The sequence below is a fragment of the Phoxinus phoxinus genome, assembly GCF_949152265.1.
Source record: "Phoxinus phoxinus genome assembly, chromosome: 25".
NCBI classification, from domain to species: domain Eukaryota; kingdom Metazoa; phylum Chordata; class Actinopteri; order Cypriniformes; family Leuciscidae; genus Phoxinus; species Phoxinus phoxinus.
The window spans coordinates 12,035,650-12,107,738 of NC_136900.1; positions in this window are offsets into that span (position 1 = coordinate 12,035,650).

Sequence of the window (72,089 nt, forward strand, 5' to 3'; positions counted from 1 at the left end):
TTACGGGACTTAAATTCAAGGCCAAAAACACACACAATGTAATTGTTTTAAATATTTACTGTAAAAAAAACATCAGCTTGGTTGCCAGTATTTTACCGTAAATTTTAGTTAAATTATGTAAACTATAAAAATTGCTACCATATTTTTTACGACAAGGTTCGGTAAAGGCAACAGTACGTTTTTTTTTTTTTTGTGTACTTCCAAAATCCGTACATTTAACAGTATTGTAAAATTACATGAAATGTCCCATGAGAGCGATTACATCTTTTCACTGTATAATAGTAAGGGTACATACTGTTAAGCAATTAACATGTCTTTTCCGTTGCTTTTTTACAGTTTTTTACCGTTAAAATTACGGCAATTTTTTTTTTACATTTTATCTTTCCTTCTCTTTTTATTTACCCCAAGGTATTTTAGGAGAAGCTAGACAAAGTTGAAACTTAACCCCAAGTGAGAGTTCCATTAAGTTTCCGAACAATGAAACAACACACAATTTGTCCTAAAAGTCGTTCAATTGCAATCTTTGCTATCTCAGCTAATCAAAGCAAATTATCTCTTTTGTCTATGAGACACATTCTCAGAAACAGAAGACTTTTGCGAAAGTCACCATTCGCTGTCTGTTTAATGTTGTTGTCTAGGGGAAGCAATTGAGATCTCGACCATTTTGCAGCCTTCAAAATCAGGTTGTTTTGGGCTTGTATTTTTTACAGACGCATCCAGTCAGCGTAAACCGCATGCGTGATTAAGCAGTCATCCCTCACAGCTGTCTCCACATCAGTGAAGCGGTTGCCAAGGCAAAGCAGAGGATCAGACAGCAGGTGCGTTCTGAACAGCAGCCACCGGCTCTTGTTAGGCTTTCTTAAGTGGCGGGAGGTCGGCATGGCGTCTCTTGTTGTTTCTTCTGAGGCTGTCCCTCTTATTGCGGCTCCACCGGCGAATAATTAACAGCTCACCTTTCCAGCCCCACAGACTCGTACTGGTTTCCAGCAGAGGCGGGAAGGTAATTAGACAGGGAACGGGGTCGGAAATACCACCACATATGGGCTGGAAGTTACAAACAGCGAACACAACTGTTGCTGTAATAATGGATTGAGAGATGAGTCAACATGTATACACATAAACATCTGAAAACTAGTAGATAAAAGTAAATTAAAACATTTAAAAAGTCAAGTAGTCGCTCATGAGTTTTTTTTTTTAACTTGTTTCCAGTAAACATCTAAAAATCCTTAAAACAAGATAAATAATCAATGGATTATTTATTGCATTGGCTGGCAGATTTTGGTTACTTGTTTATATACTAGTAAAGTGTTTCTTAAGTATATTTATCTTATTTCCAAGATTTTTAGTTATTTGAACTGAAAATGTTGATATGTTTGATGCGATTCTCATTAAGAATATGATTTTTACGATGTTCATAATGTTCTTTTGTGGGTTTTGACAAAAAAGCTTACTTCAGTTCTCAATATTGCCTAACTTGTTCAAAAGTTTGGAGTCAGTGAGATTTTTTTATTTATTATTCAGCAAGGATGCATTGAATTGATCAAAAGTGACAATTAAAGGTACAATATGTAATATTTGTGCATTAAAATATCCCAAAATCACAAGGCCAGTGTTATATATTTTGTTAAGTTGAGTACTTACAATATCCCAAATGTTTCCAACTATTTTTAAATCGTGAGAAAATTGCGATTTTAACCAAGGAAACGGGGCGTGTGAGCAGGAGTGAGCTGAGCGTCATATCCGCGTTACCCTCGGTTTCTCGCTCGTACTGCGTGGAGTCCTGGACAAATGCGGAAGTTGTTGTAGTTGTAGCGTCTATCAAGCAACGAACGTTAGCTTGTTTCGTGCAGGCGTTATGAAACACAATTATTCTTTACCGATTGCAGCTGGTTCTGTCGACACAGGCAAGTCCCATAAACGTACGGGTAAATTGTATATATTCCGAATGTAGCATTCGGTAATAGTTATGTTTATGTAAGGAAAGTATTATTGCTTTAGGCTTGTGTTTAGTTTATTGACATTGTTTATCACGTCTGGTGTTTATGGCCATGTAAATAAATATAGCATGTGTTATACATAAAGATTAATTTTCTTTTGGCAAATGATGTGGGTATGTTCGAATGTACTTTTACAACAATTGTTTAGAACACATAAAACTGCGCAGCGTTATCACAACACAACAATGAATTCAACAAATACAGTAACATGATAACCAATTTAGTATTAAACCTTACTTTTTTTGAGGTTAATTCATTTTAATGAAATAAAAAAGCATGTCATTAAACGCAACATTTATAAAAATAGAACTTTACCTCATCCATGAACATGATTTTTCGACTCCTGTCTGACTGATTTACATCCACGGTGGAGTTAAAAACGACAGTTCCCATCATTCCACGCTCCTTCACATCGTCATCAAGCTACGCTGTTTTTGTTTGGAATGTAGCGCCCTCTAGCGGCAGAAAATATTGCATATTGTACCTTTAAGTCATTTATAATGTTACAAAAGATTTCTATTTCAAACAAATACTGTTCCTTTGAACGTTCTATTCATCGAAGAATCATGAAAAACAAGGTTTCCACGAAAATATTAAGCAGCAAGTGTTATTAACATTGATAATACAAAATGTTTCTTGAGCAACAAATCATCACATTAGAATGATTTCTGAAGGATCATGTGACACCGAAGACTGGAGTAATGATGCTGAAAAGCTTTACATCACAGGAATACAGTACATTTTTTAAAATATGAAAGTAGAAATAGTAAAATTTTGACAGTGTTTTGATCAAATAAATGCAGCCTTGGTGATCATAAGAGACAAAACATTCAGAAGTCTGAAGCAGACCATCAATAAACCCAGATTTGTGCTTTTTGAGTGGGAAGCAGCATACAAAATGTCAGTTAAATCTTTTCAGTTTTTGGGCAAACTATGCCTTTAAAGGAATATAATTGTTAACTTTAAATTTCTTATGATTAGTGTGCATGTTTTGTACAGTACAAAAACAGACTCTATTGAAGTTGTGTTTACCATATCTGGTAACCATATCTGTCAATAGCAATTTCTAAGACCACAAATTGAAAATGAAAGAAATAAAGGAAAAAGAAATGCTGTCATCATAATTGCTGCCATTGTAGAGAAAGGAAGCAAGGTCAGTAGTCAGACGGCACCTTCATTATTGTCAGCCGTGTGCCGGTACAGTACAGTGTTTCTTCAAAAAACGTCTACAGTACAGATCACACATCTGCTCTTCACACAAACCTGCAGGTGACTTCAGCACTGGCCTGTCCTTGAGATCCCAAGATTCCCTTTCATTCCGTGAAAGAGAGCCACGTGAATACCATTTAAGGTTCATATAAAATCCTCCAGGTTTTTAAATGTAAATGCTTTTCTTGATGGAGCTCTCACATACTGTATGTATGAATTGAAAACTGAGATGAGGTTTCATTTACGTGTAGCAATCACATCCTGAACTATGTTACCATGGCAATGAAAATATTTATGATGGCAGGAATGCGTTCTGCAGACCAATCCAAGCTGTATTTAAATCAAGGAAGCCTGGTGAAAGCTATCCGTTAACATTTTCATTCATCTCCATGACTATTGCGCGACTTGCGCATAATCCCCCAGAAATCCCGTAGCTAATTGAAATTCTGCTGACAGGTTTTTTTTAGCCAATCACCTGAGTCGTAACTCAGAGGACACGCCCCCTCTTTTAGCTTGTTTCATACACTTGCTACCCTGTTATTAGAACAAACTCTGTATGAATATTATCACTCTTTTCAAATAAAGGTTATTTATTGGCATCAATCATCCATGGAACCTTTTATAAGTGCAAAAACTTGCACTTTGAAATCCGTTTTAAAAACTTTGCGTTTTCAGGCACCCAAAACGCTGTTGTCGTGTAAACGAACAACCAAAATGCATACAAAGTTTTACGTTTTTAGTTGAAATGGTGTCGTGTAAACAGCCCCTTAGTCATAAATCTCTATAGGGCGCAGGCTGATAGGTCGTTTACATGCAATCTTCAAGCAATCACATCATTACCGCATCGCACAAGCTGATTGGCCTCTGCTGATTCTGCAGCCAATGAGATTGCTTGCTCAACATTTAAATAGTCTGGTTCAGTGTTTTCTGTAGGCTAGTCTTACTCTTAGTGCACTAGAGTTCCTCTGAAACCCTCCACCGCCAGCTTTTTTTGGGAACCTTTGAAAGATCAGTTCTTAATTTTTTTTCTTCTTAGTGTAAAGAACATTCAGACAAAAATCTAAAGAACCCCTTTCCACTATAAAGAAGCTTTTGTGGAATGCAAAGGTTATATATATATTAAAAGTTATCTGTGAAACCATCAATGCCTATAAATAATCTTTATTTTTAACAGTGTAAGAATTATTTTTTTTTAAGAAATGTTCACTGAAAGTTCTTTGGGGAGCCAATCATTCTTATATGGCATTGCTGCAAAACAACTTTTTTGGAATAATTTTTTCCCTACTTTTGTCTTTGGAGTGAAACAAATACAATGACTGACTGATTGGCGCAGCAGACGGCTCTTTTCTACCCAGTTGCAGAAACACTGAACAGGCCTGTTTTTGGAACGATTAAGGGGCAAATACCAACAAGCAAATGCTACATTAGAGTGGCGTATCCGTCTCACATTAATGCATCAAGAGAGGGATTTAACCTTGAGAAGTGCAGAAGATCGATGGTGGTTCAAAGGCCCTGACAATCACTCTTACAGCTGCTAAAAATGACTACAGCGAGTCAGTTGTTTGAGACTAAATCAAGTTGCCCAGCAACATCATTTTATTAAGTACATAAGACTAGACAGACAAAATAAGTATTTTATTAAAAAAACACATTAACCTCATTTTTATTTTTGCTTCGTAATACAGTAGCTGTGATGCATGAATTGACGGAAACTGATGCGTGCTTGTACGACTCTTGGACAGTGTTAGCATATAAAAATAGACTAGCGTGGAATGTTATTTTTAAGAGTGCGTTTTCCACAGTCCACAGAGCCAAAAGTCATCAGAGAAAGTCTTTTAGAAATTCTACACCATGTTTGTTGCCAATGTCCTTGTGAGTTTCTGTCATCACCGTTGCTGATTGAGAGAATGAGAGGGATCGTAACATGGGCCACTCCTCTATTCCATTTGAGGTCTGATTTAAGGCCTGTTGTTTTTATACCCATAAACACCCTGAGTACGGGAGTGCACAATGCTTTATTGGCAAGTGCTGCTCTTCACCGGCAAAGCTTTACAAGGGAATGGGTGTCAAATAAACCTAGTAATATACCGACCTTCCCCATAACTGTTGAGAGGCCATCCTGTGTGCTTTTAATTTATCTCATTCGATGTACTGCGGCAGAACAAATGCTGCTTAAGTGACCGAGAGTGACGGACAAGCGCGAGAGAAATTCTTGTCTTTGAAATTGACACGTTTCTTAGAAAGTAGACTGGGTTTGATAATAATCAGAGCCGTTATGTTGGTTTCTATTAGGTTTTTATTGTCTAGAGAAATCTACCCATTAGCATGGAGAGAAATGCTTTTAGCAAATTAAAATATTTAGGCTATAATTTTTAGCCTAAATTTTTTTAGCAATTGTTAATATGCTATACCTGCCAAGTAAACAAATAATTAATGACAATGCATTATTTTAACGTACTGTTAGCCCTAAAGTGGTCATGACATGAGAAATTAAATTTGCCTTGATCTTTTGACATACTATAAGAGGTCTTAGTTTGTACCATTAAAACATCCTGCAAGTTTCATAGCTTTTCCTCATTATAAACAGATCATTTATTTGAATCAAGCTCCACAAACAGCTTGTTTTGATATTGCGTGACCGGTGACGTCACACGGGCAAATATATTTGCATATGACCGCCTCCAGAGCAAGACATAGTCGATAGGCAGACATCATCGCACCATAGGCTCCGCCCACTGCCATTCAGTCGCTTAAAGGCTGACATACTGTGAGCATCGCGTCTCATCAAAAGCAAACAGAACCCATTATATTCACGGACGCTGTCTACACTGGACACAGTGATCAGATGTGTGCTCAGTTTCTGACACCTGAGTCTGTCGACAAATGGAAGAGAGAAAGAACGTTCGCTTTGTCACGTCCAGTTTAAACAGCTCTTTTGCGTCTCTGTACAGACTTAAGAAGGATCACGGCGTCGGAAAACAAGTGGATGGTTTATTTTAATGGTGTTCCGAATCATGTCGGAGAATTATGTTTATTCTGAGCATTTTGTTTTGTAAACGAGGCATTAGTCCGCAAAGAAACTTTTATTGAAAGATGAAGCAGCTGTATTGGATCCGACTGCAGCTGCATTTCAAACTGTAAGTAAATGATTTCATGCTTTGTCTGTAAATTACAGTTTTATATGGATAATGTTTTTAAAACACTTACTTGCGCGAAATAGCAAGTGGGTGTTGATGCTGTTTCCTATGCAATGATGTTAGCCAATCATTACAGTGGCCATTTACTGACAAGACTTAGAAGAGCTGCCCCTTAAAAACTGGACATTTCTGACAGAGGGTCAGAATGAGGGTTGAGAATAAGTGTTTTCCATGATATATATATATATACACACATGTATATATAAAAACAACAATATAGCAGAAGTGCCACAGGAAAATCATCCTGTCTAGGAGGGCTTTTCAATATTTTGATTTAACAATGGGGTACCCAAACTGAAGGTCTCCTTCAGCAACAACCATTTCCACCTCCATTCTTATTTTGCATTTCATATCGCAAAGTGTCAACACCTTTGGGAAAGGACTCTGAGCAACAAAAGACATTTTGTCAAAAACGAGAAACGGCAATATATGGTGTGACATTTACAGTAATTCTGCTGGTTGTCATGAAAAGCATGTCATTGGGAAAATATTTGCTCCCTCTGAGGTCAAAGCTGCTTACAGAAATTAAATGCTCTTTGCACTTTTCGCCTCCCCCTCACGTTTCTCACCTTAGAGTGGAGTATTCACTACGTTTACCCATTACAAAGACCTTCTCCATGAAAGAATGTTTCAAAGACGTTTATTAAAAGACATTTCTTTCATTTGAAAGTCACGTGTCTAGTATCTGTAAAACCGCATTTTTTCATCTTAAAAATGTAACTAAATTACGTCATATGCTCTCAATGAAAAATGCAGAACAATTAGTTAATGCGTTCATGACATCAAGGCTTGATTATTGTAATGCTATTATGGGTGGTTGCCCTGCACGCTTAATAAACAAACTACAGCTGGTCCAAAATGCAGCAGCTCGAGTTCTTACCAGAACCAGGAAGTGTGACCATATTAGCCCGCTTCTGTCAACTCTGCATTGGCTCCCTATTAAATATTGTATACATTTTAAAATATTGCTGATTACTTACAAAGCACTAAATGGTTTAGCTATACACATGTGTATACACATACACATACACATAACACATTATAGACTTCTATAACTCAATGTTAGGCTGCATAGTTTAGATCAGCCGGAACCGGGAACACTTCCCATTAATCCTGATGTACTTGGTACATCATAAGAAGCATGGCGTCTCGATAATATCAGTCTCTCTGTTTATCCCGAGGTTTACCGCAGTCCGCCGGATCCAGGCCGTATCCGGATCTGACGAAGGACCTGCGCCTGGACACGACGATAACGCAGTCCTGTGTCAACTAGTCTTTCCCCAGTGAAGGCCTCCCTCCCTTTACCTATGTACAGATAAAACGTTGTCAGGATAATTCCGGTTCACGTGGCTATGCGGAAGTGATAAAGTCTGTATTATAAATTTTCAAGGCTGTCGTGTTAGCGGCCCCGAAGTTAATAACTAATGATCGTTGCGACGAAAGTGAATCAATCAAAACTAACTTTAGCTGGACAATAACTTTATTCTAGAGCTGCTGTAAAACCTAAACAATCTGTTACTTTAATTTCCTATTATCACTGTAAAGCTGCTTTGAAACAATCTATATTGTTAAAAGCGCTATTTAAATGAAGGTGACTTGACATTAATGATAGGTTTTGGATTTCATCAAGACAAGAAAAAAAAGATGCATCATGATGGCAATTAGGTCATTTTAATATACTGTTGAGGAAGATATAACAAGCTACATGTTTAAATTATTAAATGTTTGTTCTGTTTTAACACATTTTTGTCAATTGCAAATTTCATTGACAAATCATATTCTTTTGATATGTCATAGGATGCTAGCTGCTAGTTTAGTCTATGAACTGACGATCAAGTAATCACATAATCTATATATTTACAACCAGTCGAGACTAAAACGGGCACATGTCTTCTCACAAAATGCACATCCTGTAGTCTGACATAATAATTATTCAGATCAAGCGCATTGTATTTTAAATGCTAATTTCTCTTCTTGATTCGCCTGCTGCTGGGTTCAGTGCTGCACAGTGTGACACTGATCTAATCTTTATACGTTATACGGCAGGTTTCTTCACATAGCAGCGGGAAACAGATTGCATCAAACATCTGATTGGATGCTAACTTGGCGACTTGGTTCTCTTTGATTTCAGTGATGACAATGTAAATATGTATCTAACAATACAAGCTGTGAGTACAAATGTAGGAGTCAATGCACTGAGCGTACGGATGTGACTGGTGGCGTTTATTAAAGCTGTGCCACTAAAAGTGTAAAGCTGTATCATTTGATGCCAGGTCATTACTTGTTTTCCTGCAAGTACTGAAGGTAGATAAGATTTTTCCTTTAACGTTACATCAAGGGCAAAAAATAAAACAGATGAATATGGCCATTTGCAGAATGCAATTTGAAACGAAAGCAAAAACAATTTCAGTCATTTTATGCACGACTGTGCAAGCACTTGCTCTCTCAACTTATATAACAGTGTGTTTTCTCAAATGAATAGTCAGCCTTTAAAATTGGTCTTCCATTAGGTAAAAGGACTGGAGAATAGCAGGTACAACCACTGCAATCAGATGCTCTCCTCCATTTTGCATGATGTTGCTTTTCAAATGCAGTTTGCCTCCGCCATATAAGTCGGGTAGTTCACATCTAATGACGTATGATGTGGTGCCACGCTGACCAGTTTGCCATGACACATGGAGCTAATTTCAAGACACCCGCTGGCATACGGGACACCCTGACCCTACACATGGGCCCCTTGTGGTTTTATGAACCCATTCTGTTGTTGTTAAAGTTGTCTAGCACAGTTTCCAAGCCACATGATATAAGCACTGTAAGAAATAAATCTATAGAATAACAGAAAAGGTACTGGTCATTTTCTGCTGGGAAATTATCCATGTGGAAACTCGCATTTATGTCAAGCTTAATCGTTTACTAATTGTTTGTGAATTACAATCTCCAAAGCTAACCAGCAATAGATCTGCTGTAGTTATGGAGTATTGTAATTGTGAGATATAAAGTAAAAATTATAATTTGATCCCCACAATTATGAGGGGGAAAAATTGCAATTGTAACAAAAAAGTTGCGATTGGGATATATAAAGTCACAATTACAATAAATTAGATAGTCGCAGATATACAGTAGTTCCATTTGAAAACCTGTATGGACGCCTGTTTCCATTAAATTTTTTATTGTGAGATAGTTTCAAATAAGAAATAGTCACATTGTAAATACACGACAACAATGTATTAAAATTGGAAAAGCTTTTCCAATGTGTTTTTCGCGTACAGACAAAATAAAAATAAAAGCCAGTTTACATGGTTCACGAAACTGAATAAAACGCTGTAATATTCATGCCAGGCCAGTAGATGGCGATGTCACTTTGTAAAGAAACACTACGCACATATAGTCTGAACACATAATACACATGGTGTCACCGTTTTCACAAATTTGTGGTTTTGTAGGTTACACAGACACGATAACGGTATTGTAAAAAAAAAAAAAAAAACTTTTCTTTTCAAAAGTTAGCATTTTCAGGGCCCCAAAAGGTCATTTTCATGTAAATGAATGCCATAACCGTATAAAAAGTTTTCCGCTTTTAGTTGAAAACAGTGTCTTGTAAACGGCCCCTTATGTAAAGTAACAATTGCGACACAATACACTGTTTGAATTCCAGCTCATAAGCATGCCATCACTATTAGTGTGTGGAGCCTGAGATTGAAAGCCACTGGTTCCTGACACAAATCCACCAGAATCAAACACATCCGCAAAGGGTCTTTGTGCTTCTAGACATGAGATGGCATTGCATCAGTTTAACTTCACACACAGAAGCGGTTAATTTCCTGCCTCATATGTCCCCCGTCACATAAAGCACATCTAGTATGCTGTGGAGGTGTTTTGGTGCCGTCATATCTGTAATTTATCATGGCCACATTCCTATCTCTCTTTTTTTTCCCCTTTCCCATCATCTCACTCCCACACATCGAAACACTCCCACACATCCAATGTTCCTCAGCAAATGTCTCCTACAGACATTTATTCATGCCAAACCGTCAGTCATTTTCATAATAAACAAGACATCACAATATGGACCGTGGAGTTTAATATAATAACGGTCTGTCTGTCAAAAGCACTGATGGAGTGTTTGTTTAACCAGCAGGGGTCAGTGTGGTCTCATACACACGTGCACACACTCACATACACACACATGTACAGTACTCGGAGGCAGTCGAAGCCAAACGTGGCCCTCTTAACAGATGCCCTGTGTGAAATAATTCATACAGAAGCCTCATCCAGCACAATGGCCTCCACGTCTCTGCTGAATCTCTGAGTTCAGTGTTGAAGACGCTCTGAGCTCGTTCTCTCCCTCCACGCTGCATGAGAACGTCGTGTTTAATTCATTTGTGTAACTTCAATTTGAGGGAAATATCACTGCATGAGACATAATTTAAAATTCTGTTACGCATGTTAGCCCTGCACAACTTCTGTTTTGTGAGGGTGGGATGTTTTTAGGGCGAAAAAATTGGAACACCTTTCAAATTCGAAAGGGAAAATAAATGTGGTGGAATATGTTGTTGCATAGTTGGATGGAAGTCAAATGACTCGCATGGTCTGTTTAAAATCTTGCTTAAACCAGCCTAAGCTGGTTTGGTGGTCTTAACTGGATTAAGCTGGTCTTCCAGCCTGGTCAAGCTGGTCTTCAATTGGTCTCCCATTTTAAAGTGCCCTGAACCCCCTCTAAAACCAGCCAACACAGATCAGTCTGACCTAGACGGGAGAGCAAAGACCAGTAAACTAGCATAGGCTGGTTTAAAAAAAAAAATTCCTGCAGGTACTGAAATAATCCGCCGGATTTCTCCAATCATTTAGTCCGTTTACGACCCGCCCATTTCCAGCAATCGACTCAAGTTCACATTTAGATCTGCTTCCATCCAATCAGCAACTGTTGAAGTGAACCACTTTTCCCTTGTTTTAAATAATTCGTTACACTTGGATGTACATCACAATATGGAATACAATATAAGTCATTTTACTGCGACTTTTACCGTAGCTCATTGATAATTTAGATTGATTGTTATTGATGCAACTTGACAGAGATCGATTAAATCACACCTGGAGGTTTTAGATTCTTGAAAGAGGTTCAAAGGTGTCAAAATTCTCAGCTGACTGAGGTGGAAACACAGTCTTTAATGATGTGTTGTCATCCTGCCATGAAATCCAGCGATCTCTCTCTCTCTCTTCTCTCCCTCTCTCTCTCTTCTCTCCCTCCCTCTCTCTTCTCTCCCTCCCTCTCTCTTCTCTCCCTCCCTCTCTCTTCTCTCCCTCCCTCTCTCTCTCTCTCTGTCTCTTTCTCTCTCTCTCTTCTCTCGCTCCCTCCCTCTTGGCGAGTGTTGGTGGTTAGTGAAGCCTGTACTTCTGCAGACTGAGTGCCAGAATGACAGAGAAAAGTGCCAGCAATCTGGTCTTTCTCAGCCACAACACTGAGAGAGCCATACTGAGCAACACCGCCATCAAACACCTCCACAGTTTCATCTTAACTACCGAATTATCACATCTGTTTAAATCAGAATTGTTCTGAATCCTTCATTTGCCAATGCCCTTGACAGAAAATGTTAACATTTTGATAGAGACGAAAAAAAAAGAAAATACATTTATATTATTTATTTTGTAATGTTAAAAACTAATTGTTAGCAAAAAAAAATGTTAGTCAGACTATCATTTCCCCTTAATATTAGACTAAAATTAAAATACCAACTGTTCTTGGTGTCTTGACAGAAATACTATGAGCTTGGAAGTGGGAAACGTGGCACAAGGTTTAGTTGGTTAGTATGGTCCAGTTAACCCCTGTTGGTAGAAACCGTATCTACAACTTATAGGAGAGAAAAAAAATCCTTCTCAATTGAGACTGCCATTCAAAAGAACCCATGACTGAGTTTCCATGGTATTGTTTTAACCAGACAAACCGCATCCCAATTTCTATACTTCAACTTTGCACTAAAGTATCTACTTTTGAGTAAGTAGTAGGGCATACCAACAAGGAATAATATTGTCTTGAATTTGTTGTGTACTTCTTGAGTTCACATGTAAGCATTAGCATCTAGCTAAATTTGTCACTCAACTTTGACATTCTGTTGCAGCTTTAGTTTTACCTCCTCACCATGTTCTACCTAATAAAAAATGTTGACAGATATCCATCACAAATATTAGCTAATATTATTAACACCTTGCACCACTGATGAGAAAGTGTGAAAATGCTAATCGCTATTGCTAACAACACTGTACTATGGATGAGGTGTTTGGCTAATATTGCAACATTTCACACTACAAATGAGGAGGTGTGAGGATTTTAACAACACCTTGCACTAATGATGAAGAGTTTGGGCTTATATTGCTCCTCGAAAATCCACTGGAAGACTAGCTGGGCACCAACAACGTACAGTACTATGATTTGATATGCACCAATCTTGTATACTATTCCGGGTGGATTGAATGCAAATTGGGATGCAGTCATGTTTTACCAAAGCTAGCTTCTTTGGAAGTGTCAGGTGTTTTGGCCAATTTCGAGGGTTCCAGTCATTTAAATAGGAATCTTTACATTTAGGAGTTTCATGTGTGAGCGAATAACTTTTCGATTGTGTTCATGTTGGTCACGCAAATTAGCCAATGGACAATTATCAATTTCACTGAAATGTCACTCATGTTATCGCACCTTGACTTTAAACACATTAACGCTCATTATGGTGTGTATATTCAAAAAATGTTCCTGGTCTTATTGTGCCCAACTCATCAGTTTGCTTAGGGACTGTTCGTTATTTATTTAAGGGGCCACCGGAGGAGTTTTGAGATCTATAATCAAAAAAGGCTTGACCCTCCCTTCGCCAGCAAAAAAAATTTCTATGACCCTCCAAAATGATTGTGAAAAAAGGGATGACCCTCCCCGATCATTTATTGATTACTTCTGTACTGGTTTGCGCTTGGCAAAGATGTTCAGATATCTTTATGCCTCTACACCAAACGTTCATTAAAAGACTCCTGCACACCCGCCTTTTTCAAACTGGCGCAGCGCTGACTCGCGGTAGAAAATGCATGATTTGATTTGTTAAACATGAGGATTATCCGTATGGCATGGCCGCTTACTCTAACGTTAACCTAGATAATTGTTCGCTATTCTTAGGCGCATAACCAAGTGTGTGTGCGCAGTGTGGAGCGCGCACTGCATGACATGGAGGCGCCGATGCGATTTGCATTTTCCTATCAACAGTGGAAACAACTTAAAATACTCTTTTTCTGGCCATACAGAAAATAATAATGCATCAGTCGCAATAATTGTATTTGTGTAAACTCACAATAACAAGAAAACGTTTTGCTTTTGTAAAATAAAATAAAACAATCAGGGCGCGCTTTCATGGTCTCCGTGAACTGTAGCGCGTCAAAAAAAAGAAAGAAGCAGAAACATATCGTAGGATATAGCATACTAGCCTCGAATATATGAGAAAAATATCTATATAAAGCTTGATATGTCCACTTTTAAACGAAAAAAAAATCTAATCGAAAGCAAATATCATCTGATTATGTAATCCGTATGAAAGATGCATTTCTCTTAGGCGCACTTTACAGCGGATATGTATGGAGACATGTTTGCAGCGGACACTGATTTAAAAAAATTGTTTATTAATAAACAATTAAAATGCATCGTTCGTTATTTTTAAAGACATTATTATCATTAGCGCAGAATGGGCTATATCCCTCCATGCAGTATTTAAGCAGAAATTAACGTGCGACGTAGTCAAATATTTAGTAGGCTATATGGCAACTATACATTTACTATATTTGACATTATTTAATTATTAATAAGTATCCAGCTCTTTACATTAAATTTGTTGAATTAACAATTAGTTAATGAACTAATAAAATAATAGAACAAAGATTAAATTAAGATGCTAACTATAATTCTATTTAACATGACTTGTTCCACCACGCAAATGACTGTTTTTAAGGTGACAATCTGTTACACATTTGAAGATTTACTGTATCTTGAAGATTGTTGTATTGTGTTATCTTCTGTTATAACATTTCGTTAATTAAAAAAATAAGCACATAATGTTGTTCAAATGTTCTGTTAGATGGTCTGTGTTGACTACTTTTTTAATTTTGTATAATAATATATCTAATAAAGATATATTAACAAAAAAATTGTATATAGGCTATTATATATAAAACACTGCAACACGCATCACTGCAGATGAGCCAACGTGCAAACTATTTGAAGAATTGAAGATAGGATTTAAATCCGTTTTGCAAAAACGCATTTATGCGACCACACCAGGTGTAAATGGAATCGTTTTGATAAATCAGATAGCTATCCGATCTGAGAAAACGCATGCAAGTGGCCTGGTGTAAACAGCCCCTATGTAGCACGCGTTATTTGTGTTTGTTTTCAGACATAACAGTTGTTTTATACTTGTGCGATATCACAAGTATCATTTTTGATCGTGGATGTTTTAATGTCTCCACATTAAAGCAGCGGTAGAGTTACACTCATAGGACACTGCTTCCCAGCTAACACAGTTACGTTGTGAAGACGTAACCGGACCGGACCATATTCGTCGTAGCGACGTACCACATAACGTTCCAGCCATGGGCGTCAGTTTGGTTTGAAATGTGCTGGGGACAGAGACGCATTCGGAAGTGCATTTTCAGAAGTGCTGGGTACAATGACGCATTCATTTTTTTTAATCTTTCGCTTAGGTCATGTTTTGAAAGACGATGTCCTGAAGCTCACTAATGTAAGCTCTGCAAGCTACTAGCAGTGGCGGCGTTTCACAAAAACCTAGTTTGGCATTCCGTCTGGAAGAGGCGGCAGACGGCGAGGGGCCCCCCGAGGGCTGATCATTTAAACAATCAGAAATATTAATATAAAGACGCAGCAACATCAGTGGGGCCCCTCGCTACTGCTTTTACCCTTTTCAAACTGGTGCAGCGCTTATAGCTACTCGCGGTAGGTAGAAAATGCATGATTTGATTTGTTAAACATGAAAATGACTTATCCATCTGGCATGGCAGCTCGCTCTAACTTTAACCTAGATAAATGTTCGCTAGCCTATATGGATATTAGGTGCATATCCAAAGTGTGTGTGCGGAGAGCGCGCACTACATGGCAGGCGTCGGCACGAACACTTGCATTTTCCTAGAGGAAACAACTTTAAATACTCAATCTTTTTTGAGGTCCAAAAGGAATAACGCATCAGTCGCAAGTAGCCCACTTTTATTTGGGTAAACTCACAATTACAAGAAAACGTTGTGCTTTTGTAAAATAAAATAAAACAAACAGGGCGCGCTATAGCCTAATTATCTCCATGGCGTGAACTAGAGCGCGTCTCAATAATGAACTGAAATGCAGCCTCAAAAACGTGATGAATATTTCTATATAAAGCTCGAAATATCCACTTTTAAACGAAAAAATTTGAATCGAAAGCAAATACCGGCTGATTAGGCTGTAGGCCTAATCCATATGAAAGGTGCATTTCTCTCTAAAGGCGCATCCACTTTACAGTGGAGATGTATATAGATATGTTTGGAGCCGACACTGATTTAGAAATATATATTTTATTAATAAACAATAAAAATGCCTCATTATTTTTCAGACATATATCATTAGCCTGCTTTTGCCGGTGCTTTGCGGCAAGATTTATGCATGCGCTTGAGCGCGGATTAGGCTATATTCTTCCATACACTCATTATTTAAGCAGAAATTAATATAAACGTGAGAAAAAAATAAAACGAGCTCCACAGAACATAAAATATTAATTTTATTAATCATTTTATTTAGTTCGCATTTATGAGGAAAAAACAATGTTACGGACGTGACCGCTCTGAAATCGGCACTAAAAGATGCTTTAAAACTTTCACAGACCTCAATCAGAAAGCACAAAGCCTTTCTTTAAAGTGAATTTCGTTTTGTATTAATTGTATCTTAATTTTAATCAATGTTTCATCAACCAATTGCCTGGATTTAATAAATAATAAGTAAAGCAGATAATAGCCTAGATATCACGACGACACGGAGGCGCCTGAGCATGAACTGGAGCTCGTCTCATAAATGAACCGAAACTCAGCACAGCCTCATAGACCTGAGAAATATATATATTATCTACAGAACGCTTTAAATCATACTTTTTAAACATAACAATTCAAAACGAAAGAAAACTATGTTATCCGTATGAAATGTGCATTTCTCTCTGCCGCGTTCATCGTCAACTTCATCTTTGCAGCGACACAGAAAACACTTGTTTATTAATAAAATTGTCTCCTTGCTATATTTGACATATTCTGATTACTTTTGCCAGTTCTTTGTGGAAGCTTTTAGGTGCTTTATTGGCAGCGCCACCCTTATGGTGCGTTCACACCGGACGCGAATACCGCGTCAGGCGCGAGTGATTTCAATGTTAAGTCAATGCAAAGACGCGTTACATGAACGGGTCACCACTGCATCAGCACCGAATTTCTTTTTATTTTATTTTTAAATCCCCCCAAAAATCGTGATACGAACCGAATCGTGGGTTTGGTGTATCGTTACAGCCCTACTAGCAACCCTAAAAAGTGGTGGGTACAAAATGACTCATGACGAAATCTGGTGGGTACGCGTCCCCCCCGTCCCCCCCGAAATCGACGCCTATGGTTCCAGCGACGTAACTTTGTGATTCCCATGATCGTCGTGGCGACGTTATAGTGGTACGTCGCTGGAACGTGATGAGGACGTCTCAATGACCAAACTGGATTCGCAATCACAAAAGTTGATTATTTGCTCGAGCTTTAAAGCTTTGCCGGGTAAGCATTTCATTGGCGTTCTGTTCTAACATGATTCACTATTTCTGAGCGCGCGCGCACTTTCAAACAAACAGCGCCAAGCTGGACTTGATCTTTCGCGTCTGATTTTTGTTGGGTCAGACCCATCTGCAGCTATGGGGGGACCGAGACTGAGAGAGCTACATGGAAAAATATGCACAAAACTAGCCACTTTGAAAGTTTGTTGTTTTCATGAATACAAAAGTTGGGTGACCCTCCCCCTAGACTAAAAAAAGTTGGATGACCCTCCCCTCAACAAAGAATAAAAAGGCATGACCCTCCCCTATTTTCCTCCGGTGGCCCATTCCATAAATACCGAACGGTCCCTTATTATTAAGGGTTCGTTTACATGATAACAATGTATTAAAAATGGAAAAGTTTTTCCATTATGTTTTTCACGTACAGACGACAATGTTGTGAAAACATGGATCCGCAAAAAACGACCAAAACGCTGTGTTATGCATGCCAGGCCAGTAGTTGGCGATGTCACTTTGTAAAGAAACACTACTCGCTTATAGACTGAACACGTGATATGCATGCACTTGCGGTCATTTTTTATTTTTTTTACAATTTGCGTCTTTGTTGTTTACACGGAGGCGATAACGGAATAGCTTTCAAAAACTTGCACTTTGAAACCCGTTTTCAAAAGCTTACATTTTCAGGCCCCCAAACGCCATTGTCGTGTAAATGAACAGCCAAAATGCATCAAAAGTTCAGTGTTGTGTAAACGGCCCCTGAGTTAGGCATAGAGTTGTTTTCAGCTGTGGAAATTAGACTAATGACCAGGTGCATAGTCATTGAAATCCAATACCATTCTCTCCAGCACAGCGTCTCCCACGATGCATTATAAAATAAACAACAAAAATAAGCTGTAATATACAACCCTGACTTATCCTTATTAAATATTTGCTCACTTACTAATTGATAGAGGTTCTCTCAGTATTGTGTAGATGGGGTTGGTCTGATCTGTAAGCGAGGTTGTGACCATGCCATTCCCCTGTCTGCTTGGATTGGTTAACCAGATGCTTGTTCTGGTGTCGTCTAGACGGCCAGTAAGGGAAAAAGGGTGAAGAGGAAGTGCACATCAAACCAGAGGAAATCAATGCCGTTCCATCTTGCCAGGAGTCTTGAGAATGAGCAAGATTAGTTTAATTGGCTAACGATCCAAAAGCCCCGGCTAGAGTCTAATCCTCCGCGAGTGGCCTGAGCCTCGGCTGGATCTGGCCTCCAGATCCGGAAGCAGAGTTAAAGAAAGAGACTTCCAAATCAAAGTCTCTCAGACAGGCTAATGCTGTTAGCATCAGTAGCATCTGCTGAAAGTTAACTATACATTTAAGATATCATTTGTAAAGTCTTACATGAGAAAAAGAAAATGTGAGGGAAAATGTACAGCCATCCCTAAAGGGGTTTGTTTTGCATTAATGACCGGCTGGCTGTTCATTATCCCGCTCATTACACAGCTACTTGCCAAAGAAATAAATACAGGGACATGAAATATTGATTTTGAGTTGAAGTTATTTTATTACCTTTGCAAATTAGCTTAAAGCTATTGCTAAGAAAAATAGTCCAGGAAACAATCAACCTCGAACCAGACAAACACTATATTAATCTGTATTGTTGTCCTGCACTTCATGGACTTGCTAACGTCGCAGTCATTGTCTCTTTTCAGTAGTTTAGCGATATACGTTACTTTCAACTAAACGGCTTTCTGTTGCGGAAATATGCTCCCAAACATGACATTTTTGAGTGTCTTGTCGGTTTGTTGTTCATTCAACCAGTGTTTTCATTGTGCAATTTTAAAATATAATTAAATTAATGCTGGCCACTGAGGTTTAGACAGTGTAGTTATTCTAGCGACGACATGCGGGTAGGCCGAAGATATGACTGAATTGAAATAAGTGTCGATATGTTGTCATATACAGAAATATCCAGTTTACACAAATATTTGACTGCTCAATGGTGCGATTGATCAATCAGAATTAGGTATTCCAGAGAGCCGCGGAACAATCCCATTCAAATTCTAACCACCAGTGATGATGATATTGTGATATTTGCATACTGAATTGTGATTGACAGGCCCACATTGCTATTTGATTATTATTATTTTCATTACCGGGTGCAGACACATTTACATGTGTACGGCGAACTTCAGCGGATGAAATGCAGTCACCTTAATAGGAATACGTGTTTTCTGGAATTTTGCGCAAACTGAATAATTTCCAATGGGGATTTTGTTAAATGGACTCAAGTTTGTTAAACGTTGACCAATATTAACCCTTAAATGCATAAATGTTTCGCCAATCATTATTACATATTAGGGTCTTTACTCTTTAGCGATCTGAATCTATATCTAACACGAATGGATCTCTAGCATCTGCATTCAGCTTCTGGCTCATATTTGCCCTCTCAAACATCACAACTATCATTTTCAACATCTACAAAATCAATATTTTGATCGCTGACAGCTTCTTCACCAGATCTACCTTGTGGAATAAAGGCGAATTTGAATTATTCAGTCATCAAAAATTCAATTATTGTTGTGCATAAAACATTTACTTACACTGTTACACACCTCTGGTTGTTATCAACCCTATAAATTGTTACCATTATGTTATTCTTTTTTTTTCTTGTTATATTGTTTACAATGAATTGATTGAGGAATACTAAGAAGGTTGATGTCTAACTTTAAAAAATGAATGAGGAGGAGGGAAGTGAATGACGTGCTTCATGCATCGCTACACTATTGATAATGGACGATGGACCTTCTTTGTCCACACAATTTAGCTAATGTGACCATGAAAATATATATTTTTTAATTAAATATTGCTGTATTTATTATTTATCTGTGCACATCATATTTTTTATTTATTTATTCATGTGCTAATCTTTACTCAAAATAACGTCCCCTCCGTCTTGCAGCGTCATCTCTTCTCTGATGATGTTTACTGGCAAGAGGGCGGGGCAACCTGTCACTCACATGAGATCCACCAATAGCAAACCACACCAATCCAATCAATTCCCAATGGACAAAATCAAGTACCGCCCTGCATTTTTTCTTTTTTGAGAATCCGTTTCACTGGGATATACGTCACAATAGGGAAGAAAACTTCCGTTTCCTGGGGGACTTCAATGTTGACTTCAAATGTTGATGCTTGGTATGGTATGTCTGCTTCCAAACTAAACATCTGTAGATGATCTCAAATGGGATCTAAGTAAGGAATGGATCTTTTTTGTGGATGTGTGCTACGGACCTATCCTCACTGTCGCTTAAAATGCACCAAATCTTAACGTCTCTGAAGTGCGGAAAGCTAGCTTTTTCCCCAATACATTTGCCCTGACCTCAAAAATAAGTTAAGACTATTAGGACGGTTTGCTATTTAAATATACTTTACATTGAGTTCCCTCCTGAGGCTTGAAAAAAAAAACATCAAGGCGAGTGATGTCTGAAAATACAGAAGAGGAAAAAAATAAAAAAAACAAGTAACTTGTGCTGAGACTCCAGACTGGCAGATAAGGCTGTTTGGCCAAGCATGCCTTAGCTGGGGAGGATTTTGGGCGTCTTGTCAGGAAGTCTTAGGGAAGCATTTCCTCTTTTCATATTTCAGCTGAATGCAGTGTGGACTGTGTGTGCCGGGTAGGGAACATATAAAGAGGCTTGCTCGGAGCTACAGCCTTTATGCGACCAAAGCTTTCAAAGGAAGAAGGTTGCTTACTGCACTAGGGTTTAATGGTACCATGCTCTCCCTCTCTCTCACTCTACTTTTCTTTCTTCTTTCTTTCTACTTAATCATGCCTTTACTTTTTATCTCTTAGTAAACCAAACCCCCCCCACACACACACACACACATACACACACACACACACACACACTAATGTTTGGCTTTGATGTACCTATCTTCCTGTTTGACTGAGAGAGCAGGAGTTGGAGGGAATGTAGATGCTGGTGGCTGGGAGGTTTCTGCGCATTATCAAGTCTTCTCAGGAAGCATCCTGGACGAGAAAGACTTCAACCGGCTGCCGTCACAACATCCCAGATGAGTTCCCTCTCTACCTGATTAAATATACAAGGTTCCCGCTCTTTCAATGCAGTTCAGTGACCTTTCCAGTTGATCATAATCATCAGATAATGATTTTTTTTTTTTACAATTTCAAGCTGAGCACATCCTTTTTTTTTTTTCTAATAAGATTTGACTAATTTCCATGACTTTTCCAGACAATCATAATATCTATCATTACAATTTCTATCCGGGCACATGTTAAAAATCCTAAATCAAGATGATCTATATAGAATATCTATTAATTTCCATGACTTATCCAGTCAGTCATAATTATCAGATTCATTTTAAATGTGACGCAGAGCTAGTTTTGTGCATTTAACGTTATTGGTAGTTAGAGAACAGTATTGGAAAAGGCCTGGAAAAAAATATGGCATATACAGTATATATATATGCCAGTATGGCATACAGTATTTCGATGTAGACTGAGGCTGGTATGGATTTTAGATTTGGTTTGCGGTTCGCCCTCTTACCCTCACGGGGAGAGCTGGCCCATTACACGGTCTCTTTCGAAACCTCTCCCAAAACCCTGAGGAGGGAGTCACTTTAATAGGGAGTTAGTCTGGTTCCAGTGTCATTATATGGTCCAATCCACCCAAACAGTCCACCCAATTATGCCTAAATGCCACTTTATACACAAAAATATTTTGGCCATGCATGTTTGCATTGTTAACTCATTTGCATAATTACATGAATCGGGTGCTAAAACAAAGACAACACAGTGCGTGCCAATACACAACCTTATCTGCGGGCGCAATTCATTCTTAGTGTGTTTTTTATATATATATTTTTTTAAATCTGCATTGCTCTTTTTATATCTGTCTTGGCAAAGACAACCAAATCTCAGATGATTGACTTCACGCCGACTTTTTTTCTTCTCTTTTTGAGCCAAAGAAACTAAAACGCATGCACGCAAGGCTCAAGATGCCATTCATCCGAGTGGGAAAGGAAAACAAATACTCATGCCAGCTGCTGTTATCAGTGAAACAGCATTAGAAATGGCTGAAGTCAGAATGCAACAATGTACACACGTCACAGCGCATACTTCACTGCGTCCTTGGCTTTTGCCGGGGGTCGTGATCTCATTCCTATGGTTTCATAAGCAAATCCTCTCCCACAAATGGTAGCGACGTGCCTGATTTATTTGTCGAGTTTTGTAGGACGCAGGAAAAGCTCAGGTGAAGGATGAGAGCAGGGATCTTTAACCAACGCGGCGGACAGCACAATAACTCAGTATGATTGATTTATGCGTGTGCTGTTTAGAGTTCTGTTTAAAATCTGCACTATTACACTTACCTTTGGCTCTCCCAAAGGAGCAAACCATGCGTTTTCATGTTTACAGAGCAGAGGAGAGAAGTTAGATCATCTCAAGCTGTATCACACTGGCTTTAATGGGATATGTTGGCTATTCCAGAACAAGTGAGCAGGAAAAGTGGAACTATTATAGGATTTTATAAACGAGGTGCTTTTAATAGTGGCATATCCAATACTCACCCTGTTTTCAGTATAATATATTACGTTTATTTTTCTAACCGCATTTTCTAAAAGTTTCTTTGCGCATAAACTTTATTATGTTGTTACAATTATGCTAAAACTATTAGTGACAAATACAAAAACAAGATTTTACATCTTACATAATGTTGCCTCTCAAGTAAATTGATCTTGTTTTTCAGGGTATGGATGGGAATGTTCAGTGTGGGAGGACTATTCTATCCCAGAATGCTCTGCTGCCATCACATCCCTCTAGTAAGGCTGTCAAGTGACAGTGCGAACGATAAGGGGTTCATTTAATGACTCTGTCCATCATCAAGTGGCACTTTGTTGGATTTTTATGAGCTTATTTTTGGGAATTGATAGCCTGGATATGAAATTCTCCACGTTTCTATATATACCTGGAGTTTATGAAAAATCTATAGGACTGAAATGGATGGCTATGTTTGGAATAGCAAACAAAAATACAACTCTTATTGTTTCTCCAGTATACAGTATAGGCCACCATATCATCTAGCTATAATTTTTAATAATTTAAAGTCTATTTTGAGTAATTTGTTGAGTTATTTGACCGCATATATATATATATATATATATATATATGTATAGAATATAGTAAAAATCTTAAATTTGTGCTAAAATGTAAGGGAAATATATATTATTATAGTAAATTTAACATTACATTTGGGTTGACGATCCAAATGCAGCTTTATTGGGCAGAGAATAAAAAAACCCCAAGACACATGAAACCAGGATAACGCTCAGAAATGCAGTGTACAACATACAAGACTTCGCAAAGAACGAGTGAAAACACAGGGCTTAAATTGCCAGGCATAAACAAGATAATGAGACACAGGTGGAAGTAATCAAACATAATGAGTCTAGGCAATGGGTTATGGGAACTGAAGTTCATCATGGTGGAGATCATGGGCACTCCAGCACTCCATTTATATAATATTAGCCTACATATAATTAAATATTATTAAAATACAAAATATCAGTATTTATAGCTAAGATGGTAACACATGCAACATGTTGAGATCACATGACAACAGTGTACAACTGTATGTATTGAGTGCTTGTCGCGTTTTGCTTAATATTTTAAAAAACATTATAGCGTATACTGCAGAGTAGGCCTATTCAGTAATAAGCTATTCCGATCATTTTTTGTTTTGCCTGGCGTGCTAGAAGTATTTTAGATTAAGGTCAGGTGTGCAGCTAAATATTGCATCATGACATTTATTACTCTGTGCATTATCATGTTTTGCTGTTATTTCAAGTTTCGCCATGTTGACACAAAATCCAGCTTGCTCGCAGAGTGGCTAACGCTGAAAATTATGTAAATCGAGCACACGCACGATTAGTCAGAGGAAGATTAATACAAACTGAATCTGGCAACCTTGAGACAAAGAAGGGTGCTCTACATGGCTGTTCGCTTTTGTGCGTGTGAGATTTTTTTTCCCCCACGTACATTCTTCACACAATTCATCAAGGCGAAAGGAGACCTTGCATATGTGTGTGTGTGTGTGTGTGTGTGTGTTACTGGGGGAGTGATGTTCCTTATTGCCCTCTGAGAGCTAATCACCACGGTGTTGGAGAGATAAATCCAAGCTTTAGATAAAAGCAAGACTCATTGTGCATAACAAACCGTGAGCAGACCTCCTCCCGCCTGATCTTCACTTACTCACCGCTGACAGCACACACCCACCGCAGACCTTTGCTTGTGGAAACAGTCCTGGTCTGAAACCAGTTCTGCTGCATTGATTATAGGTTGGGTTAAAGGTGGCGATGCTGGTCCTAGGTCAGTAATGACATGGCTACTTTATGGCAAAACAATAATTTTAGTCAAGTCAAATTTATCCATATTGTGCTTTTCACATTTCATTAACAAAGTTCATTTTCAAATTATCTATCCAATCAATGTCATTCCAATCATCACATCATCCCAACCAGCTGTCAACAATCAGTTATCAACATGTCTTCCCAATCAGAAATATAAGTGGAGGCCTATATACACACACACACATTCGACTATGTTCCTCGACAGTTTTTAGCATCCCTCCACCACCCCATCTCCTCACACTCGCCTGGTTACTTTCCTAAACAGAAATACGCGGGGAGTGCTCTGGGTTCGAGCTTGGAGCCCTCCCGTCAGACAGCACGCCAAATACGCAAACTACTTTACTCTGATCTGATTATTTGTAAGTGTGAACTCGTGAAACACAGTTTCAAAGCAGCTTTACAGAAAACGATACAAGTAATTGAACAGTTGCGATTTGCTATATACTGTATATATCACTTTGCACAAGTATACTGTATGTATGTGGATAGAGTTGGACATTCTTATATATATAACTTTATATAAAGATATGTGCAATAATATAGTTTACATTTTACGACAACATAAACAATTAAGCTGTAGAGATTTGCTTTATAGTATATATCGCTTAAGTGGACTATATAGCAAATCTCAACTTCAATAGTATATTGTTGACGGCCAGGAAGTTAGTCAGTATTTATATCTTATAAATGAAAAATATTCTTAAACATTTTTGAAGGTTAAAGTACGGAGCCCGGGGGACATTGTGGTGGGGAAAAATTAGATGGGAGAAATTGCTTTTTCTCACAAATGTTTTGCGTTCCCCCACGCTTGAGCTTCTGCAAGAACCAATGAGGCTCATTCTCGAGTTACGCAGCACATTTGAACTTCTGCTTAAACCAATGAGGTTCATTCTTGTTACGTATCACATTTGAGCTTCCGCAAGAAAGAATGAGATTCATTCTCGAGTTACGCAGCAAGCTTGAGCTCCATCAAGAACCAGTAAGGGTTGGTCTCACGCGTCAAGCAAGTACGGTTGAGCTTCTGTTTATGTTCGCTGATGAATCTTTATATGTGAATAAAAGCCTACATTCAATCTGTTCATTACATAAAATTATTGTCTCTTCAGAAAATGTGGACTAAACCGCTCAATTCATGGGGTACTTTCACGTTCCCTTTATGAACTTTTTGAAGCATCAAAGTGGTAGTTGTGTAGCTGTCAATGGAGGGACAGAAATCTCTCAGATTTAATTAAAAATATCTTAATTTATGTTCCAAAGATGATTGGAAGTCTTACAGATTTGGAATGACATGAGGGAGAGTAAATTATGATTTTTATTTTTCATTTTTGGGTAAACCAACCCTTTAATTGGAATTTTTTTCCATTTTATGCCACAAATGTTTTCAATTGAGCTAAAATTGTACTGAACCCAGAATGTTCTTTTAAGTAGATGGATGTTCTTTAAAGTAGAAAATAGGTGCATGATGCTCCTGGCAGGGACAGTCCGTCATCCAGGCGTTGGGCTTCCTGTGAATGGGAGGATGCCCTGAGCTGAGTGCATGTGAGAGAGAGAGAAAGAGTGAGGGACTGGCACTGGGCGGCAGCTGCAAAGAGTGGCCACGGCAGCCGGCTCGCCACTGGGGATTTTTCAACAGAGGCAGACGGCCAGGAATTTAGAAGTGGATTGAGTGTGAGACTGAGAGAGAGACACAAACTGATGAGAGGATGAAGGAGTGTTTTTTTGCAATCAGCGTCTATTTCCTCTCTCATTAGTTTCAGGGGCTGTTGACTTCTGGATGTGCCTTTCATGGGTCAGTAGATCAGGGTTTTTTTTCTGAGAGCAGAGACTGGATAGAGAAGGTGGAGTAGTGAAAAGTCGATCAATGCTATTCTGCCCTCCAAAACGAGGCACGCAGGATCTGTGACATTATTTATGTGCAGGGTTATGTGTGCACACGCATGTGTCTGAATATTCTCTTGCATGAATGCTAAAACAGCTTGCTGCTCATATTTACATGAATTTAAAAGGGTCATATTTCCCTGTGATTAATGTTCTTGCTGAACAAAACCTATTTCTATTGGGCAGACCCTTCAAGCACCAGAGCAGAGGCACTAAAAACAGTACAGTGTTATATATATATACTTTATTATTCTTTTTGTTATTTTGATCATATTTTTATATTTAAACATACATATTTTATGATTTCATTTATATTAACATTAAATAAAAAACATGTAATAGGTAAATACAAAAATATTAACTAAATATTGTAAATTAAATACAACAATACTGTTATTTTTCTGTCTTGTGTTTAAAAAAACGAAAAAAATTCAAAATTTTGTAAAATAACAAAAAAAAGAGTAATAATGAATTGAATCCGTAGGTTTCTATGTGCTTCCGTGAAATCTTTCTTTTGTACGCTGCGTATTTCAAAAGATTCCTCAAAGCGTCAGTTCCGTACTGGAAAAAAGAAATCAATGCATATTGCGATAGACACCAGTTGAAAGGCTGATGATTCATTTCGTTCTGATTCAAGAAATCTCTTGCTTTCACTTGCATTTTTTTGAGTCTGCCTTCTGACCGGATATTTCTATTTGCGTGGGAGAAAGTGCACTACATTGGTCATATCATAAGGAATCCAGTTTCCTTGATCTTTTTGAGATAAAAGACTTCATTGTACTATATGAAAACAGATTATAACTTTCTCAGAACTCCCCCCCCAAGTGATAAAAAGACCATCTATTGCAACTAACCCGGTAAGTGGCAATAGTTTTAAAATTCGAAGGTTTCTGACCCAAAATATTAATACATGACCGCTCGGATTTACTCTTTCTGCTCAGGTGCCTCAAGGGTTTCCACCATAGAAATAGGTTTTTCTCAGTAAAAACATAAATCACAGGAAGCATTGAGTATGACCCCTATACAGGTGAAACTTGAAAAATTCGAGTATTTGCAAAAGTTCATTTATTTCAGTAATTTCAACACACTGTAACCCTTTATTTTGTACGCTGTAGGCGGGAATTATTTAAATGAGAACTATTGTGATGTGTTTGTTCCCTGAAGAAAACTCGAGGCTTTTCAAGCTCTGCGTCTGAACTCACTACATTTTAACTTGAACAGTACAATGTAGGTATGACATTTGGACGTGCTAAATCCGCCATGTTGTCACTGTCACGTGACCTACCAGCATCAGTTGAGTCGCTTCACAGCCATTCATAAATCCTCTCCCGTGGCCTCGATTGTAAAGTGAATCGAATCAATCAAATACGTCTTTCAGAATCTCAGCGGAAGTAGTATCATCTGGGGACTTTTTGCCTACTGTTTTCATACTAGTCTTTTGACATACTGTTTTTCGCATACTATAGTGGGGAAGTATTCGGTTTCAGACGCAGCGAGGGAGTTCATAAACATTGCTTACTGATATAGAGAATAACTTTGTAGGGTGACTTTGTGTTTTGTAGCATTGCAAACCATTTTATCATCATCAGAACATACATCACACTAAAGAAAGATGAAAATGTAAAACAGCATAACAGGTCCTCGACATTAAGTGGAAAAATGTGACCCGTTTAACTTGTTTATAGACATCGATGCGGCTGTACTCCTCCCACTGTCGTTTGCGGTGCATTGTCTAATTACCACTCTCACACCAAATCACCACAATCCAGAACAATTAATAGTGTAGTCCAAATACAGAGGCGTGCATTTCACATATTCAGGCTTTTGGGTGACTGTTTGTGTGTCTGAGCAATCTCTATTGGTTAATTTCCTCCTTTGTACTCATCTGAAAGTTCTTCCCGCCTCGTTGTAAAATTACAGGTCTATTCATCAATTACAGGCCAGCCTGCTGATTGTCACAGAATGCCAGCATATTGCATTTACGAGCTCATTAGACCAACAATATTGTACTTAGCTGCGCCTCGTAACGGGGAGAATTCGGTAAACACATTGTTTGTGCATGTAATCAGTGTCAGTGGGGAGAGTGAGACAATCAGCCACATTTTCTGGATAAATGAGCAAGGGAGGAAATGCGGTCAGTGAAAGAACAATCCGGTGGCGACAGAAGGACGGGCAAGAGCGGGGAGACAGGAGTGGTGAGGAGGACGTGGAAATATGCAGGTAGGGGTCACTCCTGCTTACCAGAACTACTGCCATGGTTACATTTACCTCAATAATGACTGACTGACAAGTGTGCTTCAGTGTGAGATGAAAAGGAGCTGCTTTAATGACCAAAATAAGTAACATACCTACCTGGCAAAAACGTTTTCTCTAGTTGTGTGTGTGTGTGTGTGTGTGTGTGTGTGTGTGTGTGTGTGGGTCTTAAATATATATGTGTGTAGTATATATATTATTATCAATGTTATAAACAGTTGTGCTGCATGCTTAATATTTTTTTTCGGAACTTAATGATGAATAAATAGTTAAATAAAAGTTAATAAATATACTATTTATGTACACACGTTTCATGTGTTGTTTTACATAAAAATGTAATTACATTGAGCAAATCAGGTCCTGAAGACCAATCAAATTGATAGACCTCATGTAGCCCCACCCCTTTTTTAGCTCTGCACTCGTTGTGTTCTGTCTTCCGGTTTATTTCCACAGCATGAAGGCAATATCTTATGGATGTATGAATTAACCACTCATTTTAAAATCTTCCCGGTCTACTGACGTTGGTTATGGCATCCGCTTCAAACATTACAATGTTCAAGATAACTTTAATTTACTCTACAATAGGTAAATCCACTTCAGCTAATTACTTCTCAGTGATGCCATAAGCCCCTTTCACACAGAGTTTCCGGAAAATACACGGATAATGTGTCCCAGGATTTGTCCTGGGATTGTTTGATTTTGGTTCATTCACAGTGCCAGGGATTTTCTGGAATCTGTGCGTGCGCTCACACACAACCCGTTAAGACCCAACGCTATCTCACGACAAATTTGTACGTGTGATTAAAGGTGGCTAAGTCGTACGAATTCCTACGACCTCACTCATACGATTTGTCTAAACTCACGTGATGGGTAGGTTTAGGCGTGGGGTCAGGGGTAGGTCATTAGTACGAATTCATACGAATTTGGCAATTCGTAAAATATGTACGATTTAGCAAAAATCGTACCAATTCGTACGAGTGAGGTCGTATGAATTGGTACGAATTAGCCACCTCGGAAAATTCGTACAAATTGCCTTGAGATCGGGTTGAAAGATCCCGTAAAGACATGTGACATGTAATGTCTCAGCAGCATCTTAAGGTTTCTTATTAAACCACGCTAGTGCATTTTTTTTCTGATTCGATCATAAACTAGTGCATTACGTACCCTTTCACTAGCTGGCGAACGGTCCCAGCTTCAGTGTTATCGCTAAGACACACACCTTATGCCATTGATTACGGCTTTTTTTCACACCGAGTGGGTTCCGGGACTGATCCCGGCAATGTTACTAGGTCCCCAACCCGGGATCGATCCCGGGACGTGTTTGCGTTCACACAGAAGGCAATTCCCCGGCAATTTATGAAAGAAAATTATAGAAATACACAGAGCTACCCCGGAGACAAAGTTCTAAAGATGTCTGCACGTTTATTTCTCTGGCGCATAAGGTCTATAATATGCCTAACTTACATCAACAGAATTAAATTAAACCGACTTAAACAAAATTGTTGAGCCTTCTTTAACTTATAATTTTCTTTTTTTAATTTCTTAACTTATTTCAACGAGTTAAAGCATTGTAAAAACACATGTTGTCATTTATTATTGATCATAATTTTTCATAGTGATTGCAGGTATCAAACAAGATTCTGTGCAAGCAAAAGTGGCACAGTTTTATCGAATGCAGTTTTGCTTCTCAGTTTAAACGTTAATTAAAACAATTAAATCTTGTTTAAGGATGTTTCGATTTTTATTGAAAAGCAGGACAAAAAGTAGGCTATTGATTAATTTCTTGGCAGTGTTCTACATCTTACAGCGCTCGGGCCGCAACCAATTTCCACGAAAGAACCCACAAAACCTTCAGATGAATGTTTGATCTCGCTTGCATCAATGTTATCATCTGTTGCATCATCCCTCATTTTGCACTTTTCGCTCTAGTCCACCTACGCTCGGCTCCCTGCGCTGTCGTCCGACACAGATCTAGAAGTCCTGGATCCAAATCCTTATGAATTTGTGCTTCGGGTCAGCGGCGTTCACCTCATAATGAGCTTATCTCTGCCATCTCCACTGTAATGCCATTGTCTGCCAATTGAAAGTGACATAGAAGAGAGTTAAGCTGATGTTATGAGGTGAATCAGGCCTCAAATAACTACGTCCATCGATCAGCCATCACACGGACAGCTGTTCCCATGGAAACAATGGTCAAGCAGAGCACTGTTCTTGCTGTTGTTTAAATCAGCACATGACTGGAATTTATAATTGAAAATCAGAGGGAGACTGGACATCGTTTTTAAGTTGTACTTGTACTTTAATTATGCATACGCTATATTAAGATTTCATTAGAGTTGGGTAAAGTACTGTTTTTCTGATTAATTAATTAATTTTTAAAATTAACATAAGGTAGTGATATAGGAACTCATATTGACGAGGAAAAACACTTCAGTGTTATGCAGAGGACCAAATTGAGCAAAAATAAGCAATTTGGTGTAGTTGCTGATATTTCAACGCTATCTCACGACCAATTTGTACGAGTGATTAAAATGTGGCTAATTCGTACATTTGTCTAACTCTAAACCCACGTGATGGCTAGGTTTAGGCGCGGAGTCATTTTAGCAAAAATCTTCAAAATTCGAACGAGTGAGGTGGTATGAATTGGTACGAATTAGCCACCTCGTAAAATTCGTACGAATTGCCGTGAGATCGGGTTGGATATTTATATGGCCAAAAATTAAGATGAAAATGTGATAGCTTGTAATGTAAACCAATGAGATCTTTATAACAGTATAGCAGACTACTTGCATAAAATACATACAAATATCAGTCGTCAATATCCCAATAAAATGGAAGGTGATATTTAAATGCTAGTTTTACGATCAAATCTCTCTAGTCAAAACACATAATGCAATACAATGATGATAGATAGATAGATAGATAGATAGATAGATAGATAGATAGATAGATAGATAGATAGATAGATAGATAGATAGATAGATAATACACTTTAAGAAAAAAGTTCAATGGGGTATATAGTTCTAATCATGATTACCCATTCTCATAACTCTCAGATGCACAGATCAGAACCAGACTCCACTTTTGGGGCTTTTTCTTTGTGAACACCAAATTATGCTATACTTCAAGGACAAAGTAACTTGGCAAACCCTTAAAGTAACAGCAGGTCTATCGTTCTGCATTGACAGTTAATGGAGAGCTTGTTTCAGACTCCACATGGTGTAATGTTCTTTCCTATGGTGATTTAAAAGAAACTTTTTTTAAAGAAAAAATAACACGGAAACTGAAAGAGAAAAAAAGAGATGTCGTAGCCCGGATACGACCCTCTCTTGTAAACCAGGAAAAAGAAGTCTCTAATTTTATTTATAATTGCCTGACTGCTTCAGCTCTTTCATCCTTTCCCCCCTCATCTTTCTCATCCCTCTATCCTGCTGACTGCAGGGAACTGAAAAGAAGAGGGTCCCAGTCCTATCTGAGCTTGAACCCAGTGTGCCGGCAGAATAGATTGTAGCTTTTATTTCCAGCGTGACTTTTCCTTCAATGAGATTTGGGGAAGGTGACTTTTATCCCTATTGAGGAGGGTAGCACTTGCATACGGCGTAGTGCTCGGATGAGTTGAGAAAGATACGGCGGGCTCCGGGAAAGAGGGCCAATTCAAAATCCACGGCATAGGGACCCATTTACTTTGTGCCTGTTATCTTTGTGTATGACTTGGACTGCATACTAGGTGGAAAGCGAGCTCTGGATTTGTGAAATACAAAGATATATTATCTGAACTAAGTAATGGAGCCACACGCTCTGATATTTCAAGGCTTACCCTTGGCGCTTCCATACTTTCTTTTGAGAAGCGAATGACCTGAGGTATTAACCTGGGCAGAAATAAAAATAGGACCACTTCCTGTACTGATATAAAGAAAGAGAGTGAGAGAGAATCTCGGAAAATCCTGCTATCTTGGCAGAAGTTGAGTTCAGTTAATAAGTCCATAACCGTGCTAACCTCAATTTAGTCTTGAAGGCTTCCCCGTTCCCCTTTCTCGAGGACTACAGACTGTCCGTGGAGCAGTGTCAGGGAAGCTACTTTAGCTGTAGCTAAACCCTTTTCATAATAGTTTCAGTTACATTTATTAATTTAGCAGATACATTTAGCTAGTTAAACTAGATAAAATAGTTTGCCAGAGTATAAAATGCTAACAAAAGTAGTTAGCAACACTGAAGCCATTTAAGGGGGCAGTATCTTTAAATTTGTATAGACATTTTATTTTGTACGCAAGATATTATTTACTGTATGTTTTGGAAAGTCGCACCTGACTATGAGTCATACTGTGTCAAAACTGCAAGGGTTTTGCATTAAACATTAAAGGGATGATTAATCCAAAAATGGAAACTCTGTCATCATTTACTCACCCTCAAGTTGTTCCAAACCTGTATGAGTTTCATTCTTCGGCTGAACAAAAAGAGGTGATGGCCCCATTGACATCCATAGTACGTGGATGACAAGCATGGCAAGCTGCAGCATTTTGTAATGTTACACTGCTACCCATTAAGAAAAAGTGGCTTGTTACTAGTCATTTTGAAAACAGCTTTTCTACTGTCATGCAAATGAAAGATGTAGTTAAGTAAGTAGCATCAGTATTTGTAGTTAATTAAAAGTAACTAACAGTTCATCATGTTTCTCCACTGAAGTGTTTAGGCAGCCAGGCAGGGTTGTATATCTTAGAACCACTTGAGCACTAAATGGAAAAAATTAAAGACATAGTAACGAAGTCTGAAATATACGAGTTTTTAAAGCCTCTGGACTTTAGTTATGACTCTGAGTCTGGACTGTACGTTATGATCCTGGGAATGAAATGCAGCCACTGTGTTTTTGTTCAATTTTATGGAGGGTTTATTTATGCCCATAAAAGAAAAATGTGCGTGAAGTTATAAAATCCATATCAGCCCTGTAGCTTAATATTCCAATGGCTATTTTCCCATACAGTCTGCTGTTCGTGTCGAGTGGAGAGTTTTGTCATTGGTCATCTGTTAGCAATGCCAGGATTTGTGGGCTAACGTCAAACTCCAGGCCTTTTCCGTCTGGAGAGCGGAAACTACTTCCACACTTGAACGCATCATGCTGACCAGCGTTTCCTTCCTCGGAGATTGTTCAATTCCTGAGCTGTCGCTGATGAAGATGGCGAGTCGTCTGGCCTATCCAAGCAGCTTTGTACCTCTTCATCATGTTGAAGGCTGAGATACTGCTTCTGAGAAACTGGGGCTCGAGTTGCCAAATCTTGATTTTGGAGGTTTTTAGGGATATTGCTTTTGTCAAACTTTTTATTTATTTATTTTTATTTAGCTTGTTCCTATACACAAATCAGACTATTGGTAAGAGCACAGATAGTTAAATTCAGCAAGGATGCATTAAAGTGATCAAAAGTGAAAGTTCCCAATAATGTTCTAATAACGTATCATTTGAAATTCCATTTCAAATAAATGCTGTTCTTTTGAACTCGTATATTCATCAAATAATCTTCTTGAGCATCAAATTGTCACATTAGAATGATTTCTGATGGATCGTGTTGAAGACTGGAGAAATAATACCGAAAATTCACTGGAATAAAGTGGATTTTAAATATTACAATACAAAACATAAATAGCTAGCATAAGAGTTTTATTTAAAAAAAAGGAATTTTTGAACGGTGGCATAAATATTTCAAATAAATATATATATAAAACACTTGCATCATCCTTCAACAAATTTTCGTTCTGATCATTCTTTCAAAATAGCAGCAGTGGGTTTCAGCTCTATAGTTCAAATGTAACTTATTCAACTCTCATATAAAAGAAGAGTTGAAGATTTACTGAATGTGAAGAAAGCTAAATCTGTGCTGCCTCAGCTTAAAAGCTGCTTTGTGCTGATGTGGGACCACATTTTGCAATCCAAATCCCAGCCTTACTCAATTTAAGAGAAACAGTAAAAAAAAAAAGAGCTCACTTGAGGGTGGAAAGACCTTGAGCACCAAGGGTACAGGAAACAATAAATAAAAGGAAAATGTCACATCTGAGCCCCAAATCAATCAAAGCCATAAATCGTATCAAGTGTTTTATTTTTAGCTGATTTCTTTTTTGCCTTTGCCTGGGTCACAGTGCTCCACGACCCCAGATTCAATAAAAAGAGTTAAATGATTCAAGAAGAAAAAAAAAATAAAGTTAAAGAGAAAAATAAAATTGAAAATCCAATGTGTTGATGCTTGTCACTTGAGCACTGGAGAATTTAGATTTTAGAGACCAGAATAATTATGCTTTTTCTCTCTTTTAAAAAAAGGGAATATTTCAGCATTTATTATAAATTATTTATGTATGCACATCATTATTCTTTTTAATTCACATCTTCATAATCTGTAATCAAACTAACTTCCCCTTCTTCTTGCAGCAACATCTCTTCTATTCTCTGATGATATGTTTACTGGCGTGAGGGCGGGGCAACCAAGATCCACCAATAACAAACCACAACCATCCAACCATCCAATCAGTTGCTGATGGACAAAATCAAGTCCACCCTACAATTTTAACGTTATTATACTTGTCCACCTGTTATTTTTACTGTAAATATTTTTAAGAAATGATTATGGTAGGTTTAGAGGTAAGAGTGGGATTAGCGGCTTAAAATATAAGTGTCATTTTCCTACATATTTCTGTCCATTAAGTTTATTCTTTTTATATTCTCTATAAAATGATTATGATTTGGTTTGGGGGTAGGGTTAAGGGATCATAATATATATGTTACGTATTGATACCTATGTATTAACACTCAGACCAGTCTGAAGGAAACAAGGGTCCAGTGAATTTCCACTCAGAGTAGCCTAGATGTTTTGTATCACTATAATGTGATAATATGTAAATAACCGATATGGTTTTAAATGCATTCTAATGTGATTACAAGCTTGAAGAGATCAAAGAAAACCCATGAAACATGTTGATGAGAGAAGACGGACTGTGTGGCATCGTGTCAAATGGGCCACTTTGTCATTTAAATATTACGCTAAAGAGAACCTCAGTTCCCAGAATTTGAACCGAGATCAGAGGCGTCTGAGTTCTCCGAACGTGTCCAAACATGCCCCAGAGGAAAGCGTCCCGCTTCTCTCTGCTTCAGTCATTGAGATTTCATTGTTTCAATCACAGATTTCCCTCTGCAGCATGAGCAACTACAAATTATGTTGGACTGCTGGTCTGCTGCCAGTTGAACTGTTTTGTTCTTGGCTAATGTCATGCAGTGCCCTGAGATGTTAGTCTTTGCCCGTTTCCTTATCTTCTGTCGCTCTGCCAATTACTAAACCTCTTTTTATCAGTCTGATGTCAGAAAATGCTGGGTTTTTACATGTTCAGAGAAAATGTGAGTGGTACTTTCCCATATAAAACTTACAAGGGGTGCGTTTCCCAAAGCCAAGTAAGGTCGCAAGTTCTGTCATTACCAATAGAGTTCAAGGGAACTTGCGACTATAGTTGGAACGATGCTTTTGGAAAACGCACCCCATGATGTTTGGGTTTTCTGAGAGTTTGCCAGAGCATTGCTATTTGGTTGCTATACAGGGAGTTTTATGATCACATCGTACAAATTTATACGCAATCACAACCTCATAAAATACTTATTTTTTTCACATGAGATGGGATTGGTTTTAGGAAGGGGGTCCCACAAATCCCAAATGTGAAAAAAGTTTGTATACACTCTTGACCAATGATAAAATGAGTGTTAAATGGGGAAGTCAAACCCATATGTAACCTAAGAATTATGAACACAAGCTGGAAGTTAATGTTTCAGGATTTGGTAGAGGGATGGATTTCATTCAGCTGCAACAATATTGCGCACAACAGAAAAACGTTCTCTCTTGGGGATTGGAAACAGAGACGTCTTTTAGAATCTGAGGTATTTTTGCCTGTTTCTTTGCTTTTAATTAAGGTTAAATGAAAAAAAAAAAAAATACCAAGGATGTCTGCTAGACTGCCTGCCCTAAATAATCTCTCTGAAATTTAATTTGCCTTTCTCAAGCATGTACTACTATATTAATGAGTTTTTGCTGAGCAAAATTTCAATTGAGTGTAGAGGAGATAGTTGCCTGCATTCAAAGCAATTGCAATTGCAATCCAGCAATGTCCTACAGACATCTTTAAATGAAATAAAACTCAAGAAGCATCACTTCCTGTTACTCATGAAAGCCTCATGAATTCTAAAATAGTATGTTTATGGAGGACCCTGCTGATGTTTTAAATAATTTTAAGCCGTGTTTCACAACTAAGATCCATTGAGAACATTTCTGCTGGTTTAGTATGTAAGAATTCAGGGTCAGTAAGGGTCACAGTTAGGGCTTGGGTCAGCAGATTATCAGGCTGTTGTATTAGCCAGATTTTTTCTTTATGTAATATGGGACGAGTAGCGGCCTTTGCTATGTTTCACCCGTTTCAATTGAAATGGGCCTCGCAATAGAAGGAGCCTCCACTTCTTGCCATCACACACCGCATATACTGTACCAGAGTCTGAAATTAACAGGGGCTTGAAAAATGTCACTGTGTGTGTTCTTGTTTTTAATATTTATAAATGATAGCTAAGCAATACCACACGAGCAAGAGTGCTGTTATATATATCAGCATGTTTGCGAATGACATAGTGGTTTTATACGACAGTTAATAAACAAGAAGTAATATTAAGTGACTTAGAATATTGTCTTAGAATTTTTATTTTATTATTTTATTTCACCAATGAAAAGAATTCCTAACAAATCAACAGTACAACCATTGCAAGTCCCTGAGCAACACAGTAATGTTTTGTTACTTAATGAATCCGCGTTTTTTGAACGAATCGTTCTGAAGAATGACTCAACGACTCACTAATAGGGCTCTATCTTATAGCTGGCGGACTGCAGCGCCAGGCGCGATGCAAGTGTTTTTTGATCGCTTCAGCCCGACGCAGTTATCATTTTCACGTCATTCAGGCATATTTGTTGGCACGCTGCTATTTTGATGCAACTGAAATAGACAGCGCCATTGACCAACCGAAATCTGGTCTAAAGTCAATGGGGCAATATTTTATTTTGTTATTTAAAGAGCGCGTTAGTAATGTGCGCCTATAGGCGGGTCCACAACGCGCGTACACTTTGTCCCGTAGATGGTCTGCTCACGCGCTTTAACCTCGCGCATGAGCAGATCTGTTTCCTCGCTAGATAATCGTTCAGTTTTTCTGCTTGCAAATTCCACCATGTCAAGTCAAGTCACCTTCATTTATAAAGCGCTTTTAACAGTATGGATTGTTTCAAAGCAGCTTTACAGTGATAATAGAAATGACCGTAACAGATTGTTTAGGTTTTACAGCAGCTCTAGAATAAAGTTATTGTCCAGCTAAAGTTAGTTTTGATTGATTCACTTCCGTTGATCATTAGTTATTAACTTAGGGGCCGCTAACACGACACCGTTCTAACAGAAAAACCCTTAACGCGCTTCGGCCGCCCATCCGCACAAAACGGTGCCTGGTGTCTTGAGAATGCACTCACGAAATAGGTTCGAAGGTGCAAACGATTATCCGTAATCTCTGTGCAAACCATAAAAAACGCAAACCCGCGAAAACGCAGACGTTTGAAAGTTATATTAAATTGTCTGAAAACAAAACAGGGTTCACAAACTGTCTAAATATGTTCACCATGGTCCATTCTTAGTATATAATAAAGAGTCTAAAATATATATAATCGGATCTTAGTAAGATATAAGTCAACATTTAAAACGCTTTAAAGTAAACATTTTTATTCTTTACATAGATCATTAGTTGAGTAAGTTTAAACCCAATACTTGTATTTAAATCCCAGCAAGTCACTTGCTTTGTCCCTAAATGAATTAGCCATTTTGAACGACTCGTTTGACTGAATGATTCAATGACTCACTCGTTAAGACAGTGACTTGCCGCCACCTACTGGCGGTTTAGTTTCATAATTAAAATTATAATTTCATTATGGTTAAAGACATAGAATTCGTGGATAGTGGTTGATGCAAAGCAGTCCTCCCAATTGCAAAGTGTTGTGGGACAAAGGGAAAATAAGGAGTTGTTCCTTTAATGTCGTAAGGGCGTAAATTGTAGTACGAGCGGGAGGGAATCATGGGTATTGGAGTCCGGAACACGCATGGTAGAGTGTACAGCATAGTACGAGCGAAAATGTGTTTTTCCTTGTTTTCCTGTTGTTTTTCGGTTGAGATGCACTGAGTATTTGTGTTCACTGCAACATTGTGGGTCATGTGATGCAGGCCGGAGATATCAATAAAGCAGCATACTCAGGACACTTTGTATAACTCGTCATTTGCACGGACTTGAGTGACTGGTAAACTGTTACGCACACACGGCTGCTGAGACGGAGAGCGCCGAAGTGAAAAAGATAACATTGGGGGCATCGTCCGGGATCTTGTTCGTCGCATTTGGTGAGTTATATGGACAATCTGAATGGTAAACTGAAAGCAGATGTTGTCAGAGAGAGATAGCAACATGACGGATGCGCGTGAGAGAGAGAGGATGACGAGAAAATACTCTCATACAAATAAGAGCAGTCAAGTGAACCCTGCCATATCTGTGATGACGGAGAATGAGGAAAAACGGACACACATCTCATTCGCGGATTGGTTAAATGAATTGGAAGTTCAAGTGTCCAATAGTGAAAGTAAAAATAATCCGTTCAAGCAAAGTTTTGTTTCTCGCCCTCAATCAGCTATAATTAATGGACCTGCGCGTTGCTTTGAGCCAAAAATACGACCACAGGCTATGAGTGAAACCAACCCTTTCAAAAGTGTTGTGGAAAGTGAGTTTACATATGACAGTGGAATTGACACACCATGTTACATACAGAGCACGCCAGCAAATCTGAACTACTACCCACAAGCTGTGTACAAAGACCTAACTGTTAGACCAATGTCACAATATATGTCACCAATTAATCACTTTCCACATGAGAGTGGTACAGTCCAGCATAGCGTCCATGAGGCTGAAAATAAAACTGCTTATATGAATGCTGATGAGAGTTGTTTTCCTGAGTTTATCAGACCCCGCCTGCAGGGAAGAAAACCACGTCAGGCATGTTACGATCTATCATCTGACAGTGGAGAGGAATGTAGTACCCCAAGAGAAAGAATTCCTACTCTCCGACCAGGTCAGTTTGATGGTTCAATGTCATGGAGAGAGTTCCTAAATCGTTTTGAGGATTGTGCCAGAGCTAATCACTGGTCTGAAAGGACAATGACTGTGCAGATGAGGTTTTGTTTAGTCGGAGCAGCAGGTGCAGTGATACATAAAAACCCCAGGTCGAGTAGATGGGATTACGCTCGCATTGTGGAGGAAATGGATGCCGCGTACGGCCCGTCATCCGAGCACGCAGCTGCCATTGGGATAGAGCTGAGGCAGAGGGTACGCAAGGCAGATGAGCCGCTACATGTGCTAAGAGATGATATCTATGAGAAAGTCTCCATTGTCTATGCAGATCGGTCTGAAAGAGAGCAGGACTCCATCAGCGTTGAAGTGTTCACTAACGCCATGGGGGATGCTGACATTGTGCAAAGACTGCTGGAAGAGCGCCCACGTACACTGGGTCGTGCTTACGATATTGCTCATAGATACGAGACCACACGACGAACTGCCGCCAGTGTAACACAACTCATGCAGTCGGCCACAAGGCCAATGGAACGGAGAGCCAGAGCTGCAGCAGTCCGTGAATGCCACGAACCGAGTGAAAGTGAAGGAGAGGGTTCAGTGTCGCCACACTCTGATCAGAGACAGAAAACATTCAGAATGGAATCCAAACCGCAACAATTGAGATTCAACAAACGAGGGAAAATTAATTGGGGAGAGATTGTATGCCACAACTGCCAAGGCATTGGACACATGAGACGGAACTGCCCTTCACCCAGGCTCGATCTGCCTCGTGTAACTCCAGCACTACACCATTCTGCTGACATCCAACCTACTTCCACCGTTCTCCAGGTAAAGGGTGCTGGTCCTGAGATGTGTATACACACACTGTTATACAGCATGGAGCTATGTGCTCTCTTGGATAGCGGAGCGAGAAGGAATGTGCTACCCCGTCACTGCTATGAGGCTATTAATGAAGGAGTTCGACCCCCACTCAAACTATCAACAGTACAGGCTCTGCAAGGAATAGGTCCTATAAATGTGAATGTTCTTGGGGAAGTCCACGTGCCGATACAGGTCGGAACACACACAGTCAGCGTTAACTTCATTGTAGCCGATGTAACAGAGGACACAGAAACCATTCTTGGACATCCGTTCCTGGAACAAGCACGAGCACGTCTCGACTTTGGCAGTCAGAAAATTGTACTGTTCGGTGAGCAGATACCTTACTTTAATCCCAAAAACAAACCCAGGGTACACGTTGTTAGAATAGCACGCACCGCTGTTCTGGAAGCAGGACGTGAATATATCGTGCCAGGAAATGCACATTTCCGAGAGCATGTGCAGGGCAATGTGTTACTGAGTCCAACAAAAGGGTTTATGGAAAAACACAGAGTGTTGGTGGCACGGATTGTAGTTGATGCTCAACCCAATAAACAGATTCCAATAAGACTGTATAACCCAGGCACCATTGCCGTGCAAGTAAGGAAGGGGGCCATTGCCGAGTTTCTACAGCCTGCAAATGTCGTGAAGGTTGCCAATTCTGAGCCGCCAACGGCGAGCCCAACTACCGCAACGGTTCCAAGTCACTTACAGTCTTTATATGCTGAGAGTATAGTGCATCTGGGGAAGTCGGATCAAGAAGAGCTAGCAGAACTCCTGAGCACTTATGGTGATGTTTTCTCGGCTGGACCGATGGACCTTGGTCGCACCAACCTGGTGCAACATGACATCCAAACACGACCATGTCCACCGGTAAAACAGCAGCCCAGAAGAATGGCCTTTGAGAAACAGCGCAGTGCAGACGAACAGATTCAGCAAAACCTTGACACTGGTTTAGCTGCCCCTAGCCATAGCAGCTGGGCTTCGCCAATTGTTATGGTACGGAAGAAAGATCAGACATACAGACTGTGTGTGGACTATAGAATCCTGAATGAACGCACTATCAAAGATGCTTACCCCCTTCCGCGAATTCAGGATACCCTGGACACTCTGTCTATGGCGAAATGGTTTAGCACCCTGGATCTAGCCTCTGGCTATTGGCAGGTGGAGTTAACCCCAAGTGCACGGCAGGCTGCTGCGTTCTGCAGCAGGAAGGGGTTATTTGAATGGAATGTGATGCCATTTGGGCTGTGCAACGCCCCAGCGACGTTCCAGCGCTTAATGGATCGTGTCCTGGCTGGACTACAATGGGAAATTTGCTTAGTCTATTTGGACGACATAATTGTCCTGGGGAGGGATGCCAAAGAAATGATTCAGCGCCTAGCGCAGGTATTCGAAAGGTTGCGCCAGGCCAACCTCAAGTTGAAACCTGCCAAGTGCTGCCTCTTCCGCCGCCAGGTGATCTATCTTGGTCATGTAGTTTCAGAGGAGGGCATCAGCACTGATCCTCAGAAGGTGGAAAAGATTCGGGAATGGCCACAGCCTACAAGTGTTAATGAAATCCGACAATTCGTTGGTTTAGCATCTTACTATCGGCGCTTTGTCAGAGATTTTGCCACAGTGGCTAAGCCCCTTCATGATCTGTTGCGGAAGAATGCCAGATTTCAATGGACTCCTGAAAGTAATCAAGCATTTGAAAAACTGAAGGAGCTACTCACCACCGCTCCTGTTCTGGGGTATCCTATGGATCATGGCGACCTCATTCTCGATACGGATGCCAGCAATTTCGGAATCGGAGCTGTGTTATCCCAACTCCAACATGGCGAGGAACGCGTACTAGCCTATGGCAGTCGAGGATTGACACTAACGGAGCGGAATTACTGCACCACCCGGAGAGAGTTGTTGGCTGTAGTGGAGTTCTCAGCACATTTCCGTCAATATCTTTTGGGCAGACCGTTTGTCGTGCGGACAGATCATAGTAGTCTGCAGTGGCTGATAAACATGAAAGAACCAGAAGGACAGTTGGCTCGGTGGTTGGAAAAGCTTGGAGAGTATGATTTCAAGGTTGTGCATCGGCCTGGGCGCCAACATGAAAATGCAGATGTGCTATCCAGGAGGCCATGTCGTTCGAATTGTGCCTGCAGCCTTAAAGAACCTTCTTCCAATAGCCCTCAGGTTTGTCATCAGGCAGTTCAGTGTGATTTCGACATCGGACCTGGAAATGGAAATGCTAATCCCGAGTTCTGTCCAGTGGGGGTAGTGCAGCCTGTCATGACGGCAAGTACTGCTCCATTCCTAGGGTGGACTGCTGAGGAACTTCGCTCCACTCAGGCAACTGACAGCGATATTGCCCCAATCAAAAGGTGGATGGAGGAAGGTGGGGAAAGGCCCCCCTGGGGTGACGTGTTGCCTTATGGACCGGCGACTAAAGCTTACTGGAGCCAGTGGAAGAGATTGTATCTAAAAGATGGCACCCTGGTAAGGCGTTTCTACCTGATGGAGGGCCCCGAGTTTTATCCTCAAATTATCTTGCCAAAAGTCTTTCGGAAGGATGTCATGCATCAGATGCACGATGGACCAGTGGGTGGACACTTCGGGGTGGAGCGGACGCTGTCCCGATTACAGTCACGGTATTACTGGTACCAGATGCGGGAGGATGTTACACTCTGGTGTCGCACGTGTGCCAGCTGTGCCGCGAAGGCTCGACCCACAAAGACCCCACAAGCGCCAATGGGCACTGTTCGGGTTGGGGCTCCCATGGAAAGGATTGCTGTTGATTTGATGGGCCCCATGAACGAAACGGAACGATTCAACCGTTACATTCTTGTTGTGCAGGACTATTTCACTAAGTGGGTGGAAGCCTACCCTCTGCCCAACGACCAGGCGGTCACTGTCGCGGAGGTTATAGTTACTGAATGGGTCTGTCGCTACGGAGCACCATCGACACTGCATAGTGACCAAGGCTCTAACTTCGAATCTTGTGTTTTCCAAGCGATGTGTGAATTATTAGGAATTGAGAAGACTCGAACGACACCTTTCCGACCCCAGTCGGATGGACAAGTGGAGCGGTTTAACGCCACTCTCCAGAAAATACTGGCTACCACTTCAGAGCGGTGTCACTGGGACTGGGATGTCATGGTTCCCATGGCTGTGATGGCTTACCGAGCTACCAAGCATAGCTCCACTGGTTTCACCCCAAACATGATGCTCTTCGGCCGGGAGTTGACAGAGCCTGTTGATCTAGTTGTAGGACTGCCTTTTAATGAAACCTCAGCTCCCACTCCCCCACAATATGTTGCTGAAATGAGAGAAAGGTTAGAGTTGGCACATCAAATTGCCAGAGAGCAACTGGGTCGTTCCGTTGAACGTGCCAAAAGGCAATATGACAAGAATGTGGCAAGGACACATTATAAGGTCGGTGATGCTGTGTGGTACCTCATAAAAGGGACTAAAAGGGTGCAAAATAAGATCAGGAAGTTCCTACCTGCCTATGAGGGTCCTTACTTCGTTCTGGGACACCTGGATGATATGGTGTATCGAATCCAGAAAGGTCCAAAGACAAAAGTGAAGGTTGTCCATCACGATAAGCTCAAGCCGTATCATTCCCGACAACCCTTGGAAAATAGCTGGGTGTTTAAGAGTTTGGAGGCCTGGCAACCCCAGGAGGTTCCTACTCCCAGTCTTGGGGCTAACGTTAGTGACCTTGATCTTGAGCTTGGCCTCACTCACCTCTTTGCAGAGGAACCTGTAAATGACAGCGGCTTGGATGTACTTGATGAAACGTATTGTGTGCCAATGACTAAACAGGAGGATAGAAATGTGCAGTGCGGAGAAGGTAGCACGGTGCAACCAAGTCAACCATGGACTGTTAACGGCCAAATCGGGGGTAGGCCGCCACGAGTTAAGAGACCACCAAAGTGGTTTGGTGACTGGACAAACTGATGCTCAAGGAAAAGAGACTTTGACGAACATACAAACTGTTCTACTGTTAAAAGAGAATTAATGTTGCATTAATGTTTTTTTTTATTTTCTATGTTGACCCATGTGGATGTTATTTGTTGTGCGTATGGGCGAGTTCATCAGTAACAAGGTATTATTATTGTTAACATCTTTGTGTGCAAAAGCTCAGCTGCTATTCCCTCCTTTAGAAAGAAAAAAAAAGGGCGATGTGGAAGAGAGATCCCATCCACTAATTGGACTGCTTCCAAAAAGAGACTGTGTGTACTAAACTTTTATGCCATCTTTCCCCCCCCTTTCAAGCACCGTGCTACCCTCTGCCTTATGGACTGTTTACCCTGTCACGTGGGGCTGGATTACAAAGGCTAGTATATCAATTGAGTGGAGTTTGCTAACATGGACTGTATGCTCCATCAAGTGAAGTTGCCTTAAAAAAAAAAAAAGAAACAGGAAGCAGTATGTTGGATGTATTCCTTCCTGTTATTTGCACTGTGAAATGTTGATATATTTTATGTTTTTCTATGCAAGAGGTGCTGGATTGGTATTATAGTTAATTACCATTCCAGAGTGGGGGTAGTGTTGTGGGACAAAGGGAAAATAAGGAGTTGTTCCTTTAATGTCGTAAGGGCGTAAATTGTAGTACGAGCGGGAGGGAATCATGGGTATTGGAGTCCGGAACACGCATGGTAGAGTGTACAGCATAGTACGAGCGAAGATGTGTTTTTCCTTGTTTTCCTGTTGTTTTTCGGTTGAGATGCACTGAGTATTTGTGTTCACTGCAACATTGTGGGTCATGTGAATGCAGGCCGGAGATATCAATAAAGCAGCATACTCAGGACACTTTGTATAACTCGTCATTTGCACGGACTTGAGTGACTGGTAAACTGTTACGCACACACGGCTGCTGAGACGGAGAGCGCCGAAGTGAAAAAGATAACAAAAGGCCAACTCTTTAGGACATATTTTTGTTTTGAATGCAACTTTAATATAATTATTTGGTTCCTTTCTTTTTGTAAACTTGAGTGCACAGCCTTTCCAGACCATTTTTTTTCCTTGCGTTTTTGTCTAACTATGAAGTGTATTGGTCTGCTGAGTTTATACACATATAAAATGAACAGATTCTGGAGGGACTTCCTCTGCTCTGTGCCAGGGCTTTATGCCAATGATATAAAATCCAGCATACATAAGCATATCTAAAGGAAACCCCTCTTTTGAAGAGCGACTGAAAAGCGCTGAGATTCAAGGGTGAAAACATCTTCAGAAAGTATGACTCACTCTTTTGCTAATGAATGTACTGCTGATCTGCTTAAAAAAGTGAGTGGTAAGAGCTATTTATGCTAAACAGTATAAATATTAATAGTCAACACAGCATGAAAAATGAAGTTATTTTTTTGCTTACAACTTTAGGTCCTTCTTTATACATACTAAAGCACCTCAATTTCTGTTCATCATAATGTCGACTCTTTTGTTGTGCGGCGCTAACCGTGACCTCATGCTGCTCAAGGCTAAGAACAAACCTGCATGGCATATTTACCTCCGTAATGAGCATTTCATGGCCTTCCCTCTAGTAATAGAATATTCTTGTCTGGTGAATTTATAATGGAGTTTGCATTCTCTGGTTCTTATTAAACTCTGTCGCCAGGATAGGCTAGTACAAACGACCCTTCTATTAGCCTTCCTGCACCCAGTGCGGTCATTAGAGGAACATTAGGAAATTAGAGGAGAATTGCATTATGGGTGCAGCAGATGGAGTGGCTGCAGTACAGGACAAACATGATTGGCTCTTCCGGCGGCAAAAACAGCCGGGTCATTCTAGTGCTGTTTTTGGTTTGAAATTTTTCACGTATATGGTCACACTTTAGATTAGGGTCCATTTCTCACTATGAACTAACTATTAACTACTTTGCCACAATAAACTCCTAATTTCTGCTTAATAATTAATAGTTAGTAAGATAATTGTGAAGTTTAGGTATTGGTAAGGGATGTAGAATATGGTCAATGCAGAATAATCCATTAATATGCGCTTTATAAGCACTAATAAAGAGCCAATATCCTAATATGCATCCCAACAAGTAACTATTAATAATGAGAATTGGACCCTAAACAAAAGTGTTACCATAAATATTTCTGTTTTAAACATTCAATCAGATCTGATGTATGGTATATATATATATATATATATATATATATATATATATATATATATATATATATATATATATATATACACAGTATATAGTATATATAACACACACTATGTATATATACACACTTATATGTACAGAAAAGTTATTTTCTTTAGTCATATTTTTAATTAAGTTTCAATTATTAACAGTATTATATTATTTATTTTTAGTTTATTTTTTATATTTAACCATCTCAAGCTAAATAAATACATACAAATATGTGTTATTTTTAATGTGATTATGAATAAAACAAGTGATTTATTGACACAATTTTATTTTGTAGAAAAAAATACTATTTTTGACACTCTTTTCATGAATATGAGCGACACAAATGTCACCTATTTTGTAGAAAGGCCCATTTGTGTGAAGATTGTAAATGTCAGTGTTAGCTTATCATTTAACTGTGTCAAAGCCAGTTTGAATGAGGATGAGCATTTTTTTTAAAGGTTAAGACTGAAATGCCTTCATAGAAAATAACTTAAACCTTCAAAACCTCCAAGAAAACAACTTGCGCTACAAGGTTCGACCTGTTAAATTTGTGTTGTGCCGAAGAACCTTGCACTCCCCTTCAAAGTTTGAAAAAGTTCTCTCCTTTCGCACTCGTTTGCATGCCAGTTTCCTCTCGCTACAAGCGAAATCACTGTACTATGATCAAAATGAATGTCTCAGACCTTGTACCCTTAAATGAGTTATGCTTCTGAGAGCGTTACGTAAAGGAAAACGGATCGTGTCTTTAGGACATACGCTGTCCGCACGCTTCTCAATCTTCCACTATAGTATTCGCCGGCTCACGCTGTGCGCCCTGAGCAATGAGCCTTGAAGATATCCGCGATACCGCCAGGCCGTTAGCATGATTGAGCAAAGGTGCTTGTCTTTTTCCATGCGACGTTATTTATACGTTTTAATGATACCCTCACTGTGTGACCCATCTCCTCCCAAGGCTGCTAGTGAAAAATTCATATTTTAAACACTTGCCCAATGCAGATAACTCCCATCAGTCATTCGTCGACATGTTTAGTGTGGGTTGTGAGGACAGGGGGTCTCGGAGAGCAGAGAACCGGTCCAAGTGTCCTCCTCCAACTGCGCGAGAGGACATTTTATTAAATAACTTTAAATATTAATGCAATCCTCTGGCTATGTTTGCTCACTGTTCCGAAATCATCCACCCGTCTCCGAATACACTTGCACGTGTGTGTGTTTCTTCTATGCGTGTTCTTCAAAAATGAATGAATATGTATTTGTTTTCTTTTCTCTTTCCCCTCGCACCCGCTGTTGCCCAAGCTCCGTGCCAGCAGGCAACGGCCGTGTTGCGTTTCATCCTGGTTTTACGCCAGCGTGGCAGGTTTGTCAATACAGATTGTCAGAGTCTCTGTCAGCCAGAAAGGGTCATCCGCGCTTGTGTCAGAAAACGGCGCTGTAGCCTCAGGATATGGAGGTCTTTAGAGTCAACGGTCTGACACAAGAACACAAAGCTCAGAGTTTCCTGGCCATTGGCAGTAAGTCGCAGCCAAGGTTTCATTAACTATACAATACAGCTGAATATTTCACACATTTCTCCTCTGTGTGTGTTTTCCTTTGTGTATTAAGGTGATTATAGGCTCATTTTCTCCAAATTTATACCCATTGTTGGGGGTAACGCATTACAAGTACACTGTAAACCAATCAATTTCCTCAAAGTTTTTAAGTTATGAAATTCAAAGTTTAATTTTTCTTAACTTAAAATGTTTGAGTAGCCTACACTAATTCATACAATTAACTTAAAACTTTCATGTAATCTCAATCTGAACACTTTTATTACTGAACACACTAGTATAAACTTAGCTAGCTTTAATAAAGCTAATCTGCTAACATACGTATTTGTTCACATATAATAGTATGTTATACAGAGGCACTTGCTGTATGAGAGCAACAATATAAAAGGTAATTTTTGCTCTGAAATCAAGCTGCATGCACCTCTTGTCACCATGGTAACTATCGTAAAACCAATATTAACAGAAATTCTTCTAAATTAGCATAACATAACATTAATCACTACTAAATCTCCCACTTAACATTAATCTTGCACAAAACAAACAAACATTATATTACACTTAATTTGAGCATTTACTCTCCCTTTCGTGTGCCATCGGCAAAGCATGCTGGGAAATAGACATCCCAGCCGTTTCAGTTAAACTTAAGTTTGTCTAAATTAAAAGAAATAATTTCATAAAACTCAAACCAATGAAACAGTTCAGTTTACTTAAAATATATCAGTTTTGTGAACTTGAAAGAAAAAGAAAGTGCTAAATCCTCCTGAAAATTAATTTGACTGAACTAATTAGTTTAATTTAAGTTTATCCTACTCAAACAAATTAATTGTTTTGAACGTTAGGGTTTGCAAGTTACAGAACCATTTTTTTTTCAAGTAACTATGGATTACTTCTTAAATTTACATCAAAATATCTGAGTTGCTTTTTCAAATTCCACTTTACTGACTGACAGCTCTTCTGTCCCCATGTTGAGAGAAACCGGGTGTAAGATGCAGAGGCGTTTTGTGTAAACATGGTTATTATAGTTCTGGAATATATGTGAGCATTTACTCATCTCACTTGCACAAAAACAGATTCAATATCCCTCAAAATGAATAAAAACAGTGAAATGCAAACAAAGAATATTACGCAAACCTGCAATAATTACAGTGTATGCACTTTATGTATTAAATCTCACTTTATAAACCAATGTCTTTGCTGCTGGCCTTTGATTCAATTCAACCATAGGCAAAAATGACTTTAGTCAAATATTTCAAACATAAATTTGTTTAATGGCTGAAGTAGAAGAGATTAACTTTATTCTTCTTCAATCCAGAAAAAATAGCTAGATAGATAGACAGACAGACAGACAGACAGACAGACAGACAGACAGACAGACAGACAGACAGACAGACAGACAGACAGATAGATAGACAGACAGATAGATAGATAGATCTATTTAAAGTGTATAGATAGATAGATAGATAGATAGATAGATAGATAGATAGATAGATTCAGCTGTTTTCATTCATAATGCAAATGATAAATAGGTTAGAAAAAAATTACTAAAATAAAAAGCTTGTTCTTGTGAGCCAAATAAGAATTCTCACGTTTCCGCGGGGGAACCAAAAGACATCACGCCATTCCCGGATTAAGACCCTCTCTGAGATTTAATTAGCTGTGCTATGCTAATCACAGTCGTGTGGCCACTGAAAAATACATTAAACACACACCTGCTATGACAACACCCAGACAGAGCAAACAAAGAGAGAATGTGGAAAAGAGTCTTTATAGAGAACATTCAGTGCAGACATGCTAACCAGGGGAATTTATACAACGCGCACCATAGTTACAGCTGTGCTTATTGAAGAACAGTATAATCCACATATTCTCACAAACATGTTGACGTGAAACAGAGGATCTTACCAGCCTACTTTCTGGCTTGATTGGAAAGAAATAGAACTGTACGCTTGCATTGTTCTGAATCTATTATTTCATTTAGTTTCCTGCTGAATAAGAATGTGTTTTCAGGAAATACATTGTCCTCTACCTGACCATGCAGATACTGCATGTGTTTGGTAATTCTTTTTATATTTGAGAAGAAACATACTTTCTTTTTTGGAACACAATAGAAGATGTTTTGACAAATGTTCATGCTGCTCTTTCCGATGTAATGAAAGACTGACTAGGAGCTGTAAACTCCAAAACAATGTTTGTTACTTGTGTAAGTCTTCAAATCTCCTGAATGTCTTGCTGAATACATGAAAATGAAATTAAATATATTGATCATTAAAATAAAAAAATTATTCCAAACTTAAATTGTCTAAATTAGCTGTAAATTACATTTGAAAACAGTATTGAAGCACCTCTAAAAAATGCACACACACACACACACGCGCGCGCACGCACACGCACACACACACACACACAGCCATGTCATTGAATTTCACACATGCAGATATGTCATTGTAATGGACGCAAATGAAAGGACTGATAATGTTAATTACAGCAGCAAGGTGACACAGCGGCTCTTGCTGAAGACTGCAGTCGTTGCTTTAATCAGGGAGAGGTCGTCAACCGAGCGAGGTCAAACTGAGACACCACACGTGAGTTCAACCACACAATCTGATCAACTCTCCATCTCCATCCTTTCATACTCAGCTACTTGTTTTTCACTCTTTCTTTTGAATCTTTGGATCTATTAAAGGAATAGTTTTTGGAATATATTCTTTAGTTTGTTGTATTATAATATATATATATATAACGTATATAGTATTTGTTTTGTTTTTCACATAAAAGAAGGTCTTACCAATGGAAGCTTGTTTCCACCAAAGAATAAAAAATAATAAAGGTAATTTACATCTCGCAATTCTGACTTTTATCTCAGAATTGCGTGATAGTTGCAATTGTGAGTTACACAATGTGAGTTAAAAGTCAGAATTGCATTGCGAAATTGTGTGTTGTACACTTGTTTTTTTCTCAGAATTGCATGCTTATATGTCGCAATACTGAATTTATAGCATGCAATTGGGAGATATGAAGTCAGAATTGCATGGTATGAAGTCGCAATTGCGTGTTATAAAGTCAGGATGGGGAGATATGAACTCGCAATTCTCGTAATTGCATATTTCTATCTCGCAATTCTGACTTTATATCACGCAATTGTGAGATAAAAAGTCGCATTTGTCTTTTAAAATGTTTTATTCTGTGGCGGAAACAAGCTTCCATAACAGACTCAAAAATAGTCAATATAAATTTTTGGGTGAGCTATCACTTTAACAGCCATGGTGACACCATAGACTTATATTCTTATATTATTTATACTGGCCTTCATCGCGCTATGATTGGATGCGGTTGTTTTTGATTGACTATGATTGGATCACGTGATAAATACCGCCTCTTGTTTTCGTGCGTGCTCCGCGTCCTTGAATCAGTCTGAATGAAAAAATATATATATTGCGTTATACGGCAATTTTCGAAGTGGCTAGGAATAACAAGATCCCACCGTCCCTTCAGAGCGTCTCCAAAGCCACGCCAACTTCAAAACACAAGAACACGTACAGCAGAGCAGATGAGCAATCAGCTTGGTGAATTTTTTTTTTTTGGGGGGGTTGAGCTATCCCTTTAAAAGACACGGTGACTCTGAAGTATCATTATATGGAAATGACATTCTCTTTTTGTTTCCCACAGAATAGAATAACAGCATACGGGGTTGGACGCACAGTGTCTGTCTGCCTCATCATTTTCCAATTGACGTTTGTGACACTCATATCTGACTCGGCTGTGAACAGCTGGCTCCGGAAGAGACACGGGTCGGGGGCCTCGATTGGATTGCATTAACTGGATTGAGGTGGGGTCGTGGCCCGCCCGGGTCTGTGTTAATTGCAATATGAGGATAAGTGATGGGCCCAAGTAAATCAAAGTGAAAGGACCCCTTCTCCCCTGTATACGTGTTTTGGCTGTGACTTCAAATCTTCTGTGAGGGGGTTTAAACCATATTGCTGTCATCTCAGCAAACTATATCCTGTCATCACAGGGTTTTCCCTCTTCTAAATAAATAATGCAAATTCATAGTAAACTAGCAAATACTGTAAGTAGCATCAAAGTTAACGCACTGATCTAAGCCACAACAACTTTTTTTCTATTTTTGTTTTTTTAGCTTTGCTGTACTGTAGTTTCTTTTTGTTTGGCTTTGATACTTGTAGTGTACCTACTTTTGAACTAGCTTGGCTATAGTTTAGCTATTTGCTAACTTGGGAAGCTCTAGTTTCTGAAACTACAGCTACCTAGTCCTTCTGACAATTCTCTGAAGTACCCTTCTTCACACAGACTCGGATTTGTTCAATTGTGCATGTGTGTATTTAATTCATTATTCATGCGGCCTTGCTATTATAGAAGCCTGCTTTTTTTACAGGTGCAATTGTGTATGAAAACACTCTAATGGAAGATGGATCTCTTTTGGACATCATGCTGTGTGTAATGTATGAGATTCCAATTCTTTCCCCATCACATATTGAGAGGATACTGTGAAGCATTCAGTTAGTCGCTATGGTGAAATTCATACGTGTACTTCATGTTGTGACGTCTCCAGCGGAGAAAACACAGATGCAGATGTTGTGATTGTAGCTTTGATGCTTGTTCTGTTTGTGAACACACGCTAAAACCACCAACGCTCACTCACAGAAGACGTGTATTGTTTGACTGTACATCTACTCACCGATGCCAATGCAATTTCGGTTGTAAGTGTCACAACTCACAAGTGCTGTCCATCCTAGAAAATCACTTAATAGCCAATTTCATGCAAGAACGGTGAGGAACGAAATACTGAGTTAATACAGAGAGAGAGAGAGAGAGAGAGAGAGAGAGAGAGAGAGAGAGAGAGAGAGAGAGAGAGAGATTTTTTTTTTTTTTTTACAGGTTTGCCTCTAGTCACACCTCATGGTCCTGTGATAAGGTACAAAGTAATAACACAGCCTCTATGAGTTTTTCCAAAGCAAAATTATCTACATTCCCTCCAATGTACTTGGCGTCTTGTGTTGCCTTTTGACCAATGGCATAAATCTGGTCTAGTTTGCACTTTCTTCACGCAAAGAAGTGTCTGTAGGGAATCCGAAACATACATGAGCAAATTACTCTTATTTCCCAGTTCTTTGTAGTTAATGAATGAGAAACATAAAGTGCAAACAGTCTAGTATGACTCTCAGTTCATATGTCTCTTATGAGCTATTTCTTTGTAGTGAATTAAAAACATACAGAATGACCAGTGTACGTAGTCTGAACAATTCATGAACAAATGTACCGGTAATTCATGAACAAATGACTCGTATGAACTGGTCCTTTGTAGTAAATTAATCAGTAACATACAGTATGAAGCAGTGTAGTCTGATTCTCAAACAAATGACTCTCTATGAGCCGCTTCTTTGAATTGATATAGTTATGGATTGAGGGTTAAATTGCGTATAGTTCCACAGGTTTAGTTATTCTTATGTATTATGACAAGCTTGCAGTGCTACAGGGCTACACCTAAAAATGAACATTCAGTCATCATTACAGCACATCAGTGAATATGAAACAAATAACTCTTTTTTTTTTTGTGAATTTCTATTAATAAAAACAGTGGTAAGTGTACTTTTTGCAGATATAGCTCAGAAAACAATACAGAATGTGCGCATGTGGTCATGAATATCTATTTAACAATGCTACAATTGCAGTCAGCTCTTTCTGTTTTTGTGTGCAGTATGCATTGATGGTCCGTAAATAGACTTTGAATGGTCCTTGCAACATTACAGACTTCAGAAAACACCAAAGCTAGTCAGTAATAAGCCTTTATAGACATGAAAACAGTTCAACAATTGCCTCATGCTAAAAAAGCCTTTTTGCTCCCATTTCTTGTTGATGTTTCTAATATGTAACTATCATTTTACTGAAACCGTAATCATATTAGCATAGGCTTTAAGTTTTTCAAGTGCTAATTAGAGCAGTTTAAATGGTTTTAACTGGATGTTGGGGAAAACGGTTCTATCTTTGTAAAGCCTTGCATCGTCGCATGGGAAAAAAACTCAACTCTTCAGAGCCCAGATCTTTCCATTCGGCGCTAAACAGAATTAGCTTCCACGCTAAACTAGCGTCAACACCAGTGCTTGAGGCTGCCACAGTCTAAAACAACAACAAAATGTGACTTCACAACACCACATACTTCTTGCATATTACCAACACAATTGTAAAAAGGACACAAGCAGTTATTGTCTTTTTGATAACACCAAACTGATCAAAGCTTTTCGCCTTTAGCATGAGCGCTAGCTGCTTCAGATCTGTTGCTCTTTTATCTTTTCAGTGATTATATGAAGTCAGACAGCATTTTCCCCCCGCTCTCTTGCCCAATTTGGAATGATGCTACTGTAGAAGATTATTTTGGATGACTGGATAGAAGCTATTAATTAACTGAAGAATTATTAACAAAATGATGTGGTGTTTTATGCTATCAGCTTTTTATTGCCATCAAAGACAATGTGTTTTGATGAGTAATTTTCGGGTCTGAATGCTGTTTAATAATATATTTGATGTATTCAGCAATGACCTAGACCTGTATGCAAAGCTTTTTTAGTTTTGTATTGAAGTAAAAATGAATGCCGAGATTTATCACATTAATTATTTTATTCAAACTGAAAGGCCTTTTCAGAATAATCATAAGACAGCTACATAAATCTTTAATGAATATGACTTTCATTTAGGTGATTTATACAACAAAAAGAGGTTATTCATTTAAAATAGGCCCAGTTTCTAGTTCAACACCCTGCTTGGCTGTTGGTACTGTGCATTGTGACATTTATTCAGGATTAAGATATCTCCTGGCAAACCTGTTTAATTGAGTATTTTTAGATGTTAAATAATAAAATAACTGGAGAAGGAAAAATCTGAGAAGAAAATTTCCTGCATGATTTTATCCAACTCAAGGTAATTCAAAAAAACGTGTCTATGGTAACATTTCTGCAATTATGTTATGTTTCGCGACACTTTCGGAGTGAAATACGGAGCCCTGCACAACAACAAAAAAAGTAAACAAATGATTACAACGTGGCCACAATAAAACAAGGGAATTAATTCTTATTCGTGGCCTATATATACATAAAGTTCTGTCATGAAACTCTAGATGGCGCAGGCAGATAGGTCCTTAACTCAATCTGCTTGCAGTCACATCATTCTCTATAGGGCACAGCTGATGGGTTCCTGCTGTATCAGTAGCCAATGAGCTCGTTGCTCAACCTTAAATACTGGTCAGCATTTGCTGTAGCAGTTGCAGTGCACTTTCAGAACCCCTCCACCTTCCCCAGCTCCACCTGTATAGATCTGCTACGGGTAATTCATGTAGGCTATTTTATACAGCAGCAACATGTCTTACTTGCTCACAGCAGCATGTCGTGTATTAACAGTAGCAAGTCCCGTACCTGCTAATTTCTGTTGGTGTTGTCATATGCAGGGTTCCATAGTTAAATGTCCAGTGAGTGGTGCTAAAAACACGTTCAGGTGTATCCAAAACAGATGAATGTGAATATTTTTTAATTTTATTACGCAAGTGCTATACTGCATCAAAAAAGACATACATATGCGTTTTGAGGTCATATTAATTCATTTCAAATTTATTTGTATAGCGCTTTTCACAATACATATTGTTTCAAAGCAGCTTTACAGAAAATGCATTTCAGAAATGTACATACAAAAATACAGTAAGTTAATCATGTATAAATTTAGGGCATAACATATCGCCGGCGTTGGGTCGTCTCTTCACAGGCGTTGGGTCGTCTCTTCACAGGCGTTGGGGCATCTGAAGTCTCCATGAAAGGCCGGATACATAACTGGAGCTGACAAACTCTATTTGAGTTATCTCGGGACAGGCGTCCCAAGATAACAACAAAAAAGGCAGATGGGAAATAATTAGCGTAGCTGCTGTTCATAATATGAATGCATTTGATCTGATTTAATTGTAGTATAAAAGGTATGAGATGCATCATGTGAATGCTTGGCTAAAGAGATGCGTCTTTAATCTAGTTTTAAACTGGGAGAGCGAGTCTGAGCCTCGGACAATATCAGGAAGGCTATTCCAGAGTTTAGGAGCTAGATGTGAAAACGCCCTCCCTCCTTTAGTGGACTTATCCTAGGTACGACCAAGAACCTCGAATTTAGCGATCTTAAAGAGCGCGATGGATTGTAGGGCGATAGAAGATCCCTTAAATACACAGGAGCTAAACCATTTAGGGCTTTATAGGTCAGCAGCAATACTTTGTAATTGATACGGAACTTAATAGGTAACCAGTGTAGAGATGATAAAATTGGTGTTATATGATCATATTTTCTTGACCTAGTAAGAACTCTAGCGGCTGCATTTTGGACTAACTGTAGCTTGTTTACCGAGGAAGCAGGACAACCAGCTAATAAAGCATTACAGTAATCTAGTCTCGAGGTCATGAATGCATGAACTAACTTTTCTGCATCAGAAACTGATAGCATGTTACGTAGCTTAGCAATGTTTCTAATTTGGAAAAAGGCTGTTCTTGTGACATTTGAAATATGATTTTCAAAAGACAAGTTGCGGTCTAGTATAACACCCAGGTCTTTTACTGTAGAGGATAAAGTAACAGGACGTCCTTCTAGATTAAGGTTGTATTGTAAGAGGTTTTGTGGGCAGTTTTTCGGACCAATCAGTAATACCTTCGTTTTATCTGAATTTAATAGAAGAAAATTACACGTCATCCAATATTTTATATCTTTAACACACTCTGTCATTTTAGATAATTTAGTGTTATCATCTGGTCATGATGAAATATATAATTGAGTGTCATCAGCATAACAGTGGAAACTTATTCCATGTTTTCTTATAATATTACCAAGTGGCAGCATATAAATTGAGAATAGCAGAGGGCCTAACACAGATCCTTGCGGCAATCCATAATTTACTGACGTTATCTTTGATTTTTCCCCATTTAAATGGACAAAATGGTAATGGTCTGATAGGTACGATCTAAACCAGTTTAATGCCTGTCCCTGAACACCAGTGTAATTTTGAAGTCGATCTAAGAGTATTTTATGATCTATAGTGTCGAACGCAGCACTAAGATCGAGTAAAACTAGTATTGAGATACACCCTTGGTCAGAAGCTAAAAGTAAATCATTTGTAATTTTAACGAGTGCAGTTTCTGTGCTATGATGTGGCCTGAATCCTGATTGAAATTTTTCATATATCGTTTTCTTGTAAGAAAGAGCACAGTTGAGCGGACACAACTTTTTCTAGTATTTTAGACATAAATGGAAGATTTGAAATGGGTCTGTAATTTGCTAGATTATTTGGATCTAATTGTGGTTTCTTAATAAGAGGTTTTATAACTGCCAGCTTGAACGTTTTTGGAACATGTCCTAAAGATAGAGACGAGTTAATAATATTGAGAAGAGGCTCTTCCACTACAGGTAACACTTCTTTCAGTAGTTTACTGGGTATTGGATCTAATAAACATGTTGTTGGTTTAGATGCAGTGATAAGTTTATTTAGCTCTTCCTGTCCTATAGTTGTAAAGCGCTGTAGTTGTTCTTGAGGGGCGATAATTGAGGCTGAATCATAAGACGCTGTCAAAGATTGTACATTTACAATTGTGTTTCTAATGCTTTCTATTTTCTCAGTGAAGAAATTCATGAAATCATTACTACTAATATGTAACGGAATATTTTGTTCAGGTGATGTCTGTTTATTTGTTAATCTTGCCACAGTGTTAAATAAAAACCTTGGATTATTTTGGTTATTTTCTATTAGTTTGCGGAGATGCTCAGCCCTGGCTGCTTTTAGAGCCTTTTTATAACGTGACATACTGTCTTTCCACGCAATTCTAAAGACCTCTAAATTAGTTTGTTTCCATTTGCGCTCTAAGTTACGAGTTTCTCTCTTGATAACATCCGTAGCACTGTTGTACCATGGTGCTTTAGTTTTCTCTCTAACCTTTTTTAATCTAATTGGTGCAACAATGTCTAATGTACTAGAGAGAATGGTGCTCATACTGCTAGTCATTTCCTCTAGCTCATCTGTTAGTTTGGGTTCACTGAGGAGCGGAGATAGATCAGGTAAGCTATTCAATAATCTATCTACAGTGGTTGGAAGGATTGTTCTGCCTGGTCGATAACGCGGCGCAACATGACACATTTCAGCCGTACGTAGTATGCAAGTTACCATGTAATGATCAGTGACATCATCACTTTGCGGTATAATATCTATATCGGTTGGATCGGTTCCATATGAGTATGATTAAGACGATGAGTGGGACCACTAACGTTTTGCTTGACCCCAAATGAGTTTAGTAAATCTGTAAACGCAGCCCCTAACGCATCATTTGTGTTATCAACGTGTATGTTGAAATCTCCAACAATTATTGCCTTATCGACATTGACTAATAGATCTGCGAGAAAATCTGCAAACTCTTTTAGGAAATCCGCATAGGGCCCTGGAGGTCTATATACAGTTGCCAAGGCTAGAGATAATAGAGATTTCTTTCTTACTTCTAAAAGCGTCACATTTAGCACAAGTACTTCAAACTAATTAAACCTGTGACCTGTTTTCTGAGTAACATTAAGAATATCTCTATAGATTGTTGCAACACCGCCGCCACGACCAATCAGACGGGGCTCATGCTTATAACCGTATCCTGGCGGAGTGGACTCATTAAGACCGAAATAATCATTTGGTTTAAGCCAGGTTTCAGTAAGACAAAGTACATCGAAGCTATTATCTGTGACCATTTCATTTACAATAACCGCCTTAGGTGTAAGCGATCTAATGTTTAGAAGACCTAGCTTTAGAAATTGTTTTTGTTCACTAATATTGAGATTTTCTGGTTTAATCACAATTAGATTTTTCTTAGATCCTGCAGTAGATTTATTATTTGGCCTAACTAAACGAGGAATAGACACTATTTCTATATAGTGTTCTACACTGGTACTTATATCACTTAATTTGGGACAGCAAAGAATGTGATTTGGACTTTGACTTACTAGTCATATGGTGTGTCAAATACCATATGACTAGTCAAAAAAACAAGTCATATGGCTATTACAAAGAACTGCGTGAAAATAAGACTTAATTGATAATCTGCCCCTGTAATCATAATTTGTGTGGAAAGGAAAAAAAATGTTTGGGGGGGTGTATTAATGCCACTAGTGTTCAGCTGGAAACTGCAGTAAATATAGATATTTAGCAGTTTTACTGAACTCTAGGTGGAGACAAGTTGTTGTTTTTATCCGACGACATGTTAAGTTGTGGAAAAAGATCACATTCTGGACAGATACTGTCCAAGGCCGTCTGTTTTTGAGGCAGGAACTGGCTGTGGCAGAAAACTGAGTGTTTTGTTAATAAACAGAGGGATTTTGGTAGTAAAGCTACAGGGATTCATACATTTCAGCTTTCATTTTTCCAAAGCTTGGATTTACTTGTTGTCGAGCATATCATCTGAGTGTAGATACACCCGTGTCATTCCTGCTAGTTTTTTGAAATTCAATGGGCTGTTCGCTCGAATCTCTCTGTAATTCATGGGACTTTGGACATACACGCTGGGCCGCTGTTTATGTTTCTTCTTCTTCTTCTTCTTCTTCTGGATGTAACGTCTCTCTGTCTGGAGTGTCAGACCCAAGTGCCAGAAATGAAACAAGTCATTCGGCCACATTTTCTCTCTGCTTGTTGTGGGAGTGTGTGGTTTTGTTAAAAAAAAATTGATTGTAAGCTCTGTCGTGACTACCTCTTGCTGGAGCTCTTGGATGGCCTGTGCAGTTGTAATTTCTCAGATGGCAGAATCTCATTTACTCCTGAGCGTGATGTGTATTTCAGAATGTGTGAAAACAAGGCACTCGAAGCAGCTGAGAGAGGGGGCTGTCAGATGCCACTCAGGCCAGACTCAGAGCCCTCATCATCCCCTAGTGGATTAACACCTTCTGGCCTGGATCTGCGCCGTGCGGCTGGCCCTCTCATCTATCTCGTTCAGACCTCCAGAGGAAAGCCAGTCCATGTATCCGGCAGTCGAAAGCAAGTATGTGTCTTCTGCAATCAGATGGACAGCTCTCACAGTATGCTGTGCTTTTTTGGTCAGGCAAGCATCACTAATACTATTGCTCATTCCTAGGGTTAGGGGATTGTCCAAATAAGTATTCAACTTTGATGAATTCGTCCCGCACAGTTTGTGTTATGCACAGACATAGGAACCACATTGCTACATTGCAATTCATTGTTTTCTAATACAAATATCTATAAATTCTTAAATCAAGGGTTCATAAGAGTCATTTGTTGGTGAATCACACTGGTCACCTCAGCATGTTTTTAATTAAATATAAAATAACCGTTTCATAAGAAAAGTCAACGCTATCTCACAACCAATTCATACGAATTCGTACGAGTGAGAATGAGGTGGCTAATTAGTACGATTTGTCAAAACCCCAGTGATGGGTAGGTTTAGGCGCGGGGTCAGGGGTAGGTCATTTGTACGAATTCATATGAATTGGGCAACTCGTAAAATATGTAAGATATAGCAAAAACAATCGTACAAATTCGTACGAGTAAGGTCGTATGAATTCGTACGAATTAGCCACCTCGTAAAATACATACGAATTGCCGTGAGATCGGGTTGAATTAGTTAATTCGAGAATCAGACTACACTGGTCACTTCGATTCGTTGAAAAAGAACCAGTTCATAAGAATCATGTATTGGTGATTTGGACTACACTGGTTGCGCTGTACCTCTTAGGGATTTTAAGAATGTATATAAAGATCTATGCCCAGCTCTAGAAATAACGCCAACCGGACTCGAACCCGCATCGGCCACCTGAGCGCCGTAGCTCAACGTTTCAGAGCATGTGCACTAACCGTGTTATTTTTAAAGGTGGAATGAATCATGGCAGAGGGCTCCGGGCGGGCGATTTGTTGAGCTAATGGTGGGCGAGACATCACATTTTCATGTTTGCAGGTCCAATGCATCACAGAGGGCCACAAACATTCATCACAGTTCACATCTCCTCTGCAGACATTTGCAAAATCTGTGTTTACTCATTATGTCTAGGTTTTCAATTCTCTGTCAGTGAATATGGATTAGATAAGCTCTCTTTCTCCCTCTCTCTCCCCCTCAGCATGGAGCGAGCGAGTGCTTCCAGAGACCCGGACAGAAATTCGGTGTGAAATGCGAGGGCTGTCTGCGTGTGTGAGGGAGCTGACAGGATTTTAGGAGCGTGGAAATGGAAATAAGAAGCAGGCTTTGGATGTGCCATCCTGGAGGAAAGATTGGTGTCTGTCGCAACTGGCCCAATTTCAAAATTGCCACGTCCGTTTACTCTCCATCTTTATTTACACAAATCTGTTTTGTCACTCTCTCTTCACCATTTGCCTGGACAGATGCATTAAAACACTCAAAACAATCAAATCCGAAGCGGCCGGTCGAGATGGAGTTGATTGACGAATTGGCACGGCTTTCCCGACAAACGTGCTGTGAGACAATCAAAAGCGCTTGTTGTGGCTGGAACGAACCAAACCAGCTCATTGGATTTCAGAGGCAGAGCGCAATGAATAAATTGGACTATCAAATTCATCTGAATATAAATGTGATATATTTATCATAATATTTTTATTTTTTGATATCTTAATGTCATTTATCCAATTTAAAGATCGTAGGGGAACGTAACAGAAAACAATACAAGCAATCTAGCAGAATTAGGACTGTAGGGAAACTCTAATTTCCTGAAAACATTTTTTGTCAGGCTTTATAGGTTTTTATTTATTTATTTTTTTGCAAACTTGTATGGCTAGAGATGATGACTTATCCATTAGCAGCTCTGTATGTTGTGTGCCATATGTTTTTCCAGCTAAAAATAGCAATTTTATGGCTAGTATGTTCATAGACCACCGCAGAGATGACCTACATACGAGTGAATATCATGAAAAGGTCATATTTCTCCCTAAAATCAAAAGAAAAAATAAGAATAAGAGAATAAGAATAAGAGTCACAAAGAATATAAAATATGTATATATTTCATATTTTCTCTCTCCCCCCCCCCCCCACTTTCATTAGATTCTCAGTCTACTGCCAAGAAATTATTTAATTTAAATCTGCATAATTAAAGGTAGAGTACTACCATGATTATATAAACACTTAAATGACCTTTCAGAATAGAGCATTGTTTGTGTCATTACAGTCAAATGGTGAAGCTTATAAATAGTGTAGATTTCTAAAAAGGACACTGCTGATCCAAGAGACCTTAGACATTATCAGCCAAAAGTAGCCTCTCTGAAACATCTAAGGCCCTGTTTCCACTCTTCAGTCCATATATCCTAAAAATATCTGGATAACATGTCTACACAATGCATTTACACCCAGCAATTGAAATGTGTCTTTGTTAGACAGACGTAAATCCGAATGCATCCATCTAGCTTTAATCTCGTTACATGCAAATCTGCGAGGTCTAATCTACTTTAGGCGCCATAGAAAATGTAATTATATGAGTTTATATAATGTTAAATAGACCTTTATATCATTTAGGTACATTAGAACTAGCGAGAGACATTGGTAACATCAGAAACACTTGAACTCTGAGTGACGTATTTCTCCCCACATCGAACTCTCTAAAAATGGAAGGGTCCTCAAATGTACTTTATTGATATTAATAGTTAGTGAAATGGAGGCCAGCTAGTAGAAAGCTGTGCAGGTAAACCTCACTCCCCTGGCAACAATAGACGCACTTGCAACTGACACTACAGGGATGTGGTCTTTTGTGTACTTGTTACCGCGCACGCCTCCCATGTCGGTAATGCCGGTTTGAATCCTGCTTGGAGCATGTGCGACTAGGACCTGTTAAATTGGTGCCATGACCCAGATGGGAGTGAGTTTTAGGAGGGTGAATGTAGCGGCCTCAAGAGGCGAACTAGTCACTGATGCACAGAGCCGAACAGTAACAGAGTACATTTACTTGAGTATAGTACTTAAGTACTTAAGTATAATTTTGAGGTATCTGTACTTTACTCGAGTATCATTTTTGGGGAGTACTCATGACTTTACTCAAGTACATTTGAGAGGCAAATATTGTACTCTTTACTCCGCTACATTTCTATCCATAACCGTGAGTACACGTTACTTATTCTAAAAAATCCTCTACCTGGATCCTCTACCTTTGCGTCTCCGAGCAGTTTGTTTTATACTTTTTCATTATTTTAAATTATATGTTTGGCAAAAAAAAAAAAGCACATCTTTATCCACAAAATGTGACACCTGTCTTGCATTTTAGACTGAAGCCGTCTAATTCGTTTAATAAGAACCAGACTTTATATGGGAAAAATCATATACTTTATATACATTTTATATAAAAAAGTATTTCTTTTCTGAAAGCAGCATATCACAAATATAATCATTGCTAGCAATTTTATATGCGTGTGTGTACACGAAACCCCCCTCTTGCCTTCTGTTGTTTCAAATCTGGCTCAGCCTTCATTCCGCACCTAATCACAGAAGTGAATTATTGCGGAGGGTAATAAAGCTCCAAATGCATCGCCTTTGTTCCTCTTATCAGCTCAGTTAAGCAATTTACCTACACATTCTCTCTCTATAATCACCACTAGCTGCAATTATGCAGTTCTGGAAGTTTCTGAAGAGGATTGTAAAGCGAGTAGATGTCATCAGATACAGCCTGAGAAATAAAGACTGGAGTGTGAATGCTTAAATATTTAAAATGTTAAGCAGGATATTAATAGGCTTGCGTGCAATTATATTAACTACATCCTTTCAGTTCAAAAGCCTTGTATTGTCATGGTGACTTTTAAGATCTTGTTCAGATTTTCATTTATTGATGGAGCTATAAAGCAAATTTATCATGTTTTAAGGATTTTCTTTTCTTTCTTTTTTTGGGGGGGTGGGGGTACTTTGAAATACAAAGTTTATTGTATTTCAAGAAACTAATTTTTTTATGGTCTTTGTTTCAGTTATAATATGTGCATTAAGCAGTTAGATAGGTGAAACTTTTCCATCTGATGCAATATAGTTCCACAATCCTGAAGTAATTCCTCAGTTTTCATGCTTTAATGCAGTAAAGAAATCTCCCCCGTAACTCTTCCACCCACAGAGCTTCAGCCTGAGCTTCAGCGGTAACAAACTTTATCACTGCTTTCATATACAGCACTCTGGCTGCCAGCCGGCCCGTATCAGTACAGATTTGTGTATCCGTTGATTCATGGTGGTAGATTTCTGCTGGACTGAGTGGGGCTTCAGAAGCCGCCGGGGGCCCGAGAGAAGCAGCGGGAGGGCTGGAGCTTCTGAGCGGCCGGCGTTTTAGCCACAAACACCAGTAACAATGACTCCGTTCTGTTTTCATATGCATCTGGAAATAATCTACGTGTGTGTGTGTGTGTGTGTGTGTGCGTGCGCGCATGTTCAAAAATAAGTCTACAGTCGTGCTAATTGCAGTGAAAAGTGGGAGACTTGCTCTCCCTTGTTGTTGGCTTCATGTTTCTGTTGTTACTTTATCTTCTCAGCTGATGTGGGCTTGTTGTGGTTAATGGTTCTAGGAAAAAAAAAAGTGCTGCAGTGGAGGGTGAAAAATATGGAGGATGAGTTTACCTGATATTCCTGTGTTTTCAGTAAAAAAAAAACAATTTGGAATTTTAACTGAAAGGAAGTCTTAAAATGCTACAGTAAAAAGAATGGTTTGTTAAACACTATTAAAGAGTATTGTATGATTCAACAAGAGAATACATGTATTTTTACTGTAAAATAATATAACATTTGTTTATTATTAGTAAACATTATAAATCACCTTTAGTTAGATTAATATCTATGCTATACATTTACATTTGTGGCCAATCTTTTTAAAAATTCACTTTGATATTATACATCCCATAATTCCCTGAGGCATCAGATTTAAATGTAATAAAAATCTAGGTTTTGTTTCATTTTTAATATCAATTATGCACATTTGGGGCGTTTTTATTTAATATAATATACAATATAATACAATCATAAAATATTATAAACAATATTTTTTTCAGTATGTTTTCAAAGCAGATTTGAGTAGTTTAAGAAAATGATTATTATACAAGTGAAACTCGAAAAATTAGAATTTGGTGCAAAAGTTCATTTATTTCAGTAATTCAACTTAAAAGGTGAAACTAATATATTATATAGACTCATTACATGCAAAGTGAGATATTTCAAGCCTTTATTTGTTATAATTTGGATGATTATGGCTTACAGCTGAAAACGTCTCCGGTTACTTAACTGTAACCTTGTTCCCTGAGAAAGCGGAACGAGATGCTGCGCTGCTCAGCGCATTGGGAACATATTTTATAGTGACCAGCTGTGAATATTGTGTATAACACGTCAAAAAAATTGACCCGGAGGTAATATAGCCTCGGTCGGTGACGTCATCGGCGCGCCCCCGCGACACGAGGCTATAAGTAGATGAGCCACAGGTGCAACGTCAGGAAATTTTGTCTGAAGAGCAGTCCTGGGACATCTTCAGCACGGCAAAGTAGCGCAGCATCTCGTTCCGCTTTCTCAGGGAACAAGGTTACAGTTAAGTAACCGGAGACGTTCCCTTTCGAAAGCTACAATCGATGCTGCGCTGCTCAGAGCATTGGGAACGAGAATACCCACGCCGCCGTGCTTGAACATGTCTGGACTCCCACGGTTGTGCAGGTGTGTTTCACAAGAACGTAAGAAGGCCTAGACATTAGCTTGCGATGTCGACTCAAGGACATGAGAGCCCGGAGTGGCATGAACATCCAAACTATAAAATCTTATGAATGTGTGCGGAGAGGACCAACCTGCCGCATCACAAACATGTTGTAAAGGGGCCCCCCTTGCCAAAGCACTAGAAGAGGCGACCCCCCTGGTGGAGTGAGCCCTAAGGCCTATAGGCGAAGCTTGGCCGCGCGCCTCATAAGCAAGAGCGATAGCATCCCTAACTCCCAGGAGCAGAGAAACTGGAGGAAACGCATACAGGCGCATCTTGGGCCATGAGTGCGCCATCGCATCCAGACCCAACGGAGCTGGGTGACTCAGAGAGAAGTAGAGGGGACATTGCGCTGTCTGCTGGGAGGCGAAGAGGTCCACCTCCGCCTCGTAAAATCTGGTCCATATCTGTTTCACTACCTCCGGGTGGAGTTTCCATTCCCCCGTCGGTAGTGTCTGTCTGGACAATAGATCTGCTCCCACATTCAGATGCCCTGGGATGTATACTGCCCTGAGTGACAGGAACTTGCCCTGGGCCCAGAGAAAAATCTGCCTCGCTATTCTGTTCAAACTGCGTGAACGCAGACCCCCCTGGTGATTTATATACGAGACTGCTGCTGTGTTGTCCACCCGCACTAGGACATGACAGCCCCTCAATTGCTGGATAAAATATTTCAGAGCCAGAAATATGGCCATCAGCTCGAGGCAATTGATGTGCCAATCGAGCTGATGACCCTCCCATTCCCCTTGAGCTGGACGGCCATCCAAGACCGCTCCCCAGCCCGTCAGGGAGGCGTCCGTCGTTAGCAGTTTGCGTCGACACGGCGCCCCTAAAGTGGGACCCAAGGCGAGGAACCGGGGTCTGAGCCACAGAGAAAGTGTACGAAGCCCGCGGCGCGTCACTTTTATTTGCCTTCGAGGATTGGCTCTTGGATGAAATCCTCTGGCTTTTAGCCACAACTGAAATGGTCTCATGTGCAACAGCCCCAAAGGAATCACTGTGGATGCTGAGGCCACGAAACCTAACATTCTTTGGTACTGATACTAGATGAGCTAACACAATGTCTCTGTGTTGGAGTGCCATCTCTCGCGATTGTGCTAGAATTAACCAATCGTCGATGTAATTCAAAATGCGAATGCCCTGGAGTCGTAATGGAGCCAGTGCTGCATCCATGCATTTTGTGTATGTGCGGGGTGACAGTGCTAGACCGAATGGAAGAACCCGAAATTGGTACGCTCCGCCCCCGAAAGCGAACCTCAGGAATTTCCTGTGTTGTATTTCTATGTGAAAATATGCGTCCTTCAGATCGATCGTGACAAACCAATCGTGATGTTGTATTTGCGACATGACCGTCTTGACAGTTAACATCTTGAACTTGAATGCTTTGACTGTGCGGTTTAAGCCTCGAAGATCCAAGATTGGACGCAACCCCCCGTCCTTTTTGGGTACTAGGAAGTATCTGCTGTAATAACCTGACTCCCTCTCTGGAAGAGGAACACGTTCTATGGCCTCTTTGCTCAGAAGAGTTTGCAGCTCTTGCAACAGTACATGGATCTGCTCTGGTTTCACGGTAGTGACAATCACGCCGTTGAAACGCGGAGGACGACGAATAAATTGGATTCTGTATTCTAACTGTACTGTGCTTAATACCCACGCAGAAACGCCTGGCAGAAGTTTCCACGCTGCCAGACTTTCTGAGAGTGGTATTAATTTTAATACTTCCTTTTGGGGGGTTGTTAGATGATCCGTGTCCGGAATGACGGCCGGGAACGACGGAACATCTAACATTTCGCTGGAAACCGCTGCCCCCCGAGGCACGAGAGGTGGCGGGGATGGAGTGGTTTTGTGAACGCGCCCCATCCCGCGGGGGACTACCCCCACTAGATCGGGCGCAAGACCATCAGGACTTTCTCTTTTTATTAATAATAGTCCTGAGGTCTGGCTTGGGAGGTTGCTGAGCGCGGCGAACCTGTTCCCAATCCCTGCGAGGGGGAGCACGGTCCGCTACGCTCTGCTTTCTAACCTCCCTGGGTTTTGAAGGACCGGGGCGGGGCTAGGTGGCAGACGGCCCCTCCCCTTGAGTGCGGCGAGGAAGAAACTGACCGAACGCTTCCTCGTGTTTCTTAACTTCCTTAAAGCGTGTGACAACGGTGTTAACCGAGTCACCAAACAGCCCAGATGGAGAAATAGGAGAGTCGATAAGAAATAGTCGATCTTTCTCTTTAATACCTGTCAGATTAAGCCACAGATGCCTCTCCGTTCTGACTAAAGCAGACATAGAACGGCCGATGGCACGGGCAGTCTGCTTGGTCGCACAGAGAGACAGATCTGTGGCACGACGAAGCTCAGAAAATGCTTCCTCGTCGATCGTACTGCCCGCACTCAAATCCTTCAACAGGTCAGCCTGGTACGCCTGTAACACTGCCATAGTGTGCAGCGCAGCACCAGCCTGACCTGCAGCTTGATAAGCTTTTCCCACTAAAGATGATGTTACACGACAGGGTTTAGTGGGGAGGGTAGGTTTCTTTAACGAAGATGCAGACTCGGGTGAGAGATAGCCCGCGAGCGTCTCTTCAACCTGAGGCATCTCCGTATACCCCCGCGCTTTCGCACCCACGATAGTCGAAAAAGTCGACGTCGAGGGCACAAAAACACGAGAAGTATATGGTTTACGCCATGACTTAGACAGCTCGTCATGGAGGTCCTCGAAAAAGGGGAGAGACTGATGTAATGTTCTCTCCCCCCTGCCACCGGACAGAAACCTATCCTCGAGCTTACTGGGTTTGGGGGTCTCTTGGTCGCGTGGCCAGTCAAGCTGTAACCTGGCCACCGCACGAGTCACCACCTCTAGCAATTCCTCGACAGATTTCTTTCCACGAGAGGAATGCTCAGAGGCTGGCTGCTCGCTATCTGAACCAAGAGATATATCATCCCCCTCGCGAGCCGAAGAAGCACCGGAGCACGCTTCGGTATCACGAGAAGGGATGTTAGGATTTGGTGACGCAGCAAGCGAAAGGGACGGACCCGTCTCTTGCTCGTCATCCAAATCCATACGAGAGCCCCACGTTGGTAATGCGGGTGCGGACTGGAAATAGTTCAGGCGGGTGCGGAACATCTTAACTGTGAGCTGATCGCACTGCTCACACCCGCCCTTCTCTATAGCCTGTACCGAGTGCTCTTCCCCCAAACAAACAAAGCAATAATCGTGTGTATCCAGCTCAGACATGGGACGGGAGCATGGAGGAACACAGCGCTTATTGCTTTGCTGACTCATTTCACCTCTTTTTTTACTTTTTAAACTCTATGATGTAACGTAGAGAGAAAAAGATTTTTAGAAATGAGAAAAAAAGAAAATTCTGCACACTGCCTGTAGTAAACTAACTCCTAGCAACAGATCTGTATCAGAATGAAGGTAGAGAGAGAGTTTTTGACGCACACACTGCACAGTAATGGTCTGAAGACAAAAGACCTGACGTTGCACCTGTGGCTCATCTACTTATAGCCTCGTGTCGCGGGGGCGCGACGATGACGTCACCGACCGAGGCTATATTACCTCCGGGTCAATTTCTTTGACGTGTTATACACAATATTCACAGCTGGTCACGATAAAATATGTTCCCAATGCGCTGAGCAGCGCAGCATCGATTGTAGCTTTCGAAAGGGAACCTTTTCACAATATTCTAATTTTGAATTTGGGGTTTTCATAAACTGTAAGCCATAATCTTCAAACTTATAACAACTAAAGGCTTGAAATATCAAACTTTGCATGTAATGAGTCTATATAATATATTAGTTTCACCTTTTAAGCTGAATTACTGAAATAAATTAACTTTTGCACCATATTCTAATTTTTCGAGTTTCACCTGTACTGTATATCAATTAATGATATATTTTTATTTACAAACTTGAACAAAATAAAGCACCAATTTCTGGAAACAACAGTTTTTATTTATTTGTTTTAATCAGACATTTTTCTACAGTATTGTGATTTGAGAGCAAAGCATTGCTATCAAAATAATTTTCCTTATTTAATATTCCACCATTTGATCAATGGCTCTATGATCCAAGTGTCATTTCTGAGTTGACATTTGCATAGTCACATTAACATGATAATCAGTTGCCATTTCATTATTGACAGCATGAAATCATTAGTTATTGATAATTCTTCTCTAGCATAACAACAAATCATTACTCACTGTTTACCGGAGGCTTCCCTCAGTAAGATGCAGAAACTGTAGACGTCGTAGGCTAATCCCTTTTTTCACTGAACTGAAGCTGGCCACTTTCATGCAGATTTGGGAAATCTAGAATAAAAGCAAATACGCAAGTCAGACTTTTAAAGGTGTGATCATATGATTTCTTCCTGCACATACATTTCTGCAAATATATTTCAGATTTCTTTGGCATCGGCATGAGGGTTTGGGAAATGAGCTCCACGTGTGGGAAAGAGCTGGAGTTGAAAATTGGATCATCCTGTAGAAGAGGTGGAAGAATTGGAGTTGGGTAAGAAGACATACTCCATAATTCTTGCAGCACAAATGCTCATCTCAATCATTGATGACCCAGTCCTCATAAATCAAGAGGAAACATAAAACAAGGTGGAGGAGAAGAAAAGGAAACATGCTTTCCTTTCCCGTCTTAGCCTCTCTCGGAAGAGAAAAACGGAAGTCGAGAGATCATTCACAACATCAGAGAGAAGATTAATGGTTTATCCTTGAGACCGGCAATCAGCAAACACATGACTACATGCCTCACTAGCTGCAGTGGGGGAATCTGCCACATGATTTACTAGTCACAATAAAAAGGGAAATTGGCTCTGTATATTTTACCCTAATTTCATTCCGAGAAGGTTTATCGTCCATTCTTCTTGAATTAAATAATTGAACAAAAACGCAAAAATGTATGCATAGCATTTACAGTAATATATATATATATATATATATATATATATATATATATATATATATATATATATATATATATATATACACATGTGTGTGTGTGTGTGTGTGTGTGTGTGTATATATATATATAGAATGTATTAATTGTAAAAAATTAATTCTGAAAAAAAAAACATCTGTTCAATTTACAGTAAAATACTGGCAGCTGTGGTAGCAACGTTTTAGGTTTTACAGACTTAACTTAAAATTTACAGTAATAAACCGTATTTCATTATCTGATATAATGTTAATTTACCGACCTATTGAAGTTTTAATATCTGTTTTGTTCCATTGTAATACACTGACAACCAACAATCACATTAGTGATGTAAGTCCCATGATCAATCAAAGCTCCTCACAAGCAGCTTTTCCACAAGAAAGTTAATACTAATAGAAGCTGCACAGTGTCATTCGCACAAACACTAAACACCATCATGGTAAAACACATGAAATAATACAAAAAATGCAATAAACATTATTTTAACAACATTAAATGTAACATAAAACCCTAATGTACATAACTGATTAGAAAAAAAACCTAAGAAAACTATGAAGAAACAGTTATTTCGACAAAAATACATCAAATGTGAAGTCACGCAGGCAATTGTGGGAATGTCAATTTAAGTTTTTTCACTGTAAATTATACGAGTTGTTCTTTTTCACTTTCAAAAACAGTAAATTTTACTGTATTTTACAGTAAAATTACATTAAATGTACCATTAGATCTATCACAGTTATTTATTTTACAGTATAGTAAGGAAACTCTCTGTTAACGAATTAACAGTTTTTCACCGTAGCATTTTTACTTCTTTTACCGTTAAATTCACTATAATTTTTTACATGTAAATATAAATGTAAAGGATAATGTACCCAGTTAAATACAAAATAAACTCTGCCAAGGTGAACAAAACCTGACATATAGACAATGACTTGAATCATCCTGAAGAGACGTGGAAGATTTCTACTTCAAATTGTATGTCATGTATATGCCATAAATGTATGCCATTAC